The 72,089-nt window shown below is 34.2% G+C and overlaps 2 protein-coding genes and 1 pseudogene across 4 annotated transcripts; 2 read left to right on the top strand and 1 right to left on the bottom strand.

The window, feature by feature from the left end:
* Nucleotides 1-14,911: 14,911 nt before the first annotated feature.
* LOC143390273 (olfactory receptor 4P4-like) lies at nt 14,912-15,856 on the bottom strand (annotated as a pseudogene).
* Nucleotides 15,857-24,487: 8,631 nt separating this feature from the next.
* On the top strand, nt 24,488-46,431 carry LOC143391661 (olfactory receptor 4S2-like). Of its 3 annotated transcripts, none has more exons than XM_076844422.2 (2): nt 24,509-25,155; nt 46,146-46,431. In XM_076844422.2, the coding sequence occupies exons 1-2, from the start codon at nt 24,509-24,511 to the stop codon at nt 46,429-46,431; spliced, it is 933 nt and encodes a 310-aa protein (XP_076700537.2). The 3 variants fall into 3 exon arrangements, with proteins under 3 accessions (XP_076700535.2, XP_076700537.2, XP_076964825.1); XM_077108710.1 differs by having other exon boundaries at nt 24,509-25,185; nt 46,170-46,431; XM_076844420.2 differs by lacking the exon at nt 46,146-46,431 and having other exon boundaries at nt 24,488-25,441.
* Nucleotides 46,432-58,644: 12,213 nt separating this feature from the next.
* LOC143391660 (olfactory receptor 4S2-like) lies at nt 58,645-59,580 on the top strand. Its single transcript, XM_076844419.2, has one exon. The coding sequence runs from the start codon at nt 58,645-58,647 to the stop codon at nt 59,578-59,580; it is 936 nt and encodes a 311-aa protein (XP_076700534.2).
* Nucleotides 59,581-72,089: the final 12,509 nt, after the last annotated feature.

The following is a 72,089-nucleotide window of genomic DNA, read 5'->3' as shown; positions in this document are numbered from 1 at the left end:
AGCTGAATTAATTATATTTCTTTTGTTTTTATATTTATTTCCTTTTCTCACTTATTATTTATCTTATCATCATCTGTACACATCTAATTTGATTCACATTGATGTTCAGAATTCTCTGATATTTTGGTATTCTAAAACCTAATATTTTACACAGTATACAGTGTAAACATAATATTTTACACAGTATATTTGTCACAAATAATAAAACCAGCAGGAAAACAAAAATGAATTTTCACTCCAATACATTCTCTTAATTTTTTTTCACCTGAATTGATTTTTCTTTGTGTTTTCCGCATAACGTTGAAGTTACTTAGTTATCTGTCAATGCCTTTTTCTTCTCTTTAAGAAATCCTATATGGAACACTGGATACTATTGTCTTTTTTTTTCTTTCATGTTCCAATACTGCAAGAAATAATGGCCACAAAATTTGTACAGATGCTGAGGAAATATGACAACTATTATTCAATACATTTGACTTAAATATCAATGGTTTATAAATGTTTGTAAATGCTTAAAGAGAAATAGTATGTATAGTATACTTATAAATAAAAATGCATTTATACATCATATGTGTATGGACTTTTAATTTTCTCTCTCCATAGTAGCATTTATCTCCTATCATCTGATTTTGGTTTTACTTACCAGGTGATTAATCAGCCCACATGAGGCGTCCTGGTTATAGGACTTTCCAGTTTTCCTTCAAGAGAAAATATTCTCTGACATTTTAAACAAAAGGAAACAAAATTATCCTTAGCATTTATACTTACATTTCTAAGTATCATTTAAAGTGGATTTCCAGGACAAGAATACCCAAAACCTCTCATTTTTCTATGACATGAGACATCTCCCAGAAGAAAAGCTGGGCAATGTGCAACTAAAAATAATTTGATTTCTCTCAGTTTCTTAAAAACAGTTATTCCACGGTTAGCAATCCTTTATGCTAAGAGAAGTCTGACAACCCAAGGGTCCACTTTCATTCAATATTAAGCCCTAAAGCCTGAGTTCTCTGTGGAAACCAATTCTGAGTAAACAGTAGGAAACAAAGATCTGAGCAGAGGCAAATAAAAAAAGTACCAAATAAACCTACAGCCAAGGGAATGAGAACCAGATTTTGCAGCACTGTTTATCCCAGAAAAAAAAAAATTTTGTTGTTTAAAAAATCTGAATAAAACCCACCTCTTGCTTCATTCCTTCAGTGACAAAAAAAATCAGAAGTTTAATCCTCTGTCCTAGCACCCAGGTCTTAAAGGTGATCCTGGGGTTTATATGTGTGGGAACTAGCCCAGCCCTAGGGTCTCTGGGCTGGGCCCTGCATCAAGTTGATGTCTGGAGTCCCATGGGCTAGACTATAGGGAACAGTTTCATATATATTTAGACATGTGTATATGTGTGCAGAAAACAAAAACTAATTTTCACTCCAATACATTCTCTAAATGTTTACATTTTTCCTCATAAGAATGTATACATACACACACATACACACACACACACAGGACCTGAAAAAATGTATTATCTGATTTTGCCAACTTGGGAACTTGAATCTTTTGTGAATGATAATGCTGTCACCTTAAAATTGTATTTTTTTTGAAATTTAAAATAGGAATAATGAGTCTATCCATTCATTTTTATTTAATGTTGTATTGTATGAAAAATATAAAATTGATTTATATATTCCTCTATCCTTAAATGATTGATTTCTGTTCTTTTTCTGCTAACTCACACAAATCATCCAAACACTTATAGAAGTTGCTGTCAGTAGAAATATATAAGAATATCACTGATGAACATAAATAATATTTGAGTCACAGAAAATATATGTATGCTTCTGAACTATTAATTATAATTCATAGACTCTATATGCCAGTTAAGGAGGAAGTGTTTCCTATACAACAAGCATCTCTCCATTTTGCAAATTCTTCTATAATGTCTTCCAAACAAGTGTATAATTTTGTGGGAATTTTGAGATTTATACCTGAGTACCTAATATGTTTGTTTGCTATTTAAAATTATATTTATGTGAATTATGAATTCTGCTAGTTGCTAATATGTAGAAATGAATTTGACTTTTGTTATTAGTTATAATTCTGAAAACAAACCAAAGAAATATAAAATGATCTCTTAATGCTCCTTATATTTGCAGTTGTTAGTTTGTTTTTGGTACTGGGGATTTAACCTAGTGTGCTTAAATATTTATTACATTCACAATCCCCCATTTTTAAAATTTTGAGACAGGGTCTCCCTAAGTTGTTTAAGGCCTCATTGAATTGCTGAGGCTGTCCTGGAACTTGCAATCTTCCTGCCTCATCCTCCCAAGTTGCTAGGATTACAAGCACATCATTTTTTTTTTAAATGCAGATATTCATGCAAATTGTGAATGATAGTTTCATTTATGAAATACACACATATGTTAATTTTGAAGATTTTATCATTGTATACTGACTAGGAACTACAATACAATATTAAATGGAAAAGATATCAGAGGTCCTTGACTTGCTTTTATTAAGTGGAATATTTTCACTTCTCAACATTAAACATTATATAGTTTGCTCATTTTTATGTAACCTGTACCACTTGTAATGCTTTAATTTGCTAAGAATTTATACTGTGTTTTTAAAAAATTTTGTTGAGGGGCTAGGATTGTGGCTCAGTGGTGGAGCGCTCGCCTTAGCACGGGCGGAACCCAGGTTCGATCCTCAGCACCACATAAAAATAAAGGCATCGTGTTGTGTCCATCTACGCCTAAAAAATAAATATAAAAAAAATTCTGTTGAGATAATTACATGTTTTCTCCTTTTATATATGAACACATACTAATTTAAAATATATACATATATATTGCATTGTTAGTAAACAAATATTAGTTATGATGAGTTAGAGTATTTCCTACATTATAATGTGTATAGGGTTCCCCTCAATATTCGTGTATGCAATTGGATTTAAAACCCTTTATTTTTGCTTTTAATAAGATTACACAATTAATATTAAATGAATTTAGTTCCCACCCTTATTTTCTGAATAAGAGTTTATGTAATTAGAATTATCATTTTCCAGAATGTTTAGTAAAGTTTACTTTTAAAAGTTTCTGTACCCAGTGTTTTATATTAAATAACTAATTATTTTTATTCTAAATGGATAGAACCATTCTTGTTTCTTTTAAATTTTGGTTATATGTTTTAATTTATATTTATTTACAAGATCGTAGATTTATTTTCAATGTGATTTCTTATTCCATTTGCTTGTGCATCTTTAATGTCTACCTTAAATCCTTAATACCACTTTATGTGTCTTTTTAACTCTCCCTCATTTTATATGAATCTGAATATCTTCATTAGTTGTACTTGTAAGTTTACTTGTAAATCTGTTAATTTCTTTCATGATACACATTGTTCCTCAAGTAGTCATAAATACAGAATTTTTCATATTTTATAATGTTATGAGTTACATAGAGTATATTTTGCATTGTTCCCCAGTAAAATCTTAAGTAATCCTCTATAATCGCACATGCAAATTTTCTACAGCAAAATACATGAATATTCACATTCAGAGAGATGCATACATTTTGTAAGTAGCATTCTTTTATTTCAGTGAAGTGTTCCCACCAACATGGATATAATGATTTTCAGATAGTTTTTTTTCTTAATGATAGGTCAGAATGGCCAGTATGAAATTCTACACATAAGAATCTGCTACGTTTGTTCATATTTTACACTGAAAAGTAACATTAAATGTTTGTCTTCTATTTTGTCCATTTACTCATTTGTTTCTTGCTTTTGTACAATCTATTGGTCATCTTCTAACTTTATATGCAGATTTTAACGTAGCTACTAAGAACTTTAAATTTTTCTTTAGATGGTCAGTTACTTTATTAAACTTATTGAACAATCATAAATTATACTCTTGAGTTTTCAAGAATGAAACATTCCCATGCAACAGCCATCCAGAATATTACAAGGCATATCAGCAGTCACCCAGAGGTTACCTTCCTTTCGGTTCCAGAGGTAATCACCACGCTGAATTCTGTTACCATAGATCAGTTGTACCTATTTTCAATTTGATATAAATGTAGTTATATGATATTTACTCTTTCTGTCAGTCTTTCATTAATCGGTATATTAGTGTCATTTATCATGTGCAGCCATGTTCCTTCATGCAGTGTTCCAGAGTAGTTCGTTGTAGGTTGTACCAGTTTACATTCTGCCAATAGTGCTTCCTAGTTGATCCACATTAGCATCACCTTCTCTTACCTCTGCCACATGCTCCATATTTCTAAAGGCCATCTCTATCTATTAGAAACCAAGAGGAGAGGAGGAAAGACATAATTAAGCATTCAAAATAAAATGTCACATTAAGGAGGACTTAAAGCAGGTATGTGGAAATAGAATAAAAGTAACACAAAAATATATATAATATTGCCCAACAATGAAAGGTCTGAGGAAACTATGTAAAGATTGCATTTTGATTCATGTTTTGCATGTACTGCATGTGAATGATTTTTTTAAAAAATTGATATGTGTATATATAATTGTACATATTTTGGGGTACAGTGTAATGATTTAATATATGTATGCAATGTGTGATGATCAAATTCGAGTTCTTAATATATCCAATGCCTGGAATGTTTATTATCAAATCCTCTCTTTTAGTTATTTAAAAATATACAGTAAATAATTGTAAATTATGGTCACTCTACTGTGTCATTACATACTAGAATTTATTCCTCCTATTTACATGTAATTTTGCTTTTATTCCATAATAGTTCAGATTCAGAGTTAAGCTCTAAAGTAAAATTATAAAATGTCTTTCGTAGAAATTACTTCCCTTCCATGATCTCGTGATGGCAGCATAATACGGGCACTTACAGATGGCCATATAGCGGTCATAGGCCATTCTCGTCAGGATGAAAATCCCCATGCCTCCAAGGAAGTGAATGATGAAGAGCTGTATCATGCAGTTATTATAGGAAACGATCTTCCTTTCTGCCATAAGTCAGTCATTAGTTGGATGTCACTGTGGGCATATAACAACGATCAGAGAGTGAGAGGTAATAAAGGAAAAAACACATGGGCTGGTTGATGAGCTAAGTGCCTGAGATAGAAATCATGATGAGCACTTTTCCCATCCAAATAGCAAGGTAGCAAAATAAAAATAATACAAAGCAGAGAATCTCAATGTTCCTATTTTGAGAAAGTCCCAGGAGAATAACAGTGTCATTATTCCTATAAGTCATGGTCCAGATCAGGAAAAATACATAACAGCTACCTGAAAAGACATAGTACATAAGTCAGTGTCAGAAATTTCAAGGATAGTATGGATGATAACACTAACATCAGGAAAGAAATATTCTTTAGAAGATTCCAAAGTTTCAAAGTTTCAAAAAATGAAAATTTTATTTTTAATAAAAGTGTGTTCTTACGTTTTTCTTTTGGATCATTCTCAGGATGAGTTCAGAAGGTTGTCTTTCAGGAACATTATTTTAAATCTTGACACAGATAAAAAGAAATACATACAGTCAAAAAATTAAAATGATATTTAAAATTGTCAAAAGCATATGTTGGAGAAAAGATACCCTTTTTAACAAATGGGGCAGGAAAACTGTATAATATATTATAAAAATCAAAGTAGATCTCACTAACTCTGCAAAGAAATCAATCCAAAGTGGTTCAAAAACCTAGGAATTTAACCAGAACTACTGCAACTACTAGAACAAAACTAGGGTTAACACTCGAACATACTGATCTTCATTAATAAAAGGACTAAAGCTCAAGAATTAAAGAATCAATAAGTGGGCTGGGGATGTGGCTCAAGCGGTAGCGTGTTCACCTGGCATGTGTGCGGCCCGGGTTCGATCCTCAGCACCACATACAAACAAAGATGTTGTGTTCACCCAAAACTGAAAAATAAATATTAATAAAACTCTCTCTCTCTCTCTCTCTCTCTCTCTCTCTCTCTCTCTCTCTCTCTCTCTCTCCCTCCCTCTCTCTTTCTCTCTATTTAAAAAAAAGAATCAATAAGTGATATGGCATCAGATTTAAAAAGCTTCTGCATAGAAAAGGAAGCAGTTATGAGCATGAAAAAAGAGCTTACAGAATGGGAGAAAATCTTTGCAGATATTCTTCCAACAAAGGATCAATATACAGAATATATAAAGAACTAAACATAATTAGCCCCCCCCCAAAAAAAATAAATGAGCTAATGAACTACACAGACATTTCTCAAAAGAAGAAACACAAATGGCCATTTACCCATAGTTATTTTTTTAATTAATTTTTTTTGGATGGTGAATTCAGAGGTACTGTGTACTGAATAAGAACAAGATATATTCCATGCTTTTACAAACAGGTCAAATGGACTCTATAGGCATATATAACTAAAATGAACTAATAAAATAAAAATGCAAATGGCAACATATGAAATATGTTTAAGAAAATGTGCAACATTCTTAGTAAACAAGGGAATACAAATAAATTTAAAAAACACTGAGATTTCATCTCATCTCAGTCAGAATGGAAATCATCAAGAATACAAATAATAAAGAGTTGAGATTAATGGAGTAGAGCAGTAGGTCAGGAGAGAAGAAAAAAGCAAGTTACTGAGGAAGGAGATTGAGCAAATTATGTCACGTGCATGTACCAATATGGCAAAATCATTCCTACACTAGGTATAATTAGAATGCACCAATACAAATATTATTATTGAAAATTATTATTAGTTGGCCATATATCTCCCAGCATGCAAATGAGTCCTTACATAGGAAATAGTTTTGAACCTTACAAACTCAAATATTGTTAAAGATTAAAGTATAATTCAAGCATAAGTCAAAATAAAATAGTGCTCAGACACAATTCTTTTTTTCATAGGCAAAGTTCATTAGTGGTCCAAAATTTAAGGAGATATTCTATCTCAAAATCACTTTATAGTCATGTAGACAAGAAAATTTAAAATTAATATCATATATATACATATATATATATATATATATATATATATATATATATATATATATAAACACAAGCATAAGTGTTTATGGAAAGTAGAAGTTATATACTCTTCATTCTTTCAGTAAGAGGTCCATGCAATTTATTTTTTAACACTTTTTTCTTGTCTTTATAATAAATGTTTGATAATAATGCTAGAAATTTATAACATAAATATGTTTATCTCTACAGGCCCTTCAATGAAAATTGCATATTTAAATTAACCACACAACAATAATTTAAAATAAAGGAAAGGAACAGAAGACAGTTTCACACAGTACAAGATTTTTTGAAAATTCAATTTTTCTCCATTTGAAAGTAGAGTCAGAATTTCTGCTTTCTATGTGCACACATTATTGCTCCTGTCGAACCCCACGATGAATCCTGATATTTCAGTTAACAAGATTTTTGATATCTTATGGGAAAAGGTTTATGTGAGGAAAGCTAAGTGCCACCTGTGCTCTGTTATCTAATATTAAGAAAGTGCTTTTGGTCTTTGGAGATTGACTAACTTCACTTAGCATTATCTTCTCCGTTGATATAAGGAGGCTGATTTATAGTGGTATAGGGAGAGAGAGAGCATGGGAGGAATAGACGAACTCTGGATACGGGAGAGGGGTTGGAGTGGAAGGGAGGGGGCAGGGGGTAATTAATGATGGTTGAATGTGATGATCATTATTATCCAAAGTACATGTACGAAGACATGAATTGGTGTGAGTATACTATGCATACAACCTGAGATATGAAAAATTGTGCTCTCTATATATAATAAGAATTTTAATGCATTCTGCTATTGTACATAAATTAAAAAAGAATGTGCTTTTGTGTAGAAACACTTTATTTTTTGCATAAAAGTTTCTCATTGATAAAATGGGACGCTAACCTGGACTGGGTCACAAAATTGTTAGGGAAACTCAAGTAAATCAATAAATGCCCAAGGTTTCCTTAACCAGAGGTTTTTAATGCCTGAATTGATTTAAATGCTAGTGTTAACAAATCAGTACTCTTAAAAGTTGTCAAAATCACAGTCCAGTAAATTTAACTCCAAGAAAAAATGAAATTTTGGAATTGTAATTTTTTTAAGCAGAAAGGAAGTTAAGCTATTTAACTACACTAGCCGTGTGTGGGTCTAATAATTCTCATACTGTTTTATGATTTGAGCATTCAATGTTCTAACATTCTTCTAAACTCCTTGTAGGTATTAATTTTTAAATTTTCACAACAACTCTTAGAATACTTGTGAACCCATTTTATAAAAGCAGATTCTATATAATAAAAATATTAAATAATTTGCCCAAGGCCATATCCCTAAAAAGTATGTTGAAAACTACCAACACCTGACCTGGCAATACAATTAAAATTTTGTCCACTTAACATAGTACTTGACAAATACCATGTAAAAACAAAAACAACAACAACAAAATAAAAACACTTGGTACTATTATTATTTAAAAAATCTTTGCAGTGACTCAAATATTTTATTTTTTATAATGTAAGCCAAAGTAATTTTGTTAGATCCTTAATTCATAAGATCGTAGGTCCCTCAAGGATATAGAGACTGTCATACATATTGCATAGAAATACTGAGAATTTTTGCACAGATTAATTTTGAATTCTAGCCACTTCTCCTGGATATCTGTGATTTTTGTCATGTAATTCTTTTTCTTAGATCGCTGCACTGCTGATGAGTACAGTGGAGATGAGATGAGTACATCTAGGTCCAACTATGTGGAAAGAATTAACTTATACTTGTTAAATACATGATATAGTCATCCTGTCCATCACAGGAGTACAACAAATTATTTTACTCAAACTTTTTGTTTCTATGTCTTGACAAATAGAGGCTAACATTTATTTAAAGAGCATCCATTAAATGATTGTTGAATGAGTAAAGATATAACTTCAAAGATTTAAGACAGTACATACACAAATCATTCAATAATATTGATCAATATCATAACAATCATTGCATGCAACAAGGGCTGGCAACAAAGTAACAGAGATAAGGTATTCACAGACCCAAGTTCTGAGATACCTGCATTTGATATTGAAGTGATCTGCATAGGGTCTCTGGTTAATTCTCTTTTGTAGTAAATTACAGAGTAATGACCATGATAGTGTCTGTTACAAAAATCTCATTTGTCCTTTTAGTGTGTATAACCTGTCAATCACCTTTTCCTTAATCAGACTTTTTTGACTATCTACCAAAACTTCCAATGATCTTTTTTTAATTTTTGTATTTGAAATTTACTACTCTAGCAAGCGTCCCTCTTACGTGTACCTGTCCTTCCAAAATGTTACATCACACCCTCAACAAAACTCTTTGAATTTATCATCAACCTAGTCTCAAAAGAAGCTAGTTTATCAAATTCAGACAGGATGTCTCTACTTGATTTTTTTTTTTAGAAAAAATGTTTTTTTTAAAGAGAGAGTGAGAGAGAGGGAGAGAGAGAGAGAATTTTAATATCCATTTTTTAGTATTTGGTGGACACAACATCTTTGTTTGTATGTGGTGCTGAGGATCAAACCCTGGCCGCATGCATGCCAGGCGAGCGCGCTACTGCTTGAGCCACAACCCCAGCCCCTCTACTTGATTTTAACTGACAGTCAATCTGATTTCAATACATTGGAGGCAAAAATAGGTCTCCCACAGTCAGGAGATTCTATATAATAAAATATTGGAGAAATAACTCACCACACATGTTTCCATGCTTCAATAATTATGAATCCGTTCCACTTTTCTCCCTTTATACAGTTTTTTCTTTCCTCCTAGAAATTGACAATTCTCTTACTTCCTAGATAATTTTATTTCAGGTTCTAGGATTCACATTTCACTCTTCCAAGGCCACCATGTATTCACAGAAAAAAAAAAAAATGAGTGTATCACTTTAGAGATAACTAATACCTGTCATACATCCAGTATTCACCCAAACAGTGCAAGATCATGAGTAAGAACAAGAGTTTGAAGGCAAGTGGGATAATTTAAAAACCCAAAGGAGTCAAATCACAATCTATATCAGAATCTATAACTAAAATTATTATAGAATATGTTCAGATTCAAAGGATACTAAATGTTTAGTGAAGCAAACTTTTTTAAGCTGCATTTTGTTTGTGTATATTCTGAAGCATTGATTTATTCCTTCTATGTCCTTTGGATTTACTTCCCAAATTGTAGATTGATCAGGTTCACTTACTCTAGAAACAAGTTAGCAAACCTGTGAAATTAGACTAGGATCCAGACAATAAATACTATGAAAAGCCAGTTAACTTCACCAACGGTTTAAGAATCTCTGTTGTTAACCTCCTCCAGGGCCCCAGTGACTGAGTTCCCTTGCACTTTACATGACAAATTCACTGATAAAAACAAATATGATGGGATTTTTTTTAAAGAATGTATTCATTCAGTAATTTCTATAGGTTGACTGAGCAGAGAGGTATATCGCTGCCTGTTATGATAAGCAATATGCTTCATTTCCTCAAAAAGTGCATTTATTAAGGGCTGGGGATGTGGCTCAAGTGGTACCGTGCTTGCCTGGAATGCGCATGGCACTGGGTTCGATCCTCAGCAAAAACTAAAAAAATAAATATTAAAAAATTCTCTCTCTCTCTCTAAAAAAGTGCAATTTTTATATTTCTGAGGGAATTAGAAACTGTTTTAGTTTTCTGTAAGAAACAGAATGCAAAAAAAATAAAAATAACAAATATTAGTATTGTTTCATATTACAGCAATTTAGAAATATTTCTTCCAAAGAAGTTGAAAAAAGTTAGAAATATTTTAATTTTTCCCATATAATTTTTGTTTTGTTTCTCTTTTCCTCCTTGACCATCTGTGTCTAGAGTTGAAGTTGACTTCTCGTGGGCTTTGTGAGCAGAACAAACCACAGACAATGCATGCTGAACACTGACTCTGCCCAGGGTACCAAGCATTCTCAGACCATCTTCCCACTGACCTGACGAGGCAAACTCTTGTTTCTTATTTTACCAGCAGAAATCCCTGTAACATAAAACACATGCATTGCCTCAGGTGACAGGGAAGGGTTTAGCACCAACAGTGCTAGTAAAACTGCTAATTCTGGGGAAGACAAGGGATGAGGCCACAAGAGGACATGTTGTGATTTTGGAGACCATGGCAGGCATCTCTGTATTAATTTTTAAGGAGAGTATAGGGATACTGCCTTTGTAATTATTTTTCCTCCTCTTCCACTCCTTTTTCTTTTTTCCTTCTTCAACTTCTTTTACAATTTTCTGTACATAATAAATTTAACCATTTGATAATGTGAAATAAAAGGCAAGAGGCCCTAAAATACTCAAGGTACAAAGCTCCCGAGGAAGTAATGGTCAATTGGCCTCCAAAGACATAATTTGAAAGCAACTCTAGAGGTTTTTCCTTTGGACTTCCTACACTCTGAAGGAAGCCTGTTTTGACTTTATCATACATTAAATGCCTGCTCTGGCCTAGGTAGTGTTTCCACAACTATTTCTCTTCTTAACACAGAAGACAGACTTTTCTGGCATCTCCTCTGCACTCTTTGCTCCCCTAACTGCATAGTCTTTCCTGAGTCTCTGCTCTGGGACTCCTGTACCCATAGCTGTCCAGACTCACTTTCTGACCCAAGAAAAACATTCACATCAGTGGATTCTTTCCTCCAAAGAGAAAGCATCAACATATGCATATATTCTGCCTTCTACAAAAAAGTTAAAATATTAGTGTACATAACATATTTTGTAAGTAAATACACCATTAAGGTGTATCTCCACACCTTGAACAAACAAGATCATTTCCAACTATACAAACTTTTTTTTTTTTTTTTTTGGCCAGTGGTGGTGGTGGTAGGGCGGTGGTACAGGGATAAAACTCAGGGGCATTTAACCACAAAGCCATATCCCCAGCCCTATTTTGCATTTTATTTAGAGACAGGGTGTGTACTACAGGTGTGTACTACCATGCCCTGCTGTACATACATTTTCCAAGCAATTAAAAAAAAATTAATATACCACTAACTCTTGAAAGAATGAGAAAAAAATTTTTAAAAAAATTGTTCTTTTATTTGCAATGTTAATTACATGCAGCAATTAAGAATATGTTAGCATGACTTTTAATCATCATAATTTGTATATTTGAGTATTGCATGTAATTTGTAACTTCATATAATAAATTTCTTATTTCTAAATTTTAATTAATTTCAGTATTTTGCATTGTTTATTAAGTTAGTAGTGGAAAACATTCAACAAAACCATGATTTTTAGGGTGCTGTACAAAAATTTAACAAAATTCAATGAAATTTATGAATAGTATATCTCTACAAGTAAGAGATATGATTATAAAATGAGCAATTCATTTTTTACAATTTGTTTGTAAAATCAATGTGAAGATTAAAGGCTCTTTTGTGACTTGTTTCACCAGAAAAGTTTCATAAGTTATAGTAGAATTTTTGTGATCAATAAATACTTAAGTCAGTTTTGACTCAAAATATTAACTCATCAAACTTTGCATGAAAATCTTTTCTGAGAAGAGAAGACCCTTCCCTTCACAAAGGATGCTGTATTAAAAAAAGCCCAGTTGGGTGTGTTCATTAAATATATTTTGAATCAGTTAAGTATAAACAGATCTGGACAGCACTAAAGGTAATATGAAGGTTTAATGATTGGGTCATTGCTCTTTTATATTTTTATTAGTGCTTTAAGATGTGGCCTTTAGGCCGGGTGTGGTGGTAAATGCCTAGAATCCCAGCAGCTCAGGAGGCTGAGGTAGGAGGATCCCAAGTTAAAAACCAGCTTCAGCAAAAGTGAGGCACTAAGAAACTCAGTGAGGCCTTGTTTCTAAATAAATAAAATAAAAAATAGGGCTGGGGATGTGGCCCCAATGGTTGAGTGCCCCTGAGTTCAATTCCCAGTATTCCTCTCCCCACAAAACATTGGCCTTTAATTATGAATAAGAAATGTTTCATTCATCTGCGTTTTGACTGACCCCTAAGATACAGTGATTCATCATATATGATATTTTGAAACTGCTTTTAGGAGAAACATATGGAGAATTTTTGATGGAAAAGAACATGGAGGTAGGTAAATTATGAAGTCAAATGAGTATGAAGGTGTCATTTTCTGAATTCATAAAAGATAAGACAATGACTAAGAATAATACATTTTGCTGTCAGCCTTTTTATCCTGTAACCTGTAGGCATTGTTATATTGTCTTCTACTGTTTGGTATTAGAGAATGATTCAATCTGGAAAATATAAATTTTTATTTATACTTTATGAAAAAAAAATTATGTAATTATTTTCCAATATAAATTGGTACAGTGTGCCTTCCATATCATGTTTCTTCCATTTCCTCTCCTTCTGAACTGTATTACTGTTGATCATATTTTGAAATTTTACTGCATTTAAATGATAAAATAATCATCATATTTTTTAAATAAATTGTTAATATTTTGATTATTTACCTTCTCCTATTTCACTTAGAGATCTTTTCTCTATGATAATTTAAAAAATATTTTTACTTTTTCTCTGATTCTTTTGTAAATCTCTCTCCAAAGTCTACCTTTCACAATATTTACAATTGTTATGTTTCCTCCTTATCCATATTGGTAGGTTTTTACTGTTTCCTATACCAGTGCTTTTGTTATTGGTTTTCTAAGATATAAAGGAAAGAAAAAATACATACAAAAAAGAATTATGCTCCAAAAATTATTTGATATCATTTCTCTTTATTTCTCTACAATGGCAATTGAATCCATTTCTCTTATCTCTTCTCTCTGCATAAGGACAAGCTGACATGCAGTCTTCCCCCAAATAAAGAGTCTTGGAGACACTCAATAATGCAGCTCTACTGGAAAGGGATAATATCTATTAATTACTCATCCTGTCCTTCTATATTCAACTACATTTAATTTAATAAACAACATAAAGTAAAAATTACTGTTCATCGGTCTGATTTTTTTTCACATTGGTGCATCTCAATTATACAGAATGATGGTTTTCATGTGGCATGTTAACAGATATATAAAACAAAATTAAATCAAATTTCAAGCCCATTTATTGCCCCCATAATCTGGACCTTCCTCTTCCAATCCCCTCACTCCACCATATTAGTCACACATCTATTCTTACAGTACTCTCCTTCCAGTTTTTTTCCCTCCAGCCTACACATATGAAGGAACACAAAATAATTTTCTCCTGAGTCTGGCACATTTTGCTCAAAATTATGGTCTTCAATTCCATCTGTTTTCCTGAATATCACACATTTTTTTCTTCTTTATGGTTCAGTAAGACTCCATTGTACGTATATACCATATGTTCTTTAGGCATTCATCAATTTATAGACACCTAGGCTGGTTCCATAGTTTGGCTACTGATAATTGTTATGGGATAAACATGAATAGGCATGTATCTCTAAAGTGTGTTAAATTTAACTCTTTAAAATTTTTCCCTGCCTATGATATTTGGTTGTAGTAGGAGCACTGTAACTTAAAAAAATAAAAAAAAAGACAAAACCACTGCTTTTTATTTACATTTCATATGAAATTCTCTGGGATCTTTCATTACATAATTCATTTCAGAATGCCATCATGGAATATTGCATTGGCATTGCATCAGATAATAAACCAATAATAAGAATTATTTTAATTTCTGAAAACACTTTTAACCTCAAAATATAAAGAATGATAACAGAATTGATTATATGACAAAGTCTCCCTTCCTTTAAACTAGAATATCATGCAGGTGTACCTATATGTATGTATATATATATTTCCTTACTTGATTTCAATCTTACACGTGGAATTGTCCTTTTATTGGTATTGCTTCAGTTTCTAATCTCTTGACATTTATCAACAAATGATTTTTCTTCAATAATTTGAAAACCAATGGTGCCCCTTGAATACAAGTAAAAGTTTATGGTTGCATACATTTGGTTGCACATTAAATAGTACAAATCAATTGTATTTTTCTTCTAAAAATGCCTTTTGATACCAAACTTTTCTCATGACCTTTTTCATCTCTGTGTTCCACAAGGGGTAGATGAGGGGATTGAACATAGGAGCAATAATGGTATAAAACAGAGCAAAGAATTTGTCCTCAGGGAAAGTGGTAGGAGGTCTAAGGTAGGCAAATATAGAAGATCCAAAAAATAAGATAAACACAGTGATATGAGACCCACAAGTAGAGAGGGCTTTGCTTCTCCCCTCTACTGAGTGATTTCTTAGTGTGAATAGAATAATGATATAAGACCCAAACAAGAGAACAAACACTACCAAGGCAATCAGTCCTGAATTGGCAACCATAAGAACACCAGTGATGTAGGTGTCAGTACAGGCAACTTGCAGCAAAGGAAAAATGTCACAATAGTAGTGATCAATTTTATTGGGGCCACAGAAGGGTAACTTAATTATCATAGAGAACTGGGGAAAGGAGTGGGCAGCTCCACCAGCCCAAGCAGCCAAGATCAAGAAATTGCACTTAGTTCTTCTCATGATGGTCATGTGGTGCAGAGGTTTGCAGATGGCAACATAATGATCAAAGGCCATGGCTGTCAGGATGAATATTTCAATCAGTCCAAAGAAGTGTATGGCAAAGACCTGCAACATGCAGTTGCCATAGGAGATGGTATTTCTTCCAACTAACTGGTCACCAATCAGTTTGTGTGTCACACAGGATGTATATCAGATGTCCATAGAAGATAGGTGACTGAGGAAATAGTACATGGGTTGGTGAGAAAGAGAACTGCAGCCAATAGAGATGAGGTTCAGAAGGTTTCCCACCACGACAGCAAGATAACAAAATAAGAAGAACACGAGACAAAATATTTGTATGTTATGGTCAGAAGAAAGGCCCATGAGAATGAATTCTGATGCATTTCTCTGACTTTTTATATATTTCATGCTTTGTGCAAACATCTGAATACCTGTAGCAAAATGAATTTGGAAAAAAGCCTTTGAAATAGGATCACAATCATGTAAACACTATCATCAAGTCCTGGGATCCAGTCTAACAAATCACACAAGTTAGTTAATTAATAAACCAATGTATTAATTATATTTTTTCCTTGGGATTTATAACTTATTTCTCTAATAGTTTTTTAAAAAAAATATTTCCAGTATTCTGTCATATTGGTAACACTAAGATCATATTTTATTGGTTTTTGAAATGTGATAATTTAAAATTGCCATTTATCTAAACTAAAATGTTTACTTGTAATCATTTACAACATTTATAATCAGAAAGAAGAATTTAGTATAATACAAAAAAAATGTTTTATAATTTTAACTATGTTCTTTAGTCATGATTGTGTTTTCATTTTAAGTAGTATTCCCTTTCCCTAGAAGCTCTCTGAATTGTCTACAGACACATGATCAAGGAATATATTTTCATTTATTGTAAAAAATCACCTTAATTGTGAGCTGTGTGATTGTGAGCTGTGTGATTGTGAGCTGTGTGATTGATGAATAATATTCCTTGAATCCCCATGAAGACTTAGGGATTGGGGACACTGCATATTAAACATAAGATAGCAATTTTTCCTGAATATAATGCAACAACAACAAATAGATAAAAATAGAGCAAACCATGTATGGGTTTTTTCAATAACTCACATGTTTAAAATCATAAGAAAATTTATACCTTATTTAAAATTTTGTATAAAACAGGATATCTTAAGTTAAATTGTAGCATTATTAATATTAATGTTACAAATACACAAGAAAGGCTACTTTATATTCACAGGTAATTTGACTTCAATACATTTCATTTGTTTTATTAGAATGAATTTTTGACATAAAGAGTTAATAAAATATTTTACACAATATTCTTGCAAGTTGTGTTCAGGGAGTTCTCAGCTATTATGGGTTTCCTGGCTTACTCATTGGATTCACATATTTTATTCCCTGTAAGATCAGGGTTGGAATCACAAAGTCAAGGGAAGAGTGAACTACAGATAGCATGTGCTTCTTCTGCCTTCTCACCTCAGTGGGGAGGAATAAAATGGCATCCAAGTGGACTTTCTACTTTACTCCTAAATTAAATATGGCATCTGTATCTGATCCTACAAACACCAAGTTTTTAAAAAAATATTATTTCAGATTTTAATGGACCTTTATTTTATTCATTTATTTATATGTGGTGCTGAGAATTGAACCCAATGCCTCACACATGCTAGGCAAGTGCTCTACCACTGAGCCACAATCCCAGCCCCTTTAACACCAATTTTTTAATAACAGAGATAGTTAATGAAACATATGAAGTTATAAGATCAGCATTTTTAAGATAAATACTGTATTAGTTGTGATATTTCATCATATCACAAATATATCACTCTTTCAGGTGCTAAAGATGAATAGCTCTAAACCACCTTGGATAACACATTAAATTAAACTTTAAGTTCTAGCTAAATTTATTTAATTATATTAAAATGGGAAAGTCTAAATCTGGCCCTATTCTTTCAATATCTTAGTAATACTTCATACTTTCCCTCTTTTTTTGTGGAGACATCAAGTATTATCCTTGAAATTATGTATAAGTTACAGCACTTCAACAAAATTTAATAACTGTTATCTCTTTAAATATTTTGTCACAATCACTGCAAGTTGTATATCATTTCAGAAAATAATATATAACATTCCTTTATATAAACGTGCATAAAACAGAAGTGATAATTAAAATACCCATCAAAGTTAACCATATTAGTTTCTGTATAGAAGGAACCAATTAAGAAAAACAGTGAATTCTCCAGTTCATATAGTAAAATATTTTAAAAATAGATCTCCTAGAACTTATTTAGTTATGTTTCATAAGGATGGCACCATGTATCAGACATAACAGCAGTGGGAGAAACTACCACCATAACACTCAGACCATGAGGTCACTGTCAACTACACCATTGTAGTTACAAGTATAATCTGCCATATTCCAATCTGCATGTTTATAGAAATAAGATACCATCACTCCTGGAGGCACAGGGAGAACAAAAACAACAAGGTGCCAGAAAATATAGTCAGGAAAAGATATGACATTTTAAAAAACAAATTTTCAGTATTAGACAAGTAAATGAAGAGGAAGTCATTATAAACTAAAGTGTGCATGTTACAAAATCAGTGAAGAACTAATTAGAAATCATAGAACTCAATAATAAATAAACAAGTAAATAAATAAGTAAAGGACAACCATTTTTATTCAAGTGTCTGTAAATTGGTTAACTTGTGATATAATACGTAGAACATTCGGTACCTAGCTATCTCTGATAGCTCCAAAGTACATGATTCATAATATGGCTTTTTAAATGTTTTTGTTTCAGTCTAGCTATTTGTTTGTTTTTTTTTTTTTTTGTTTGTTTTGTTTTGTTTTTGTTTTTTTTTATAAATAATGTGGCCTCAAGGCAAAGCAGGCATTTTTCCAGATAAGGAGATGGCAGTCAATCACCCACTTTGGATTTATACAATATAAAAATCCTTTCTCCAGAAATTGTATTATGTATTTTATTTTCTGTTACCATTTACAAGGGATTTTAGAAAGCCTAAGTACGATTATTGTGAATTTCTCCATTTTTCACAAAAGCTGTTCTTATTTACGCAAGATAATTAACTTCTCCAAGTTTTAGTTTCAACATTGATTAAGCAATCAAAATACAGACATCATTTAGTAAAATTATGAGGCAAATCTGAGATTCTGATGCCTAATCTCCTGGTAGAATAAAAGGTACTTAACTAAGAATTACTTACCTTGCCCTTATCCTGTTCTTTCTTTAAATAAAATGTATAAAGATTGTCAAACAATTCAAACAAAAATGGAAGTAGACACTGTTTGGCTGACAAAAAAAATAAATAAATAAATAGGAGGACTTTATTGTTTACATGGAGAATTTCAAATCACCTAATTTTAAATAGGTAAATTTCTATACTATTAAAGTTAAGTTAAAATGTTAATTTTAATATTTTGCAGTGCTGCTGAACAGTCTTGCTTACCCCTTACAAGTTATCCTCAGCAATGTTACGAATGCTTCTTCTGGGGCTGGGGCTGTATGTAGCTCAGTGACAGAGCTGCTTGCCTAGCATGTGTGAGGCACTGGGTTTGATAATTGGCGTCACAAAAAAATAAATAAAATAAAGGCATTCTGTTCATTTACAACTACAAAAAATAATCTTAAAAGAAGGCATCTCCTCTAGTTTCTCTAGTGCTTACAAATATTAAATATATACTCTCTTATTGGTGACATCAGAATTTGCCTTTATTATAAACTTACTTTACGTGACTCCAGTAAACCTAGAGAAAGTTTGAGAAACGGTCTTTTGAAAGGTGATAATTTTTCCAAAATCAGAATTTGGAAGATCTCTCACAGCTTGAGAATTTTATTCTATTTAAATATAATATACAAAACACCAACTCTGCTTACAAGCCAAACATTGCAAAAAATGTGTTCTACTCTCAATTAAATTTGATAGACCACATGTGAATGCATACCATTAAAATAACAAGAGAAGATGGCAAATAGATCTAGTGATCTTAAACAAGGATTCTAAAAGGTATTATCTGCACATCAATTGTGGATGTTCTTCAAGTTAGTTTTATATTACTCCAGAAAATGTCTTGTTCATGCATTTACCTTCCTCAGTAATACAGTTAGCTTACTTTCCTTTGATATATACACCTGAAATAAAAGGCAAAACTATGAATCAGTGATTCAAACAAATTTGGGCCATTTCTTAGAAAATATTCTCAAGATTGCTTTCCTTTCATGTGTAAGAGAAAATTTCACTATTTTGCAAGGAGAATGAGTTTAAATCCTGCTCAAAACTTTAAAACTGTCCTGAGGGCTAAGGATGTCTCTCAGTTGATAGACTGCTTTCCTCACATGCACAAAGCCCTGGGTTCAATTCTCAGCACCAAAAAAACAAACAAACAAAAAAACTGTCCTGAATTCACAGTGAAATATCTGTTCATTCCACAAGAAAATGATGTAGGATTTAAATTGCCATACAACTTCCTTACACCTGCTGATGCTCTAAGGTAAACAAAACCATCATGCCTATATGTAAGCTCTAAGAGTCATCTGTTTTATACCCACTTCTGCAAGACCTAACTACAAATTGAGAAGAGATCATAGGTGTTTTTTTAAATTATGAAAGCAACGAGAAATTGTTTTCCCAGAAGTATTTCTCAAAAGATTTTTATTTAAGAAAAAAAAATCTATTTACTGGTCCAAAGTTATATTTCTCAATTCTTCTGGGAATTTTGGGACTGTCAATTTACTTTGCATTTTGGCAATAGCCACTTTCTATGCACTCTCTCTCTGGAGGCTAGTACTGTTACTTAGACCCAGAGCAGCTCAGGAATTCTATTAGTTCTGATTAACTTCTCCTCTTAGAATAAGAAGTAATATGGGTAGCCCTACAGGACTTTAAGGTTTTCATAGGAGAGGTCTGTATTTCTGGAGAGGAGAGAAAAGAAAATCAGATAGAGAGACAGACAAATAGATAGATAGAAGACAAACTGATGGTTAGACAGAGAGATGACATAGATAGAGAGTAAGAGAGCAACAGAGAGAAACAGAAAGATACTCAAAATCACAAAAGAGACATTAAGGAAAGAAGCACAAATGTATCAGAGTAATTAATAAATCAATAATCTGCTTCCCCACCATTCTCCTGGACCAGTGGCTATAGAACAATAATTAACTCTTTTTTTCTGCAGTGGATGGGTTAGGGTTTGAGTCATAAAGAAAAAACACATAATAAAAAAACAAATAAAAACAAATGTTCTGTTTATATTGGCAGATAGATTCAGAATCCAAATATGTTGTTGAAAATTTATTAGAAAGTTAAAGAAGTAAAAAACCAAAAATACACAATATATGTACATGTGAGGATACATACACATATATTTATATGTATGTACAGATACATATTTATACATGTATATACACACATACACATATATGCAATCACTTACATTCTGATTAATATAAATTTCCTTAAAGTACCTGCAAAGCTACAATGTATATAGACTTAAAAACAATTTCACTGAAATTCAGTTAACCTCCTTTCTGTGAAACAAAATATCTATACAACAAATATTGCTATGTTTTAGATATGTTTTAATTTTATACCTCAAAGTTTCATTTGTTGGAGGTTTGTTCCCCAGGGTGGTGCTATTAGTAGATGGTAGGACTTTTTCTTAAAAATGTGCTTTATTGATGCATGATAGTTATACATAATAGTAGGTTTCATTTTGATACAATCATATATGCATGGCACATAATTCACTCCATTTCAGTTCCTAGTGCCTCCCTTTTCCTCTTCTCCTCCCTCATTACCATTACTTACTGGTGCACAGCAAGTGTCCCCAGGCTATCCAGAGTCCAAGTTCTTCTTCTTCTTCTTTTTCTATGGTACTGGGGAGTGATACCAGAGGGCTTTACCACTGAACCACATCCTCAGTACTTTCATGTTTTTTTTTTTTTCTTTTGAGTTAGAGTCTCACTACATTACTTAGAGCTTTGCTTATCCTCCTGCCTCAGCATCCTGAGCTTCTGCGATTACAGGTGAGCTCCACCAGGCCTGGCCATGGTCCACATTCTTAATAACCAGAAAAGAAGAACTGAGAGAGATGTGAGAGATTGGCAAGCAGAAAAATAGGTTTATTAACACTTTGGATTTCAGAGTGGGCTGAGCTGCAAAGTAGCTCTAAGCATGGTAAACATAATGCTGCTCACCTTTATTAGGCCATGGTAGTTCTTCCCTTGTCACTTGGAAGGAGGTGATTTAGGGTTGACTGTTACCTTATTTGACTAAAGAATTTGAAAAAATTTCTTCTCCACTGCCCATGCATGTTTTTCCCCCCTCTGGAAAATGCAGAGAGGAGGAGCCATCCTCCAAGCTAATGATATGTTACCTAGCAACAACTTAACTTCAACCCAATACCTAGGGCTATAAGCCCAATATGGGGTCTTTCCTGTCAGGATCTTGAATTCCCCTTGTGGTCATCTTGCTTCCTTCATTGAACCAGAAGATGGCCCAGGTTCTCCCCATAGGAAGATGTTAAGTGGGCTGAGGGACCATACCCCTCCCTATCTCCTAGCACCTCCCCTGTTCTCCTTTCTCTCCTCTGCAATCTCCCTGTCAACCTGGAAATTAAAGTTCATCATTAGGTCTGTAATATGGTTTTGACTATGGAGGAAGACTTTGGGGAAAATGTTTCCCAAAGGTCATTATCATTTTACTGCATTCTCTTTAAGGAGGACTTATAAGAAGCAGAAAAGAAGAAAATTTAATGTCAAAGGTACTGTGAAACTGCAGAGTTAAGTAGGTAAGAAAACCAGGAACAACAAATGTTGACTTCTACCAGCTTTTGAATTTAAGGTGTCTGGGATTCTCTGGTCCTAACCATTCACAAAGCAATTTCTCGAGTGTCACTCTTACTTCAATTTGATCGGCTGCACCACAATATCTAAGGAGGAGATTAAAAAATAAAGCAAATTCAATCACTGGAAAACACAGGTGAGATTTTCTTTTTCTTTTAAAATACATACAGAATATATGTTGGAAAGAGGAATTCATTTAAACTGCTAGAATTTGTAAAAAAAAATGCAATACACTGCTTTCTGAAGTAAACAGAGAATGAAATTATTAAGATGATGATAAGATAAAGTGTTTTCTATACATGACTGTGAGACAGTGTGTCATGAGTGCCACAAATAGAAAAATGACAATCATATCAAAGAATACTGTGGTGTCAGATTTCAAATGCTCAAATAAGGGAGGAAAGTATCTTTGGGATGTGGTTTGGTTTAAGGAGCGATAAGGTTTCCTCTAGACCTTGTGTTTTAGATAGTAGAGGAATGGTTCTCCAGCTTGTGTGTATGTGCCTGTTTTGTTCTAGGGAACTGAGCAAAGTATATTTGCCAACACTAATATGCTGTGCATTAAATTGAGGTGCTCTCTTACTGGAGAACAGGCTGTTTTTAAAATCAATAGGAAAACTAAAGGAGTATGAACATGTAAAAGTAGAGAATGTGCCTGATCCCAAATCTGAATTACATTGTTGCTATGACCATTGCTGTTATTACTATCATCATTTTGTAATGCCCCAGAGAAGGCAGCACGGTAATGACTACTGAATCCAGTCCACAGACTTAATAGAACACTGATCTGCAATTTCCCCAAAGCTGGAAGTACCAAGCACAACAGAGGCAATGGGTGGGCTCCCAACATACGGCTCAGTAGTCATGAACACTAAACTTAGCGTATCTGAAGGCTGTGTTCTCAGTAGCACAGTCTAGAATGAGAGGAACAGTTTATGCCCTTGGCTTGATTTGAGGAAGAACCTAGAAAAACCCTTTACAGTTATTCCACATACATGTCTCCACTAAAATATACAAGTAATCTCTACTAAAGTACCTGGAATTCCATTACTGAGTGTTCATCTATTTAAATTATACTTCCTCCTCTTCTTAAATTATTTTTAATTATCATCCAAAGGCAATATCTTCCTTAAATATTGAATTCTCCCAAACTGGGAAATCTAATGCAATTACCATAAAATATCATGAAATATCAGAAGGATACATGAAAAAGTGGACATTAAAGGAATGAATATGGCCCTTTTCTTTCTTTTACTTTAATCCAGTTAAGAGACAATGGTGTTTTGACTAATCCATGCTTATAGAAGTGATTTAATTTCATGGTAGAAATAAATACTATTGTGATAAGTGATAGTGAGATTGAAACTCTGACATTTCACAAATGAGATAATGAAAGCTAGGAGAAGTTAAACAATGTAGCAATGTTACAACAGCATCACATCAGAATCTAATTTGTATAATTATGCTTCTCTTTCTATGACCCCAAACCATATCTGGAGCTTTGGGTCAAACAAGGCACTATGAAGTCATTTAGTCAGATCCAGGTTCATAGGAAGGAGAAGATGTGAAAGTCTCTAGTCTCAAGTATTTGAGGACTCATGAGTGGATAATGTGAACAGGCATGGAAATATTCAGCAAGGAAAGGGAGGACATATGTTTTTACTTATGCATCAAAAATAAAGAAAAACATTTTCTTGTACAAACATTACTGTTTTTTCAAATAGACGTTGTTTCAAAATTAGATTGCCTTATACAATATAAAAGCTATATTGAATCAAATTACATTTTCATGTAAAAGCAAATATGCCACAATGAATCACACAATTCTGTATAAATAATATGCATCAATAATAAATAAAAGAAAAAAGTAAATTTGTAAATAAACCTTAATAAAAAGTGAAGGAGGGAAGATACCTGGTAACAAGTGAGACTCAGGTGATTTATATGTTATCTCTCTGGACATTGTTTCTTTATCTGAAGTGGAAACAAAATGGATATAATATAGAAGTAAGAAAATTGGAAAATATGCAATTCATTTTCAATCAGGAGTATCTACCCATTTTTCTGTGGTCAACTATGAGAATTTTCATTTGTTCTGAATTAAAAATAAATGATTATGTTTCTTTTCATGTGTCCTTCAGGTAATTTGTCTCTGGGGAACATGACCTCATGGACTCATCCCATGGAAAAAATAAACAATGTAACTGAATTCATCTTCTTGGGCCTTTCCCAGAACCCAGAAGTTGAGGAAGTCTGCTTAGTGCTGTTCTCATTCTTCTATGCAGTCATTCTTCTGGGAAACCTCACCATCATGCTGACAGTTTGCATGGGCAACCTGCTCAAGTCTCCTATGTATTTCTTTCTCAACTTCTTGTCTTTTGTAGACATTTGTTATTCTTCAATCATAGTACCCAAGATGATTGTTGACCTGTTAGCAAAGAATAAAACTATCTCTTATGCAGGGTGCATGCTGCAACTCTTTGGAGTGCATTTCCTTGGTTGCACTGAGATCTTCATCCTTACTGTAATGGCCTATGATCGTTATGTGGCCATCTGCAAACCCCTGCACTATATGACCATTATGGACCAGAAGACGTGCAGTAAAATGTTGCTGGGGACATGGATAGGTGGGTTCATACACTCCATTATCCAAGTGGCTCTGGTAGTCCAATTACCCTTTTGTGGACCCAATGAGATTGATCACTACTTCTGTGATGTCCACCCTGTGCTCAAACTTGCCTGCACAGACACCTATATTGTTGGTATTTTTGTGACAGCCAATAGTGGTACCATTAGTCTAGGGAGCTTTGCAATCTTGCTCTTCTCTTACAGTGTCATTCTGGTGACTCTGAGGAAGCAGTCGGCAGAAGGAAGACGCAAAGCTCTGTCCACCTGTGGCTCCCACATCGCAGTGGTCATCATCTTTTTCGGTCCCTGTACTTTTATGTACATGAGGCCTGACACTACCTTCTCAGAGGATAAGATGGTGGCTGTATTTTACACCATTATCACTCCCATGTTGAATCCTCTGATTTATACACTGAGAAATACAGAAGTGAAAAATGCTATGAAGAAACTGTGGGGCAAGAAGGTGTTTTGGACCAGTGGGAAATAGTTGCAAGTAATAATTTAAACTGAATGATTTTTTGAATTATCTTACATTTTCTCCACTTTGTTTAACCTCTCTGTATAATAAAGACAACCAGGACAAATTCACAGGATTTGAGGAAAGAACAAATGAAAGAATAACATATTTTACAAAGAAAAGGTATGATAATTATTATACTAATTATTTCAAAATCTGCTAATTTCCTGAAATCTATGCTGGGTATTCCTGTAACTAACAATCTTAAAATTATCATATTCACCATCATTATTTTCTTCTCTGTTTTATGTTTTGTTAATTTTCAAAATGAGAATGTTCTATGAAGTATTATCTAAAGCCTTCTCTCTCTCTCTCTCTCTCTCTCTCTCTCTCTCTCTCTCTCTCTAAATATATATATATATATATATATATATATATATATATATATATATATATATATATATCTCATGGATTGTAGAATACATAAAAATCAATACATCAAAGCTAATGTTCTCCTATATAAATTCTTCAAAAGACAGGGAAAACTAAACCAATAAGCCTGGACTGAGAGTAGAAGTGTTTGCAGAAGTTCAAAGAGATAACACCCAAGCTGAAAGACAAAAGATTAGTTTTCATCATTTGGTCTTGGGTAATATCTTTCCATACTGTGGTGCTCATTGTACCCAAACAGTAAGAAGATTGAACTGATTAAGCTGTGAGAGTCCTCCTTTCAATGACAACATCTCAGTAGTATTATTTTTTTTTCTTGTTTGAATTGATATTTTCTCTGGTGACCCAGTTCTCCTTCCTTCTCCATGAGCCACAGCCTGAAATTAATTAATTAATTTATTTATTTATTTTTAGTAAATATACATAGCTCCAATGGCCTCTGCTACTGATTCATTGTCTTTTCCTGACATCAATTATCCATGCTACTATCTGTTCTTGGTTTTATATCTGTGGCTGGGTGAGGAGTATAAGCATTATTCAAGGAAAGGACCATAGTGCATAATATGTGACCTGTGATAGGGATGTATCCACAGAATTAAAAGCAAAAAAAAAAAAAAAAAAAGATTTAAAAAAAATCAAAAGATGTTTGAATTTGAAATTAAAACCATGTTTAGGCATTGAGCTTGAACAATACAAACTTGTATTGTTCACCATTTTATCCACTTTAGGCATTCATTTGCTGGGTCTCTATGTGCCTCCATATTTTTAAATTTTGAAAGGAGGTGGTCAATGCTTTACAAACTCATCATGATAATTATCTTTTATTTTTCATGCACAAATGGACATTTTAAAAGAGAAGTTTTTCAATTAGGCCAGGTTAAGGGACTATAAGAATATATATTTTAAACAAGTTTCTCTGTGAATTTCTGTGCAGGCAGTGACATGTCAGGAAACAAATTGGGGACCTGGGACGTGATGACTCTTCATGTTGTTAGAATATAAGAGTTCTATGAGTTGAAAGAATACAAACAGGTCTTTTGAATGTTTCCCCCTGTGTTATGCGGTCCAGTGAACAGAGAGCTAAAATTGAGCTGAGCTTGCAAAACAGCATAATAAATAAATATCACACATTTGATAACTTCTGTCTATAATACTCTTTTTTTATGCCTTTATACTAAATAATTGTTTGTCTGATGTCCCTGGGAAGGTAGTAGATGGCATTGTTTTGATTCACAGAGACCCGTAACTAAAGCATATAAAAGAGTATTCAAGTTTTCACCAGCCACTTTATAAAGCTATACCTGTTCCTGAAATTATCTTTCTGAGTCAGTCCCTGTGGGAGGAGGTAGGTGGAATTGTGATTCTTGGGAAAGAGATGAAAAAGAATCCTGAAAACTCAGACTCACCTCAGATCTGTTGTGTGTGTATGTGTGTGTGTGTACCTGGGGCTGAACTCAGGGGCACTCAACCACTGAGCCACATCCCTAGTCCTATCTAGTATTCTACATAGAGACAGGATCTCCTTGAGTTGTTTAGCACCTGCTTTTTCTGAGGCTGGCTTTGAACTCATGATCCTCCTGCCTCAGCCTTCTGAGCCATGGGGATTACAGGTGGCACCACTGTGACTGACTTGTCCCAGTTTTTAAACCAGGATCAGAACATGAATTTGAATAGTTTAAAAGGACATAAATTTGAATAGTTTGAAAGCTATAATAAAAATTCTACTGTTATTTGCATGTTTTATGTAAACATTAACAATTTGCACCCCAGTAAGATCCATTTATTCATTACATTTCTTTTTCTAATTTCAAAGGATTACACAGGTTGGGAAATTTTCCATGCTGTACATTTACAAAACCAGAGTTCTTTTAAATACTTATAAAGACTTGAAATGAGTGTATAACTCCTTGGTGTTTACCCTAAAGAATTAATCATCTTATTACCATCCTACATGCATGCACATGTTTATAGCAGCACAATTCACAATAGCCAAACTATGAAAGCAGCCTAGTTATCCATCAATGGATGAATGCACAAAGGAAATGTGGGGTATATATATATATATATATATATATATATATATATATATATACACACACACACACACACACACACACACACACAATTCAGCTATAAGGAAAAATGAAATCATGGCATTTTCAGAAAAAATGGATGGAACTAGAGACCATCATGTTTGATAAATCAGTTAAACTCAGAAAGGAGGTGAAGGGTCTTATGTTGCCTGTCAAATGTGGAAGCCAAAGTGGACAAAGGAAAAACAAGGTGTGTGTCGGGAGATCTTCTAAAAATCAAAGGGGGATGAGTGGAGGAAAGGGATCAAGGGATGAGAGCTAGAGCCAAGGTAAATGATGAAACTAATATTGGCTAAATTGGATTGTTATATAGTGTAAATGTATGAATATGTAACAATAAATCCCATTATTAACTACAATTGCAATGCACCAATAAAAAGGTGAAAAAATGAGCATATAAGTATTGTCATTATGATAAATTTGAAAGTTTGAAATAAATAGATGTTAATATTGAAATTGCAAGTTCTAATTAATGCAATATACCACCTAAAGGGTACTAAGAATTAAGTAAGGCAACGCCCAATAGTAATATGCAAGAGGCAAAATTACATTGCATTTTTTATTTTAGAAATACATGTTGTTAACTGAAAGGTCTGAAATAAACAGCATACTCATGTTTTGAAATCGTTTTCATTTTTCTTTATTGCAATGAAAATCAACGAATGGAAGAAGTTAGTACCTCTTCCAACATAGCTGGGTTTTCCATGAAGATATTTGTTTCTAAAGCAGGACATAAATACAGTTCTTATACTTTTCTCTGATAACAGTGTTATAGTGCCCATCTGTGTGGATTCAGGAAGAACAGAATAAGTGGAAGAATGTCAGAGCTAGGAGGGACCAGGAGGTCATCTGATCTACTTCCCTTTTGTAAAATCTCAGAGAATCAAAGCAACAGAAAGAGAGTGGCCAGGGGTCTTCTCTCTTCAAGGTTTGTTACTGTGGGTGACAGCACAACCCATCTTTTCACCTGTTGTGTTGATGACATTGATTCTGGATAGGGAACAAGATCAGGCAAAGGGTGCCAACACCAGAGGCTTCAGTAACCTTCAGCTGTCTTGGCCCCACAATCTCTCAGGGCCTTCTTCATGCCTATAGTTCTCAGTGTGTAAATGAGGGGGCTGAGCAAGGGGGAAATAGTGGTGTGAACAGAGCAAACACTGTGTCATCGCTGGCAGGATCAACCCTGACATAGTCAAGAAAACCACAGTGATGTCTGAGCCACAGATGGTGGCACTTGAGAAGCAGGTCCTCAAGGTGAACAGAGGGATGGTATAAAAAATTACGAAGGCAACACATACTAAAAGAGACATCGTCCTTGTGGTGGTAATGATTGTCATGTGCAGGAGCCTCATGTCAGCTCAGGCTAGTTTCAGCAAGGGGAACATGTCACAGAAGTAGTAGTGGTGGCCAGTCTCCATGAGCATCTGTTAGGAACTTGGAGAGAACTATGGGTTACCACAGTTGGTAGGAAGCCACAGGGATTCCCTTGGGGGAAAAATGGTTAGGAGTGTTATTCACCAAAATGATGGTATTTGGGGGCAAGGGAATACCCAGACATTTGAGGACTTTTGGATATCATAAGCAACTTATTACAAATAAAAAGAGACCTAACATACTATCATAATCCTTCAGATGAGGTAAAACTGGTGGATACCATATTAGGAATTGATATTTGGCATAAAACTTCCTCAGAGCGTTCTTGTGTGTGCAAGTGATTACTGTGATTATTTCTCCAATTTTTAAACATATAAATGGAAGAAATCTTTAAAAATGCTTTTTTTTTTTTTAAATTACAGGGGCTCCTGCATCACCAACAAGAGAAAATCAGAAGATAAGCCAATTTTAGAAATAAAATCTCACAAAAGACTTGAAGGATTCAAACTTCCCATACCAATATTATTCAGTGCATTAACAAAACAAAAAAAAAAAGGAAGAAAATAAATCTCCATTTCTTCACTTCTCTGAACCTGTATACAAAGACCTTGTCCAAATGATCTCTAAATCTCTCCCAGATCTTAAATTCTGGAACTCATTCTTTCTTTCTAGACCCCAGACATAATTGACATCATAATATTTTACAATGGCAATTATAAAGGATCATAGTTTGGTCGTTGTGTCCTTTTTTTAAGAAATTGTTAGCTTGACTAAGCAGGTCTCAGCATCTTAGCAAGAACCTGTCTCTAAATTAAAAGAGCTAAAGATGCAGATTAGTGGTTTAGTTCCCAAGTATTTGACACTACTCTCCTTAGATCTGCAGACTCAGAAACACTGTGGAAATGTCCACCCTAACACTCATAATTTCAACAAAAAAACATTTAATTCTCTTTCATGGGTCTCTAGGTAAGCTGGAGTTCAGCTGACTTAGATTTTAAATGACTGGGTTTAATTTAAGACTTCATAGTGGGCCCAGAAATACTTCATGTACCTCATTTCCCTCATGCATACAATAGCAGAGTTATCTTCCTCTGTTGGTCAAATCAAATCAAGCTGATCACCAAATACGAACTAAATATGTCAAAACACTGAAATATTTAAGGAATTATCATTCAGAAACCACAAAGTACTTTAATTCTGGAGACACCTAAAAAATGTGATAAATATATTAGTTTCGTGGATATGTTTATATGAAAAAAGAGATGAAATATGAATGAACATGAAATCTGTTTATACAATCCATTGAGTACTGCTTAGAAATGTATTTACATTTGTTTATGCTATTCTTGGAAAAGAAGCATAAACATTAGCAAATAGAAATGAAGAGAAAAATTTTCATATTTTTCACTACTAAGAAAACTATTTTTCTGGAAAAGAGAATGTTTGGCTATTTTTTCATTAAAAGTTTAAACTTTTTTCATTTAAAGTTTACAAGAAGTCATAATTTCCCATTTCTTTACGGCAATGGTATAACAACATCAGTCTGGCAGTCAGTGCTATGATTGTGTATTAATAGAATAAAAAGCTCTTATTGATCATACTTCTTCAAACTGGGGACAGTCCAAATTTCCTGATTCTAGGAATATCAAAATCATCAAATCCAAGTATTCAGATATTCCTTCAACTGTATGAAAACTACTAGAAATAATTACTCAGAACACAAATATTTGTAAGACCCCTAATCCTAGCTTAATTGGGCCAGAATAATTACAAAGTGATTTTATTCACCAGCCTGGTTTGGTAACTTGATCTAGGGGACAAAGAGATCTATTGCCTACAATGTCTAATCTTGGACCATAACAATGGATCGTATGTTTCTAGAGCATGGTTTAAAAATTTATTATAAATTCTAATCCAGATATCTTTGTTTTTAATTCTATGAATACATCAACATCAGGTATCACTCTTGTTTCTTAATATTTTCTTTTTTTGAGAGACCTTAATATTAATTTATTTATATGTGGTGCTGAGAATCGAATCATGCTAGGCAAGCACTCTACAGCTGAGCTACAACCCTCAGGTATCCATGAGTGATAGTTCCACCCCTCTCTCAACCACTAATACAAATGTAGGAAGAGCCAGTGTGTATACTGTTACACTGCTGGATATTACAGTGAAACAGAGAGACAATTGGAGATACACTTATACACACAAACACACACACACACACACACACACACACACACAAAATCTCAGGTCATGCATGGTTCATGTGAAAGAGAAATCTATCATCAGGGCACAAGAATTTAGCATAAGAAAAAACATATTTGTCTGGTATAAGTCTTTTGAGAACACACAGGTGGAATAAGATAAGAAAGTCCAGTCCAAATAAATAACCAATCTTTTGTCTTTAAGCTTAATTTTATTATTTTGGCATACTGTTCACACCTCTGCAGCCACTCCAAGATTACTGGAATGAAATGTGATTGTGTTTTATAGGACTGCTATTAAAATGCATTAGCTAATTTTTCATGTTTTCCTGATATCTATTCAAAAATTAAGTACCTATTAATTGCTTAATACATACCAGAAAACTTCTTAACCCTGTAAACAACTTCAAGTATCTCAGGGTAGGTTTTAAAATCATATAAAGAAAATAGCAAAGATAAAAATGAGGATAAGATAATGATGCTGAGATTCTGTGCTTAGTAAGATTCCTTTAGTCTTGATATTTTAGAAAAGCATTTGATTAAGAAATAACAAAATTAATATTAAGTAATGATGAGTGGTATTCTAGTTTTTAACAATATGTTTTTCTGTCATGTGTTCTTCTGAAAATCTAGTCGTGTCATTATTTTGTTCATTTTGAACTATATATAAGCAAGAGTGACAAAATTTAAGATCATTCAGCTTAAATTATTACTCCCAACCATTTGCCACTGGTCCAAAAAACCTTTTGCCCCTCAGTTTCTTCATAGTATTATTTACTTCTGTATTTCTTGTTGTATAAATCATAGGATTTAGCATGGGAGCGATAATGGTGTAACATATAGCCACTATCTTATTCTCCTAGAAGTTAACATTGGGGCGCTTGTATGCGAACACACAAGGACCAAAAAAAAAAATGATGACCACAGCAATGTGGGCTCCATAGATGGACAGAGCTGTGTGCCTTCCTTCTGCTGACTACTTTATCAGAGACACCAGAAAGACACTATAGGAAATGAGTAAAAATACAAAACTCCCCAGAGTGATGGTACCACTGTTGGCTGTCCCAATGACACTGATAATATAGATTTGTATAAAAGCAAGTTTGAGCACAGTGCTGACAGCACAAAAGTAGTGATATATCTCATTGAGTCCACAAAAGGCTAGGTGGACTACCAGAGCCACTTGGATAACAGAATGGAAGAATCCACTTACCCAGGTCCCCAAACAATATTTACTGCACCTCCCCCTGTCCATGATGGTCATATAGTGCTTCAGATGGCCACATAATGGTCACAAACCATTATTATAAGGATGAAGATTCCAGTGCCACCAAAGAAATACACCCCAAGGACTTGCAGCATGCACCCCACAAAGGAGATAGTTTTGTTCTTTGCTAACATGTCAACAATCATCTTGGTGCTGTGACAGAAGGGGAAACAAATGCCCATCAATGACAAGAAGTTGAGGAAGAAGTACATGGGTGTTTTCAATAGATTCCACATGAAAATGGTGAGCATGATGGGGAGGATTCCCAGAGCAATGACTGTGTAGAAGAATGGGAACACCCCAAAACAGACTTCTTCAACCTCTTGGTTCGGAAAAAGGCCCTGGAAAATGAGTCCAGTTACATTGTCTAATTTTTTCATGGAATTCATCCAGCAGGTCAACTTCTCAAAATAATTATATCATCTGGGAAAAAAAAAACAGAAAGACAATCAGCATTTATTTCTAACTCAGAATAAGTGAATGATCACAGTAGCTAAAAATGGAACAATCAGTACTGACTACTGACTGGCATGCATCCCTAGACTAGTTAAAGTGCCTCTATTCTGATCATTTTTCCTCTATAATATATCCAATTTATTCATGTTATATGAGGAAACAAAGTCTACAGAAATAAATCACATCTAAATGTTAGCAAAATCACATATCTTATCAAGAGTTTATCTTGGATATTCATGTTAATATTATTTGTGTATAAAAATTCACTAAGTTCTCTTTCTATAAAAGATTAAATCACCATTCAGGAGAACACTGAATATGGTGTTAACTATATATCTGATTAAGTTTCCCTTACTTGGATCCTAGAAGTGAACATGTCCACATGGTCCCTTCTGAATATTGCCTTGCCTGGTCACTATAGGTGAGCCCCCCATCCCCAGGCAGAAACACCACGCAAAGTTTGCTGACATAATGACTTCAGAGAACATCGACTTTGGTGAGAGAATTGGGGCCAGTAGTAGAATTCAGTTTCAAAACTTCTTGCCAAAAAGACATTGGCTGCTGGAATTATCACTGGGGAATTTATAAACAACAGTGCCTGTTAGTGTGGAAATGGTTTGGCAGCAACTTTCTGAATAATTAAAAAATTGCATCAGCCTGGAAGACCAAGAATCCATGTTAGAAGAAGCTATTGACCTCAGGTTGCCATACACCTTGGGAAATCCTCTTTTCCCTTTCTCACTTCACAAGCCAGAACAGGAGCTAGGGTTCTAAGTTACTGTAAATAGGGTTGATCTAAAGAATACATCATTATTATTTGGATAGCTCATGATCCCAAGAAATGACACCCTAAACAAATAGTGGCATGTAAAACCTTTATCAAACTTCTAACATATCACAGTAGGTTTTTAAATATAGGATGAATGTTTTGAAGCATATTTATTGCACTGGCTACCAACCCCAGGGGGGACACCTACTGAATGGCAGGTAGCAATATCATCACTATGCCAACCACCAGGAAGAGGAGTCCAAATGCAGCAGCCTACTGTTCCTCTGACTGCAATTTTTACCAATTACCTGGGTCTGGTGAGACAGAATACCCAAGAAAGAAGTTAATTAAAGAGACCTTGCTAATCCCAGATGCCAGCAAGAGGCAGTAAAATCCCAGGATTCACAGCAAGCTGGTTGTAAAGGCTCAGGAAAGCTGTGCAGGGCAGATGGGATCTTACCTGTGTCTCTTGTCGAACTACAGCTGAGGGACCCCCAAAGTAGTCTTCCCTCGGTACTATACCACAGCAGATATTTACCTAGCAGGATGGAAGTATTGTCAGACATTTAAAAAAAAAAAAAAAAAAAAAAAAAAAAAAAAACCTGAGGTAATCTAGATTTCAAGTACTTAGGTCAAAATGGTCCATTTCAGCACATTCAAGTTATTCTGAGAACTGCAAGCAAGAAGTATGTGTTCAAGATTGGGGGTTGCTGGGTAGTCCAATGCCACCCCATGTAAATGTAAATCTTTTTTATTAATAGCCTTTTTGAACTCTTCAATTTAAGGAATTTTTTCTTATAAGATAAATTAACTGAAAATACAGGTTACTATTAGATGCTGTTGAGCTCATTTAGGACTCAAGGTTCTGGAAGTTCATTTGTTTACTGAGCTGACAAATGATGTTATATCTCATTATCATTTTAAAAATAGTACATATGGGGGCTGGGGATATAGCTCACTTGGTAGAGTGCTTGCCTAGCACGCACAAGGCGGTGGGTGATTTTATTTTATTTGAGTAGGTTGTGAGTACAGGTTATATTCAAAATAAAAGGAACTATAAGTTTTCATAAAATATCCTGAGATTCTTCATTATTATGCCTCTGCTAACTTCTGCAAGTCGTCTATAATGTAGATATGGGAGCATAGATGAATTTTTTTTATAAATCTATTTATCATTTATAAACACCTACATATATCCTATTTAACTTTCTTGATCACACATTTTAATAACATTTAATAAAAAGTAGAAAGTCTTTCTGCCTTAAGGAAAATATTTTCCTCAGGGTATCAGTCTATTTTAGTGTTCAAGACACTGTATTCTAATATGGTAGAATAAAATGTCTAAGAACTGATATTTTGAAATTGACATTGAAAATATTAGCTTAGGTTATTTTGTGGATGACATTATTTGTCTGCTTTCCAATTAAAACAATGAGAAGAAAAAATAGAACACTTTTCTACTTAGTCCTTTCTTTAAGTGTATAAGTCAGTTCTCAAATATTCCAGCTCTCCTTTTTTTTTTTGCCACATAAGCTAAATTGTATTTCTGGATCCCTGGTGGATATAAATTATAGTATTTTATAAAACCAAATACTCAAGTAATCTACAACCTATGAATTGCCCTTGTAGAATATATGTTCAAAATTGTCCACCATATAGTGTTCATTGGAGTTCATTGGAGTTCATTGATAGGATAAGAAATACACACATCTTGAAATAATAATTTAGCACAATACATAATATCAACTAAAGCAGTGAAAATCAATCCACAACTATATTCAAAAACAAATACAAACTTTAGTGATTTGTTTTTGAATAAAAATAAAAGTAATTGTTAAAAATCTGCATATAGTATGCTAAATTATTTAAAATTCAAAAACATGTAACTTTTAAATACACATATGACAAATATATTTTATTTCTAAACATCAAGATAAATACACATTTTAAATTTCATAATATTAATCACTTTTGAGATAGTGGGCAGAATAAGGAAGATATAAAAATAGGTGTAAATATTGGTAATATATTAGTTACTGGGGTGGGTAGGTTAGATTTTTATTTCACTTTAGTAAATTTATAAAGTATGCCTGGGGATATAATTCAGTTGGTAGACTGCTTGCCTAGCATAAAAAAGACCCTGGGGCCAATCCCTAGCACAAAAAATAAAACATACATATATATATATATATATATATATATAGTATTTTTTTAAATAATCACATTATTTGGAAATAGGTTAACTCTACAATTGAAATTGTATTAATAGAGTTAGTTCCTTCTGCTCTCTTTCCAAGTTGACTTCCTTCTTTGTTGCCTTCTTACTCTGAGTAAGATTGACAGAAGTGCTGGCTTTGCATTCTCAGAAATTCTAGTAGGAAAAATGTTTGGTGTTTTTAGTGATTAAAGAAAAATGTTGCCTTTTTTTTTCCCAAAAGATACCTGAACCAGTCATTAAAATCTGAAGAACATGTTTTCTGATCAAATACACAAAAGCCATATTTTCACACTTGGGAAATTGCTGAGAGCCATTGCCAAGTAGGAATGACACATGTCAATTTCTTTGTCAGCCTACCCCATGTTGCTTAGAGGAAGGACTCTCCATAGTGGACCCAGGTCATTTGCAGTGACTTTGCATGAAAGGTGACCTTGCTCAAGGACCAGGGCGGATCCGGGTTTAGGGCGGATCCAGGTTTAGGCCAGTTCCAGGTTTAAGATGATTCCTGCTGGGAATAGGGTTTATCCTGCTGCCTCAGGCGCCTTGAGTTCCCGTTGAGTTCTCACGGGATAGAGAAAGTATTTGGGATTCAGAGCCTGGTGGAGAGTGTGGATTTCCCCAGAACGTGCGTGTAGAGGGCCGGTGGATTTTGCCCAGAACGTGTTTGTAGAGTGCCGGTGGATTTTGCCCAGAACGTGTTTGTAGAGTGCCGGTGTGAGTTCGGGAATAAAGAATTGCTGTTTGAATCTACAAGGCTGTGAGTGGCTCGTGATTTTGTTCCCAGCCAGACTGCGGCATTTGGTGGCCTGTACGTGGAATGTCTGAAACTTGGAGGTAAGTGAAATTGCTCGCTCCTGAGGGAAGACGAGAGAATGGGTGACCATTTCAAAAAACAATGTGTTCTGGTTTTGATTTATTTTGTTTTTATTTCAAGTTGCCTGTTCCTAGAACTTTCTCAGGCAAACTGGGGAAAATGGTTGACTCAAGGTTTGAATTTGTTCGCCTCCGAGGAATTAGGGCATATGTTGATACAATACAAAAATGTAGCCCATGGCTTTTTAAAGACGAGTTATTAAGTATATCAATGGGACCATCATGGTATCCTGTAGAAGGATTTTTCTTCAACAAGAAAGAGATGGCTAGTTCTGTTTACTACACTTGTCTAAGATCTTGGTTTTTACAGACATCTGATTAATTTACAAAGCTAAAGTGTTAAAATATCAACCACTAAATATAAAATCAAGTACTCTTTACTTATTAAGTTACATAAGGTAATATATTTAAACATTATGTGTGTTTTCATAAATTGGCAAATGGAAAAAAGGTTTAATATTGCTTTGGTCTGTGTCTTCTAGATGAGATAATCTCTGTGTGGTAAAGTAAAAAGTTGTAAAATGCCATTTAAAAAGATTTTGAGGAAACTAGACTTACTTTAAAAGCTTGAGAAAGGAAGAAAGAAGAAAAAGATATTTGTACATGGCAGATTGAGACAAAGCTTCTTAATGGAGTTAAAAAAAAAAGCCTTTGGTTGAAGGGCAGCCATGTAAACAAACATTAAAGCGATTTAAACAGAATCTAAGCCTCGTTTAAAAGAGTGAAGCTATAGGTGGCGAAAAAGTACATTTAAAAGTACAGCATAGATGATAATTAAAAGGCTTTAAAAGGTTAAATTGAAGGTGGTTGAGATACCTTCATGGCAGAAAAAAGAAAAAAGAGATATAAAAAGATTCAAGATGTGGAAATATATTTTAATATGGAAGGTTAAAAGAAAAAGAAATGTTTCTAGATGAGATAATCTTTGTGTGGTAAAGGAAAAAGTTGTAAAATGTCTAAGTTACAGAAGGCTTTAAAAGGTTAAATCGAAGGTGGTTAAGATGCCTTCACGATTGCATCATTCGAAGCCTAGTTAATCTTAAAAGCATTACTTAAAAAAAAAACAACATGAAAATGGGAAGATAATAGGATAAAAGATATTTAGATAAAGAAGATTAAAAATTTGAAGTGGAAAACTTTAAGACAGAAGTACAGAAAGGTAAAAAAAAAGATAGAGAAGATGTGTTGTTCACAATGTATACAAGTGATATAAAGTCCAGGCAAGTTCTGCAAGCAGTTCAAAGCGGAGGAGTCTATCAATATGTTCGTTTCCTCCCAAAGTAAATCGACTCCTTGATTGAGCATTACTTGTTGAGTTATATTCATTGATGCATCAGTTTATACAGTTTACTGTGATAGCTATCATAGAAGCTGTAGTTTGGTTTTATCTTTGTCTTTACCGGCATTGGGATGAAGATAGGAATTCTGGCAATGATGCTAAAGAGACATTATCCTGAAAAGAATTATTAAATATAATGAAAAGGAAAGGTGAAAGTAAACAAACAGATTTGTTAACCTCCTTTAAAAACAATCCTTAACAGCTGTTTACCTAATTTAAATTAAACCATTTAAATCACGTGAATAAAAAAAATTTGGATCCATTTTTTCATGAGCGCTCCTCATATATGAAACATGGACATACGCACACACAGACATACAACAAAAAACACAAGAGTGCACACAAACGTACAACACATAAGACAATAGTAAAGGCCTTGTAGCTTTACCTAGGTGAAATCTCCATTGCAATGTTTAAAAACTCCACAGTCAAAAAATAAAACTGATCAGAAAAACATTAACCTAGGTTTGTAAGAGCTCAGAAAATAAAATAGAACTTTATGATGTGGGAAAAGGCAATAATAAAATAGATATTGAAAAAAGCATCCTGGTTAATCACTGTTGCAGATGTAAGAATAGCCGATCTGGAGCTCTGGATATCAGCTATTATGGATTTGAGTCAAATCATCTTTTGATTTGTAGAGTGCTGTAGAGTGAGTTTGTAGAGTGCTGGTGTGAGTTCGGGAATAAAGAATTGCTATTTGAATCTACAAGGCTGTGAGTGGCTTGTGATTTTGTGCCCAGCCAGACTGTGGCAGGAAATGACCATGCCCAAATCTTATATTCAGAAAATGGAAAAGCTGTGGTTACTTGAAGAAAAATCAGGATTTTCTTACTCAAAGATGAAAATCAGACACATGTCAGATATTATCAAAGCTTACTATGACAGTTTTTCACAACCTCAATTTTGTATCCCCTGACATAGACTAGATACGTCGATAGCAGTGTCTAGATATTGGGAAAAAAATGGCAAATGTCCACCAAACATTGAATGATATCTTTATTGATACTGTTTCCCACATTTTATCAGGAAAAGGACCTTGGCCGGCTCTAGGCACAGCCTGACCTCTTTAGTGTTTCATTTGATGCCTCCTAGTGCTGTTCACTATAAGGTGTTAAATCACAATGGAAAGGAAGTTTGAAAAAGTACTTGATGTTTCCCAACACCTGACCTCACCTTTATCTACTGTACACCTAAATAAGTGATCTAGTGTAATTCAAACTTTTCTACTTATTTCATGTAGAATCAGGTAATTTATCAGAAAAATGATTATAGAATATTATTCAAGATCTTTCTATTGTTTTTAATTTATTTTATTTCTTTATTGACTTAACAATTGATTAAGTGCCTACCATGTGTTTGTAAGCATGTGTGTATGTACACACACACACACACACACACACACACACACACACACTTTATTTTCAGTGTCGGCAATAGAAACCAGGGCCTCACACATGAGTTAGAACACTCTAATCCTATTTCTTGTTACTTTTAACCATGATAGATATGGTGAAAAACAAAAACTATGATCCCTACTCAATAAGTGTTTAGATTATATACAACTTTCTAAGATTCTTAGGGGAAAAACTGAATTATTTGCTCATTTCTAGTCCTTATGCAAAAAAAAAAAAATGCTAGTCATTGATGGTCTCATCCAATATTTGTGTGACTAGGCTTTAGAGACTAGGGCTTAGGAGTGTAGGGAAAGAGGAAGTACTGAGGACATAAATTGAGCAAACTGCAATCTGAAAAGTGAATTGAAATTATTTTTTAAAAAGCTAAAACCAAAACAACAACAACAAAAATTTACAAGGACACCACAGAGCTAGTGTAGTTTGTTTCATAACACAGGGAAAGGCAACTTGGGGCAGTTATTTCTTGGTGACCCAATGACTCTTTAGCAATGGCACTCTTCTTTTTTCTGTGCTCTTCACTCCCTCCACCACCCATTTATACTTTCCTTCTTTTTCCCTGTGCCTCCCAGGTGCCTGAGGAAGCTGACACCTTCTCATCTTTGTTTCCACCTGGTTACTGTGTATGAGGAGGGTTGGCTTGATATTCTTGTAGGCTACATAGACAAACAAAAAAGTTAAAAGTATCACCTCTGGGATGTTTTGGATTAGCAGATAAAGAGAATCTTTAAAGAATTGTACTAAGGTGATGACAACGTATATCCTTATGTGTTAAAATATTCCCTTGGGAGGTTGGAAAGAATTTTTTTATAATCCTTAGGGAAAGCTGCTATGAAAAGGGGATGAACAGATAAGGCAAATGCAGAGTCCTCTAACTGGTAAGGGAGAGATTATTTCCATGTTTGTGAGCTCACAGATGAATCACTGCAGATTAATCCAAAGTATTTTAATAGATTTCTTGTGAATATGCTATTCTTATATCCTCTGAGAAAGGAACAGAAAAAAAGCCACAACATTTTAAAGGGTTATTGTTGGTAAAGAAAATAAATAGAGTGAAATATAATACTTGAAATAATGCAAACTTTTGAACTCCACAAATACTTTGTGAACCCAGGTATGTGAAAAGCTGTTATTGTTATTTGGGAAGAGAAGGAGAACATCTGTCTTTAAGTTTTTCACCCCTTCTTGAGATGACAGACTTTGGAAAAATTTTAACACCTTCCATATAAGTTGGATGGGAAGGTAAATCTCACCGACAGCCATGGGTTCCAGAAACTTAGATTGTGCTTAATTAAAAACAGAAAAAAGGCTAGTAGAAAATAGTGACCTTGTCAAAACTTCTGGAGAATACCAACTTTTCAATATCCTAGTGACACATGTGAGTAGAATAATACATATTACAGTATATAATTACTAATTTTTTGTACGTTTCTAAAATAATATAAAAATATAACTGGCAATTGACATACACCTGAGATTTAGTTTAAGAAGCTGAGTAATATTTCTCAGATAAAATTTGGATCAAACATGACAATGAAGAGTGTAAAAACTTCATTTTGACTTTATATAATAAAAATGAAAGATAACATGGGTAGGGGTATTACTGAAAATATTTTGGATAGAAATCTTCTCTTTCACTACATATCTGTCCATTTCTAATCTTCTCTTTCACTGTGTGTCCATTTGTGTCTCTAGTGTTCCACAATGCTCCTTCTTTTTGTCAAGGAAGGTTCAGAAAGAATAATAATTAAATATTAATTTTATAACAGTTGGGGAAACAGGATATAGAAAGTATAGGTAGTGAATGTTGAATTTTATGACAACCTTTGGTTTTCAGTGCAGGCTATTTCCCAGGGCATCTCTGATGGACAGCAGGAGTCATGAGGCTCTATTGCATACAGTGAGAAGCTCAAGGACGGTCAATTATGTCACACTTCAAGCTTTTCAAGGTAAAGGAATTGAGACTGCCAGTTAATATTCCCAGGATAAGGCAATTTCCACAAAGAAAGTGAGAGGGATTCTTCCAAAGACAAAAGTCTAGTGTAATTGACTTGGGAAGGTTGGTGGGTGGGGGGCCTTCCTTTAAGAGAGTCCCTACAGAAGCACTGTTTCCTGCTGAGGACTCTCTAAGGCAACCTAGGAGCACTGCAGGAGCCACCAGACACTCGATCCCACTCTCATCTAGTCTCCACTTTGTCTTGGTTGCTTTTCTTTCAGCTCTTCTCCATTGCTTTGTGTTTTCACTCTTGCTTTGACCAATGTAGCCTTCCTAAGTTGCCTAATCTTGTTTGAAATGTTGAGGTGTAAGTGTGGTAATTACAAGAAGATGTGCTACAACAATGGGTTCTCTTGCCTTTAGCCATTGTAACCTATTTTTGAGTTTGATTCCTTTGGGAATCTGAAGAAAGGTGTTAACACTTCTCTGGAAGAAAAGACACTCACACAGGCCCACTCACACAGAGGTCATACACACAGCCATGCACAAACCATGGATCAGCAGCTGCAGTATACAAAAATGCCAGGGTTCTTTTTGTGCCCCTTATGAACCAGAGATTCATGTTTTTCTTCAAGAAATGCTTAAGAGAACCATTTCCATGGGGCAGACTTTCAGTGTCTTTGATGCAGCATGGTGTTAATGCAGATTACACATAATTTATATATATATATATATATTAATGATGGAGCTAATTCCCCAAGTTATATAAAATCAATCTGACTATAAGTAAATAACAGAAAGATCAGTAAGAGTAGAGAAGGGAATAGGGGATGGGAGGGAGAGAGGGGAAGATAAAATCCTAGGGACTGAATTAGAACAAATTATAATTCATGCTTTTATAATTATGTCATAGTGTATTCTATTGTCAATTATAACTAAAAAGAACCAATAAAAATTAAATTTAAAAAATTATTATAATAGTAAAAAAAATATCAATTTTTGTTTTATTTTACAATCTTTTTCTAGCTTTATAAATAAAGAACATAATAGTCACTTTACTATATATGATACATAAAAGGCTCCATCTAACCAATCATGGTTTGTAATCTGAATGATACCAAATAACCAGATAAATAGTATTTCATTTTAAGAGATAATGGAAAATGATTGATTTTTTAAACACTACTACTTACTAAACTACTACATTGTTTAAAGCATTGGGGCTTGGCTCTATGAAGAATAAAATCCTGAGAACCCATAGTTTTCCAAGGTTCTAATCCATGAAGGAAAAGAAGTACACACATAATTGCATGTAAGCATAGTGAGTAAAATTATAAGGTGAACTGTGAAGAAAGGCTTTCAAGAGCCACAGATCAATTTTATTTAAATTTCTTTCCTTTTTTTGTCAAAAGATAGTTATGGTATCTATAGAAGTTTACTTGGCAGCTGGGTCCTAACATTTTGAGACAGTTGAAGTTACTGGAAATGGAAAAGCATTCTAGGAAGAAATGAGACCGTTGTTCAAATTACCATTAAATATTTTAATGAAGACCCACAATTCACAATATGTTAGGAATCAGCATTTCTAATTATTAATTTATCTTAAAAATATCTGGTGAAATGTATGAAGAAATAACCTTTTGTAAACTTAGACAATCTAATATGGTTGACAACAAACTAAAATTATACAGTTAAAGGAATGACGAAGATGATGAACTATTGGAGATGAAAGATCCTTTCATATTTTCTGGCCTCCAATGACTACCGTATATTTGATTACAATTACTTCATGATAGATAGTTCATTTAAATGAATAAAAGAGAAGGATCTTATTTCATTATGTAGTTGTCAAGACTTATGGGGACAAGTGCATGGAATACTGCATATGTGGCATATGTTTGTTAGAGTCTGTAAACAAGTCAGGATGGCGCCCAGCCAGCCAGGCTGCCGCATATGTTAAGGGCATCTGAGTGGCAGGCCACTCCCCTAGTGCTAGGTGTGTGAGCAGCCACTTATCCTGCAGGCACAGCCCTGGGTGTGAGGTCATGTGTTGCAGTCCCTGTGCTTGCTCCACAGGCCACTTCTCGATTGGTCGCTGCAAGGACAGTTAGCAGACATTGCATTGACAGCTGCTTGTAATCTTCTTAGCTACTGCCTGAGTATATATACATGGTACCTGCACAATAAAATCAGACCTGCTTCCTGCTCCTGTGGACCTCCTCACTGGAAGAGAGCCCACGCAGAGACTCTTCCTTGCAGTTTAAGATTCTTGACAAAGATCACACATTTGAAAAAGAATTTATTTCTGTTCTTGGCACCATAAAGTAAATAAGTTGATTAGACATTTTCTTAAATGTTTTTAATTTGGAGGAAGAATGATATGTTTCAAACTAATTGAGAAAAAAAAATATTTTCTACAGAAAAGGAAAATGCACAGATGGATGGAACTTCGTATCTATTACAATTACAAGGTTCTGTGCTTAGACCGGCTAATGGCTCTAAATGCAATGTATTGAAGGAATGGACAGGACTGGGAAGATAAAAAATGAACAGGAAAATATTCCATAATATATTTAAACATAGCACATTTCAGTGTATAGGTGTGATTCTATACAAAGTATTTTGTGATAATGTCATCCTGACAAGTAAGATCTAGAAAAAGTGTAGCCTATGATGACATGTTTCATCATTTAAAAAATTTAATATTTTTTGAGGAAAGAACCTTATTTGAATATGATTTTAAATTTTCACAGGACAGAACATAAATTGAACAAAATAGTCAGTTACTCGCTATCCCACTATCTCCCTTCTGTAAAGCTCTATCTACTTTCCTCTTCTAAGTCTTTGCTCTGTCCTGATAATATTTTCATGCTTCCAGATAATAAAAATCACAGGAAATTACAAGTATGATATGGTCCTACACCAGCTTCCTGATGACATCCCTCCAAATTACCTTGGATCATAAGCTAAGTACTTGAATCATGAAAACATGAACTACTGAACACTATACGGTAGCCTCTTCATTTTAATGTAATCTCAGAGACTCAGAGTACTCTATGGGATATTTTCTAGAAATTAGAAGATGGACAGAAATTGGGATATTGATGTGAGATATTGCTATGAAAAACCACTAATTTTGTCCATTAGTGTATGTCACATGAAAAATGTCAAAAAGAGATTTCAAGATAGCAGCAGATTATTTAGAAATTATCATTGTTTATTGTTCCTCTTTTTACAATGTCATAGTTGGAAAAGAAAATAGCCAGTTATATGTTTTTCAAAACATGTTTGTATCAATGTATAAAATGTATAAAATGCATATGTCATGTATAAATACAAGTAGAAGTAAGGCATTTTATGTAAGAGAGATTGAGTAACTTTATATCTACATCGTGAGGCTGCAAGGACATCAAAAATATCCTAAGTCTAGAGAAATACCCCATGGGTCAAGATTTATTAAACAGGAAGAAATGAAGGTCATATTAAAAGGAATAGCATGTCTTACGTCACCATTCATTGTTTGGGCAGAAATGGTCACAAAAAGCTAACAAAAGCTTATGTTTGGAGAATACTGTAGGAACGTATCACACTAATAAGCTTATTTCAGACCAATAATGACCTTATGAAGTAGTCACTGGAATTTGAAGAATAAAATGTTGAGGTAACTTTCTAATAAACCGTAACTAGAATGTCTCTGATGAGGAACATTTGTTTCAACTTAAGATATTCCATAACATTATGTGGCACATGGTAAGCTAATTCCTTTATTTTCATGGAAAAACCATCTCACACTCTCCCCTTTTCTTCACTCATGATATCCTGCATCTGGACCACAATGTAACTGAGTTCATTCTGCTTAGACATAGGACCTTGTTAGGAAGAAAATAGTGTTTGTAAATTTTTCTTTGTCTACTCAGGGACATTGCTGGGTAACTTGCTGATTATTACCACCATCAAATGAACATCAGCACAACAAAACTCACTGTACAGATGGCCCCACTGTTGGACACCAGGAGGAGGTTGGTCATGTATGTGTCTGTACAGGCGAGCTTCAAAAAGGGTTCCAAGTTACAAAAATAGTGATCAATTTCATTAGGACAACAATAAGGCAAATTCAAGGCAAGAAAAATCTGAGCTAAAGAGTGCACACAAGACCTCACCCAGGGCACAGCCACCAATACACTACAGACCCAGAGGCTCATGATGGTCATGTAGTGCAGAGGCTTACAGGTGGCCACATAGTGGTCAACAGCCATGAGGATGAGGTTGAAGATCTCCAGGCAGCTAAAGAAATGACATGAGGAAACTTGGACCATGCACTCACCTAATGTGTGTGTATTCATCTTGCATTGGCTGAGAAACCACAGTGCAGAAGGGAGGAGAAAGGCCCTCTCTTCCTGCATCTCCCACATCATTGTGGTCATCTTGTTCTTTGGACATTTCATATTTATATACACACGGCCTGCAACCACCTTCCCCATGGATAAGATGATAGCTGTGTTTTATACCATCGGAACACCTTTGCTCAACCCTCTGATTTACACACTGAGGAATGCAGAAGTGAAAAATGCCATGAGGAAGTTGTGGAGCAAGAAATTGGTCTCAGATGACAGGAGATGAATGGAGGTTTTGAATCCTTCTTCCCTTTTGTATTGACTTTAAAATCCTAAAAAAATATTACCTTCTTGTTATGCATATAGTAAAATACTTTATTGGGATGGGAGCATTAATTCCTTAGGAAAATAGGCAATACGAGCATATACACTGGTTGATAGGAGCTGTTTTTATGTAGTGGAAGAGACGCAGCAGGAGGTACTAATATTTGTGTAAATCCCCTGTGGCTGTTCCTGAAGAGGGTCTCCATCTCTCTGCCTTTGTGGTAACACTGGTGATTCAATCCAGTGTTTTTCTGTCCTTTCTTATGTTGACTTCTCATGTTTTCTACTAACAGTTACCCATCGGCATCCAGAGTCTGACATTTCCTCTTCCAAATGATTTTCCTTTCTTAGTCATTATTTTCTCATCATGTTACATTATGGACCTTTAATTTGTTGTTTCTTCTTAACTCAGAAGAAGGTACTAGATTCCACTATTTGTGTGTGTGTGTGTGTGTGTGTGTGTGTGTGATTCTACTATCTGTATGTGTGTGCATGGTCATGCATGTGGTAGTCTTAGTTCTTACAATTATACATTAAATAATTATTATGTATTTACTGCTGGAATAGTGACAGAACTTTAGTAAGAAATTCATTATCCTAAAACAATTTTTAAATCTTGGGATGATTCCTGCTGGGATTGTACTCATCATATATATATATATATATATATATATATATATATATATATATATATAACGTGTGTGTGTGTAAATTTGCTTTTTCCTGCTAATTTTATATCTTTGAATATTTGAATTTGGGGGGAACATTAACTTCTTTTTCATCATAATAATTACAGTCATTTTCTCCTAATAAAAGGCTATTATGATTATAGCATGAATGGCCCCAAATAAGTTCAAATATTAATATAGACTAGAGCTAAAGAGTGCAAGAGGTGAGGAAAACTGGAAAATATTAACAGATTAAATAAAAACACAATAACCCAATAGAATATTACTGTATTCCAACAGAAATAGTTTCACTGCACATCCTGTGTTAGGGAATTTTCATTACAACCAGAAAAGAGGAACCCAAGCACAGAAGGAGATATTGGGTTCACAGGCATATTTCTGCACTGGAGATGGACGTTACTCTCTGTCACTATCCACTAACATCACATTTCACAATTACATGGTCACTAATATTGTTTCAGCTTTCAATTTGTTTTCTCATTTGTATTTTTGTCCACACAAGAAATTTAACACATTCATTTTTGTTTATTTGAGACTTGCATTTTCACTTATAAGTTACTAAATTATATTAAGAGTATTAATGTGGTCAGTTTTACTGTACTGGGAACTTAAAAATGTTTTGACATAAGGAAGTTATCATTTGTTTCTCTGTGTGTGAATGGAAAGCTGTGGATTCCACTATGTGGAAAGCTGTGAATTCCAGCGTGACCTATAGTGACATGTGTACATCACTTTTTTTTCCCTCAGATTCTGTAAATTTCAAGGTAAAATCCATTTCAAGATGTTCATCATTAAGCACAGAATTTACACTTTAATTCTGCTGTTGTAAGGTTTGCACAGTAGTAGATTCCAGTTAACAGAGTTTTAGCTTATGTCTTATTTCAAGACAAAGAAAATATAAAAAGGAATGTGTAGTGGATGCAGTCTAGGTGCCTCTCCAGATAAACTCCAGTGTGACTTCTGGACATTCTTGCAATACAGAGCTCCATATCTATTGTTATCACTGTTCCTGAGACAAAGATTTAACTCTAAGTCAATTCCAGGTTTTTAATAAAAGTGCAAAGAAGACTGGATGTAAAATATTACCAGATTCTTTGTTTGGAGTCTGTGTTACAAAGGGAAAAGATTAGGAATCTGAGAACTGAAATAGGGACACTTGTGTGGAGAAAAATGAGAACCATGCTCTCATAAATTAACTTGCATCCTTAAAGTTATCACAAGTAGCTTCCTCTCCCTTGACAGAGAGCAGTCTTCCCTTGCCCAACCACCATGATAGTACCTAACTGGAAGACCTTTCCATGGAATGATAGCTATTTATTTTCCTTGGGAGCATTCTCACATGCCCCTTATTGACTCCAAAAAGGCAAAGTTCCAGGAAGGTCCAAGCAGGAGAGCACCATCTTGTGCTAGGAAAATGATATAAACGAGAAATTTGCAAGATTTTGCTAATATGTGTAAATTTAAACCATGGTAACACTTCACTATGTGAATAGATATTGAAGGTAAATACAACTTGTGATTATATATGGCCCATTTAACTAATTGAGGCTAAACTCCTATTATAAAGGTAGGTAATTAAAAACCTTAATTTCACTTTTGACATGAAAATTCAAGTATTCTCAACTGAGGGAAGATTCAGAAGACTGTCCACATTCAGTAACAGTAGCCCTCAACAAAATGAAGTGCAGGTGGAAGAAATTCTTTCCTATAGCATTCTGAAAGTATTAGCAGTCTCAAAGTGATGAGAAGGTTAGAATCTATGACCAGAGAATGCCCTATTGTTTGTGTTTTTGATGAGAGCACAGAAGAAAGTTCCTTCAATAATGCAACAAAAATTTACTGGTGAAGAGAGTGTAAACATTTCTGAGACCTTTTGTAGTAAATACAGATAAAAGTGCTTCCATAAAACTGTGCTTCTAGGTAATTGTAGTGATGGGATTCTAGACTAGAAGGAAGCAACAGGTAATATCGGTTGGAGGTAAACTTTATACAGTTATCATGACCAAGACAAAAGTATGATCAATCATGTGCTTTTTCCCAAGTGGCTTTGTCAGAATGAGAAATAGCTCCTGAGGTTTCTAAGGTCAACTTGGGAAAACATATGAATGGGCATGCAACTGGTATTTTGAAGACATTGTTTAATGATACTGATAGATGGTAAAAACAGAAATATCAATAACTGCAATATGAAATTATGGTCTCTGAATGAGTTTTGGAGTTAAATGGATTTTAAAACCTAAGATCCAATGATTGAATGTTGGATCCTCTTGAGATAGAACTGAGCATAAAAATATCCTTTTCTTATTTCCCACAAAGGACCTCTTCTGCCAGTGCAATTAATATAATAGGGAAGGGGATACTAAGACTTATCAAGGGTTATTATGTGGGTACAGACTAATAGTGATACAAAAAGATTTAAAATGCTATCAGGTTCTCCATGTTACAGTAGAAGAATGTGGAAGCCAAGTGATAGAGATTTATGCTAAGCATATTACCATCTGACTCAACTAAGTTTAACTTAATTTACTTTTCTGATCTCTAAATAAACCTATAAATTTGTGCATGTTTATGAATTTATATACTGTGGAATAATATCCCTATGTTAGGAAGGAACAAGTGGACGTTCCTGAAGCGTTCTATAAATCAGAAGCAATGTGTCACACTGACAGATATTACAGAGAGTATTGCCAGTACCAAAGATGTAAATAAGGTAGAGGAAACGGTCTCTGTCATACATCTCTTTTATTAATCTGTTTGGTTCCTGCAAAATTCAAATACATTACAGAGGAAGAAGAGGGAGCTCCAGCCATAACTTCTTCACCTTGGTCTTTTACATTTGCTATGAACACCTAGATTTTGATGCTAGGTGAATGCATAGTTCTTCGTCTTCTTAAATAAGAAGAATAAACTCAGTTGATTTTATACAGCAAGTAGCAACAATACTAATTGATTGACTTGGGATGCCAGGAGGCTTTATAAATTTAACTACCTGTTATGAAAAGGATATTACAAAATCAACAAGTCATAAATTTTGGAGGATGACTGTCATAACTGGACCTCAGGTAGTCACAAAACAGGGTTTTAATGAACAAATGGATGGTTATGACACTTATGTCATCTATCTCTGTAAAATCAATGTTAAATTCCTGAATAATTAACTTATTTTCCCTTTGTATTGAGAAATAAGTGCCTTGAATAATGGGTAACTGTTGACTCATGGACAATAGAAAATGTGTGGGTTTGCTGACAAAGTGTCTGAAAGATATAAAGATCCAAAAAGGTGGACTGGGAAAGAGTTATAACAGAGCTATTGAAGCAGACACCAACTAGAAAGCAATACAAGAAAGTAGGATTTCAATATCCAGGTGATCAGAATAAATTTTGCTTTGATATGATCCAGACTAAGGATATCAGATGAGAGAACATGAATAAGTTATGTGTAGTCTCATCATTGCAGACTCCATATCAGAAACACTGATCTGCCTTCTGCCACTACTGAGTGTCTAACCTCTCAGTAATGCATTCCACATCTGAGCATTCCAGATGAAATCAATCCCTAGATATTAGTCTTTCACTTGGTAATAGGTTGATTATATCAGACCCTTTGAACACAAGGTTGAAACAGTTTTTCCTGACTCTGATTGATAAATACCTTAGATATAGGTTTTCCTTCTTGACTTTACAGTGCCTTAATCTATTTGTTGGCTTTTAAACTAGCTTATACATTGATAAAATATCCCGTAAGCATTGACAAGGACATGTTATTTATTTGTGTGCAAAGAAGATGTGAAAATATTCTAATGATATCACAATTCAGTTATCTTACCAGGTAACATTAGCCACTAGAATCATCCTGACAGAACAGAGGGAAACTTCTTAAGAGATCATCCTGAGATCCAAGGGTGTCAACGCTCCCAGAAATCCACTTTCATGATCTTCATTTTCACCAATATAATCTTGGGTTCTGGAAAGAACATTCCTGCTCAGGACACAGTGGAAACCACTGTAGTTGTGCTCTCATCCAAGCAAAGCAGCAGGAATAGACGTTGTGCTATTCTGGCTGAGGTACTTGATTCTGATCATTGTGAGCAGCCAGAGTTGCTACCTTCAATTAGAATCAGAATCACTACATTCAAAACACAAGAGAATTCAGTGGATTGTTTTAGTGCCTGTACACACAATGGTAAATGTAAGTTTAGGTGAACAATTGTAGCAATAAGACAATTAAGGGGCTTAACTCTTATAGATAAACTTTAGAGTTATCCCTCAAGGTTAACAAGTCAAATAACTAAAGTTCTGGCCAAGAGTGAGAGAGGGATCTATAAAGTATTGTGCAAAAGGGAGATATTCCATACCAGTTATGGTTTGCAGAATTATTGCAAAAATAGGAAATGCATCTCACTTCATTTAGTATGTACAAAGTTTAATTTTTTTAAAAAAAGTATATGGTAGACCATTGGGCACTTTCTTCTCTGCTCCCATAATTTTGGCAACCAGAACACTCCATGACCTTATAGATTTTCCAGGAGTATGCCGATGTCCTAAGGAGCAGCATTGAAGGACATATTTATCAGTACAAAATATATGCTGAATCTACTGCCTTTTAACCCATGTATTTAGCCCCCAAAATGTATAAAACTTGTACACACATTTGAAAATTCTGAATATATTTTTAAAATTTTATTATCTATAAATAAAAATTGAGAGCTTCTACTTTCAGGTGGGATGGCAGTACTAGTGGATGAAAAGTATGGATAACAGAAACTTGTCTTTAAAGGAATTCAAAGAGGGATTGACAGGCTCTACCTTTGTGTTTCTCAAGCACTGTATTTTTCATAACATTTCATTTCTGATTTAGAACCTGAAAAATTATGACTTTATAGTTCTAAGAAATATGTCACTATGTATCATGGGCCAAAAATGTCATCTGTGATAAAATAATGGAATTTATTATATAGACATAGAAAATAAAATAATATCTTTAGGAATCAGGGAAATGTAAGTCTAAACTACATTGTGATTTCATGTTTCTCCAATCAGACTGGCAATCATCAAGAATACAAATAAAAAAAGTTTTGAGAATGTGGGGGAGAAGTATCACCCATGTACTTTGTGGGTAGAACTGAAGATTAGAACAACCACTGTGGAAAGCAATAAAGAGATAGCTCAAAAGACTAGGGATAGAACCACCATATGATTCAGCTATCCCACTCTTTAGTATTTCTCCAAAAGAACTAAAATCAGCATGCTATAGTGATACAGCCACACCAATGTTTACAGCAGCACAACTCATTAGAGTCAAGATATGGAACCAGACCAGGTGCCCATAAATTAATAAGTATATTAAGAAAATGTGGTATATTTACACAATGGAGATGTACTCAGCCATAAAAAAGAATGAAATTGTGGTGTTTTCTAGTAATACAATTGAACTGAAAAATATCATACTAAGTGCAAAAACTCAGAAAGTCTAGGATCAAATGTTTTCCTCTCAAACAAGGAAGCTAAACCAAAATAAGGTTATAAATGGGGGCAGGGCATAAAAGCAGAAGGGAGATAAGTGCACCAGAGGAAGGGGAAGAGAGATGGGACAGGAAAAGAAAGGAATGTTGGAATCAAATTGTCCAAACCAGGCCACATACACAGTGAATTTTACACACACACACACACACACACACACACCTCACTAAATTTAAAAAATCTATGAATAGACCAGTAGAGTAGAGGAAGGTGGAAAAGGGGATAAATTATTGGGGACTGAAGTGGAGCAAATTAAATTCCATGCTTGTATAATTATGCCAAAATGAATCCCAATATAACCATAATTTATGAAAAACAACATAAACAAAATAATTTATATTCTTTGTTACTTTGCCATCATCAAATAATTAAAACTATTAAAATTTCTTACTAAATTATTTTGTAGTTGCTAATGAAGTGTTGTTACTATTGAATTTATAATATGAATGAACAATATAATTTGAAGAAAAATCTATAACATATATCTTCAATTTAATACAATATTAAATGAGAGTCTTAATTGTTCCTGACTGTAACAATACAATTAGAAATATAAACATGATTTTGAAATATTCAGAATGTTATTTTTTTTTAATTGCAAATCCACAAATATGTATTACTGCATGAACTCTCTCTCATCCAGTGAGGAGGTCCACAGAACAGGGTAGAGAAGACTGTGGCTGCAGAGTCATTAATCAAGACCAAGCAGGAAGCAGGTCTGATTTTATTGCACAGTTACCATGTATATATACTCAGACAGTAGCTAAGCAATTATAGGCAGCCACCAATACAATTTCTTGCCAACTGTCCTTGCAGGGACCAATTGAGGAGTGGGCCATGGAGCAAGTTCAGGGACTACAACATGTGGCCTCATGTCCATGGCTGTGCAGATGGGGTAAGCAGTATGCCACTCACATGCCTAGCATTTGAGGAGTGTCCTGCCACTCAGACGCCCATAATATAATGTAATTGCTTAGAAAACCATGTATACAAGTTCACATTACTCCCATAATGTATGCCATGAATGCAGTATTCCATGCACTTGTGCCCACAAATTATGACCTTGCTATAGATAAAGTGTGCTGGTACTTTCCAAGTTCACTGTACTCTAAGTGAAGCATCTAATTCAGGGATCAGGTTTAAATCTACCAGCCACCTTGCCTTATAACATTATCTCCTTGGGTATCTTTCAAAATACTAATGGCTTTTTAAAGACTTATTTAATGTTTTAATTGGTGCTTTTACTTTTGTTGATACAAATAGAGGTGACACACACTGTGGTATATTCATATACATATATAACATGATTTGGTCAGTTTCATTGTGTGTCTATTTGCCTGCACCTCCTCTGGTTGCATAACTTGGCTGTTGTGATTGGTGCAGGTACATTGATGTGCTGTATCACTATAGGATGCTTATTTTACTTCTTTTGATAAATACCAAGGAGTGGGGTTGCTGGGTCATGTGATGGTTCCACAACTAGTTCTTTTGAGGAATCTCCATTGTGCTTTTCAGAGTGGTTGTACTAATTCTCATTCCTAAAAAGAATGAGTGTGGGGTCTGGGGTTGTAGCTCAGAGGGAGAGCACTTGTCTTGCTCAAGTGAGTCACTGACTTTGATCCGTAGAACCACATATAAATAAATAAATGTAGAAATATTGAAGAGTTTTCCATATATTTGTTCACCATTTATATTAGTCCTTTTAAATTAATAATAAAATAGCCAACAATTAGCTAATTTTGTATTTTATTACATATACATATCTGTGACTGCTTTATACAAGAATCCTTTGTGGTAGGTACTATAGTCACTGTTTGACAAATGAGGAAACTAAGAACCAGAGAGATGTGAAACTTAATTAAGATTATGCAAAAATGACGTGATAGGCCATTTATTGGAAACCACATAATCTAACTCAAGCACACTCACTCACAATAATAACTTGCCTTCTTGCAAAAACAATAATCCCTTTTACTTTACAAAGGAACATAAATCTTATTTTCTGAAAAAATATTATCTTTGAAACTAAGGAACTTAAAATGATGCTGAAAATCAGAATGTTTTTTGTTTTGTTTTGTTTTTAAGAGGCTGTAATGAGGCAGGGTGAATACTGGTTTTCTGACTCTCTCTGTCAAGATTCTGTCCAATGTAGATTTTATTAACAAACTTGTTGCAGCAGAGATGAAAAAAATCCAGTAATAAGAGACTTTAAGTAAGGTGGCATTTTTATGTAGTGCACATACATCAGAGGCCCCAGTTTCCACACTCTACAGTTTGATCAATACTCTTCTTGGATCAGCTAGTTCAATGATGCAGTGCAAATGTCTATTCTGAAGCTTATAAATGATATAAAGAAACATGTCATTGTCTTTCATGGATCTTTGGACAAATTAGCATTCAGCTGACCTAGGGGTGCTTGGCTGAGTTTATATCCAGACTTCATAGTAAGGCTGGTGTATTCAAGGTAGCTTTTCCACTTTTGCATAAATAAAAAATATTATCTTTTTCTGTGTGTCAGATCACCTTCACAACTGATCACCATACAAGAAGTAGAAGCATCAGAACAACGAGCCAACAAGGCATTCCCTCTTATAAACTGCAAAGACTTTAATTCTGGAGACCCTGACATGTCATAAATATTTTCATTTCTCGTATTTTTTTTAATGAGAACACCATTGGCCTTTGGAGAAAGATGAAAGCTACGTTTATATATTACAATTGCTTAGAAATTCATTTACACAAGTTTACACTACTCCAATGGATAGTGCTACAGCCTCCAGTTAGAAGATAAAGGAAGAAATGTTTTCAGTTTGTTACACTAATAACTAAATTAATTGTTCCACCCACAAAATGAAAAGGATTGTTTTTTTTTTATTTGCTTGTTTGTTTGTTTGTTTTCAATATTGAGAGAGACAACCAAAATTATAATTTACTATCTTGTCTCAGGAAGGATGGAACTCTACAGGAATTGCAATCAGTCTTATAATCTTATATCTTGGAAATATAATGCTTTTGTGGGTTAGGCTTCTTTAGAATTGGAGAGCCTCAGTTCTCATGAATCTTGGTCATGTCCTTCACAGTAATCAACAGGAGTCACCATGAGCTCTTCCAATTGGTACTGGCTCAGGAACTTTTGTAATCAAAAGTTGTGTAAGTTTATGAAGCCACTGTTGCAAATCTGAATGGTCTCATATGTTCCACTTCCTGGCAGAGACTCCCGGATCTAACAACTGCTGCCTTGGTAGGGACATTAAAAATTTAATATCATGAATAGCCCCCAAACTCAAGATAGGGTCTGCTGGGGGAAGAAAAATAGACAAAAATGATGGGAAATAAAATAAAAGGAATAAGGCAAGAGTTAACCTTAATGATTTAAACTTAAAAACTAAAGAAATTATAGCCCATACTACAGTTCATCCCAGGTGTGTATCATAAATGCATTTTTCTCTCAGCTTTTTCTCTGAAAACTAGTATATATCCCTTTAAGAAGAAAAAAAAGTGAACCCCCAAAGTACCATCAAATCTCACCTTTCCTTTCTAAGAGAATTTATTAAAGAGTAGACTAATTCAACTTCAATCCACAAAAATGCATTTTAATACATTTTAAATGAAATATATACTATTGTATGTATATATCAAGAGTCATTACTTCAAAGAACAATATGCAATCCTAGAATTACTTATGCTTGATGAATTGCTTTGTAATTAAGGTTAACAGTCTAAATGTAAGAGTCAACTGAATTTAAAACGAAGCAAAGCCACTTTTAGTTTTAAAAATAATTGAAAAGAATTCAGTACATTACATCTCTCTTTAGATATGTGATTTGGTTTTAATTATGGTGAAAGGTTTTGGGGAAAACTTTCCCTAAGGTCATTACCATATTGCATCATTCCCTCTAGAATAACTATATAAGCAGAGGAAAAACATTTCTTATCAAAGATATTGCAGATCAGATGATTTCATTAGGTTAAAAAACCTTTAAGAAGGAACACTGACTTTCTTACAGGCTTTAAGTTTAGGTGATCAGATGTTCTCTGGAACTGATTATTCACAAAGCAATTCCTCTGGTGTCACCCTTATTTCAATTCGAATCTGCCCTCAAGGTATATCAGGAAGACACAGAAAAATAAAGACAAATACAAGCTCTGGAAAATACGGTGAGATTCTTTTCTTCTATAACTAATATACTATTTGGTAACATGGGGAATTTGGTGCATTGGCTATATTTTAACATCTCTAATATAGTTGGAAGAAACTATTCTAAGGAGTTATAGAGAAATTGAATTTAGATGATAAATAATAAAGTACATCTGTGCACAAACAATAGCTAGAGTATCATGGATGTGAATAAAAAATTTCAATCATTTCAAAGGACAGTGAGACTTTATCACATTAGAAATGATCAGAAAGGGGAGAATGGATTACATTGAGATAGGTCTTAATTTCAGAAGATGGAACAATTTTTCTAGGACTTTGTAGAATGAACAGAAGGGAACAGATCCCAGGATAATGTGTGAATGCTCATTTTCTTCTACAACAGAAGCAAGCAACATTATTCACAGCTGTTGAAAACTGCTATTATTTGAGTTATTGTAAACTTAATTGCCCTCTGTGGAGAGTACTACTCTTTTCTAAGGTCAGCAAGAAAAACAACAGGGAAAGGACCTGTGAAGCACAGGATGTGGCTGATTCTAAATCTGATTTGCAATATTGTCATTACTATTATTACCATAAGTGTTACTATTTGGTAATGCACAAAAGTAAGCAGACCTGTGATGACTATACTCTAGGATCTCTAGTACACAGATCTGATGAAACCTATAGTGGTCAAAAAGCTGACAATGCCTGACACATTATTCCTGCAAAAGGCTACCTGAGAGCACAGAGTTATTAGCAGTAGGAAGCAACAAGCCAGATAGATGTTAAGGGGATCAGATTGCAGGGGGAGATCTATAACTAGAAGAAACATTCATATCTGTGCCTTGAGTTAATAAAGAACCTTGAAGACTCCCAAATGAAAACTCCTCTGTATGCCTTTTCCACCAAAACATAAAAGTGATCTCACTAGTGTGTCTGAAATTCCAACATGGAAGGTTTATACACTTACATTAAACATAACGCATTTCCTAAACCCATAACAATAATCACTAAAGGACAACCTCTTCCTGGAATGTTATATTCACCCAAAATGGGAGAATTAAAATATTCTAGCATGAGATTTGAAAACTTGGAAGGACACATGAGGAATATTGTCACAAAAGAGCCACTCCTGCATTTTTGTTTTTTCCATATTTTTCAGTTTCAGGGAATTTGTTTTCAGTTACTACACAAAAGTTTACTAATAAATAAAGCCATAGTAAATCCTGGTAAGCCCTCAGACACTCCACATTGCAAGAGCTTGAGCCCAAACAGAGTCCATAAATTCACACACAGATATCTGAAATGAAGCCTGCAGAAGTCACCCAATCTGGACACTTGGGTGTATGTAGTGACCAGATGTGGCTGTATTCAGAAGAAATTATGTGGGCATGTTTGTATTTCCATCACCATAGCACAGGAAACCTTGCCTCCAGACAAAGGGTTGCTTTAAATCTCATTGTGTATCTTTTACAGAAAGAAAACTAACTAAATGTTTACCCAAAATGATATGTTAACCTTAGGAAAAGGTTAGGTATGTGAGAACCTTGGTTAGATGTGTTACTTCAGGAATTTGCTTTGTCTCTCTGTTCTCTGCTCCATCATGTGAAATGAATAACTCTGATATATATTATTGAAGTAAATTATGAGAAAAGAAAAACTAAAATTTATGTATTCATATCAATCTGCAGTCAGCACTCATTTTTCCATTTTTAACTGTGTGATCATTAATTTATCTTGAGTTTTAAATAAATGCTAATAGTCTTTCTGATGTCTTTCTTTCAGATAATTTAACTGTTTTGGTCACTTGGCCTACTTGATTCATTACATGGAAAAAATAAATAATGTAACTGAATTTATTTTCTGGGGCCTCTCTCAGAATCCAGAGGTTGAAGAAGTCTGCTTTGTGGTGTTCTTATTCTTTTACACAGTTATTCTTCTGGGAAACCTCCTCATCATGCTGACCATTTTCATGGGGAACCTTCTGAAGTCTCCCATGTATTTCTTCCTCAACTCCTTATCTTTTGTGGACATTTGTTTCTCTTCAGCTACAGCACCCAAGACGATTGTTGACCTGTTATCAAAGAACAAAACTATCTCATATGAGGGGTGCATATTGCAACTCTTTGGGGTGCATTTCTTTGGAAGCACTGAGATCTTCATTCTTATAGTAATGGCCTATGATCGTTATGTGGCCATCTGCAAACCCCTGCACTATATGACCATCATGGACAGGGAGAAGTGCAATAAAATGCTCCTGGGGACCTGGGTAAGTGGGTTCATCCACACTGTTATCCCCATATCTCTAGTAGTTCAGCTACCCTTCTGTGGACCCAATGAGATTGATCACTACTTCTGTGATGTCCGCCCTGTGCTCAAACTTGCCTGCACAGACACACATATTATCGGTGGAGTTGTGACAGCCAACAGTGGTACTGTCACTTTGGGGAGTTTTGTGGTCTTGCTCATCTCCTATACTACTATTCTGGTGTCTCTGAGGAAGCAGTCAGCAGAAGGAAGACGCAAAGCTCTGTCCACCTGTGGAGCCCACATTGCAGTGGTCATCATCTTTTTTGGTCCTTGTACTTTCACGTATATGCGCCCTGATGTTACATTTGCAGAAGATAAGATGGTGGCTGTATTTTACACCATTATCACTCCCATGCTAAATCCCATGATTTATACACTGAGAAATGCAGAAGTAAAGAATGCCATGAAAAAAATATGGATCAAGAAGATTTTCTGGGATGCCAACAGCAAATAGATGGAAATAATAATTTCAACTGGTTGATCTTAAATATGGTCAGTCTTAATTAATGCATCTATACAATGAATCAAATAATAACATCAAAGGATTTTCAGAAATAACAAATGAGAGAAAAACATATTGCACAGAATTAAGGTATTCTTTACCATGATCATTATATTTACTATTTAATAATCAGATAATGTTCTAAATATCCAAAGACACAGGAGTCGGAATATGCACAGAATCTCAATATCATCAGAGTAAGTGTCATTGTTTTCTCCAACTGCTCTTTTTGTTTGATCATTTTCTCTAAGTGATTACAAAATTACTATGAAATATATAAAATTATTTATGGCATTTAAAACTATTTTTGGTACAGATTAAAGAATCAACAATGCACAGATTGGGCGAATGAAAGAAGTCATAAAAATATCAAATCTTAGCTAATGAATTTCGATGTAAGTCTCACAAAACAGTGAAATCTCCACCTAGTAAAATTGGAATGGTAGCAAAGTTGTCTTCAGAAATTTAGAGATAAAATACAATCTTGAAAGATAAAAAAAATGCTTTCATCTGTTAGTCTTGGGTAAAAGTCTTCGCCATTCATAGGTTCGATTTTCTTTACACACATGCTACTGTCTCTGCCCTCCATCAACTGTACCATCTCACTAACTTGCTGCTTCTGATTCTAAACTTTGCTTGTCATCTGTACAAACTGTAAAGTAACTACCAGCCAAACTCAAGAAAATGAATTTTTAAAAAAAGCCACTAATGAGAACCAGGCTATTGTGACTCAATCACAAGTGAAAATACAACTTAATTAAATGCTGGAAACCATGATTCCTATAACATTTGAAACAAACATCTTTACTGAATACAGTGGGCCATTTGTCATTGACTGGACTAACACTATTTCCACTTCTGGGTCCCATAGAGATCCATACTGGACAGATATTCTTTTCTTAACATTAACTTTTATGTGCCCTGGTGGTATATTTCTCCTTCACCATGAGCCATGACCTGAGCATTATCCTTTATGATAAATAAACATATCAGTGCTTGTCTCTCTGCCATTGTTTCCTTGTCACATCCATAAATCTAATAGTGTAGATGCTGTCTCAATTTAGGTTTGTGTTTTGCTTGTGGTGGAGTATAAGCTTTACATATGGCAAAGATGTAAAGATGTGGTGCTCAAAAGTCATATGTGATGTGGTTGAATGCACAAAAATAAAGATGGAAATATTACAAATTTGCAAGACATCTGTATAAGTAGCTATAATGAAATATAAGAATTGCTTTAAAACTATGCATATCCATGGGAATTGCCCCTGAGAAACATTGAGAAACATGCACTGGGCTTCTATGTGCCTCTGTTAGATCAATTGTGAAATGAAAACTAGATTTGTGCTCTTGATGATTGTTGTTCATTAATGTCACCTTGTGGGGTTTTCTGGAAATATAACAAAATGTTCTACAAGCATTTGACTTATTTAAGCAGAAACATGAGCTATGCAGATCTCTGTATTTTTAACTATACTCTCTAGTTATTTTCATGCAGTCAATGGAACATCTGTATACTTAGATTAAAAAATCTGGGAATAGATGATTCTTGATGTGCTTTGAAAATAAGAGATGTATGCATGAATGGAATTCAAACAGCAACATCTGTTCTGCAAAAACTGAATTGAATTTAGAAAACTGGCCTATAAATATATGTTTTCCATTTGATAATTTTTTCTATACTAGTCTTTCCATTATGCCATAGAACTAGTGGAATAATACTGTGGGTGTATTTGTGATATCAGAATGCTGATGCCCCTGGAAAAAGATCAGTTTCCTAATTTGTGCTTTACCAAGATAAAGTAGAACACATGAAAGAGGACTCAAGTTTCCATTAGTGACTTATAAACATCCTTGTTCACAAAAGTTTCTGTGAGTCAATCCCCATCAGAGGAGCTCAGAGAGTCTTCTGTGATTCCTAAGAAGATGAATAAGAATCACAAGAACTCACTCTCCCCAGTCTAGTGAAAGCAACTGGTCAACAGAGCATTTGATTCTGTGGATTCAGGACCACTGTGTTGACCTCCACCTTGGAGTATGACAGCCTGGCTGTAACATAATTGCAGACGTGACTTTTGTTGTAAACTTCTTGGATGAAAAAAAAAATGGAAATCATTCTAATTTTTAAAATACTAAAGTTTTTCTTTCTATCTCTTCTATTCAGTGGCTATGCTCCTCTCCCCTGGAGCAGCACAAGCCAATGCAGACACTTTTCCAAGCAAGGCTCAGCGAAATATATAAGCATAGTTTTAATGTTCTTCCACATGCCATCCTTTTCTCAATTAAATACATCCAGAAATGAAAACAGTTATCACATGCAAGAGGATGTAGAATTAAAGTGCTTCATGTTTTCTGAGTGAGAATGCTTCCTTTTTCAGTGTTCTGTGGAGTCCAGTTCTTGTATGGTAAGCAGTTGTTCAGTGTGACTGGCAGAGTAAGAGAACATTGCTACTTTATGCATGAGAAAGTAAATCTACCTGGGGAAACCTGGGTCCACCTTGGAATCTGGAATTAAACACAGCCACATCAGACTAGAACATCTGAATCCCATCTTCCCAATGACACGTCAAAAGTATTAATTTTTTTTTCTTTTTTTGTTTGTTTGTTTGTTTAAATTAACCATGAGTTGTGGGATGGACTTTTGCATAACACCACCAACCTTGCTCTTTCAAGAATACTATTGTCCGAATATATAACCTCGAAAACACAGTGAGGTACCTTGAAAGAAATAATGTAAAAATTTAAGCTACAGATAATGGACATGACAGACAGAATGTTCTGGTTTCTATCCATTATATCCAGATATTAAACAGTTATGAATGGTGTGCACCTGTAATATCAACTACTTGTAAAGCCAAGGCAGGAGCATCACTAGTCTGAAGCCAACTTCTACAAGTTAATGAGACACTGTCTCAAAAAAAAATTTAAAAATTAAAGGGCTGGGAATGTAGCTCTGTGCTATTGCACCCCTGAGTTCTCTCATCAGTAATGAACATACACACACACACATACACAAACACACATATTTAAACCTAAGTACACAGCCTTCCTCTTTCTCACTATTTTTTTCCATGGATCATATAAATGAAGAATATAATACTAACAATGCCTGGGTCAATTCTCTTTTACCCTGATTTTTTTTAGATAAATTATGAGGATTAACAATAATAAATTAGAACCATATTGGAACTTACATTCCAATTTTCAGCAAGTTTTACTTGTTCTTATGCCTCAGTTTTATAGCAGTATAATTGACAAATTAAAATTATGTATATTCATAGTATATTATGTGATGATTCGATACATACATTCAATAGTGAAATAATTACCACAGTTGAACTGATTTATTTGTCCAACACCACATTCATTTTCCTTGTATGTCTGTGTGCATGTGTGTGTGTGTTGTGAGCTTGCTTCTTAATGTGATAGCCTTTCTTCTTTCCTAGGATGAGAATACCCACACGTGGTGAGGTCCTTTAGTTTGAAAGCTGAAACAAACCCCTGAATGTTATTTACATGCCTCACGCTTAGAGAGGAATAACTAATTGCACATCAGGAACATCCATTTTCTTATCTGTGCTCCTACCTAACTTAAGGCCATAAATCATGATGAGGAATCTTTTACCTTGCACATTTACAAAGAGCATCATTTGGAGAATTACAAAGACTTTTAACATGAGGGGGACAATGTAACCATGAAAATACTTTGCAAGTTTCAAGAAATGTGTTGACTTCATGGAGGCAGAGTGGAATGGTAATTGCCAGGGGTTGGGAGGTTGTGGGAACGGAGCTGGGGAGAAGATAGTGAAAGGATACAAAATTTCAGTGGATAGAATGAAAAAGTTCAAGAGATTCATTGTACAACATAGTGACTATAATTAATGACAGTAGACTGTGTTCTCAAAAGGCCAAGAGAGTAGTTCTCTAATGTGCTCCCCATGAAATGATGAGTATGTGAAGTTACAGCTAGTGTTGTCTTGCTGGATTTAATTATTCCACACTTTATGATATAAAATACGATGCATACATGATAAATATGTGCAGTTCTACTAGTTCATTAAAAAGAAAAATCGGAAAAATAGTTATTCAGCCACCTTGATACTTCTAACAACTTGAATACATCATCAATTGGGTATGAAATTAATTGAAATAATTCTGATAAATATATTGTGTGCAGTGTAATCACATTGTGATTTTTATTTTGGAAACATAATTTTTTAAAAGAATTAAACTGAACAACATACTTTTTGTATTGATTTATTGTATGTATAGCAATGTAAATCTCAAAAAGAAGTGCTTCGTAATTCTTTATCTTCGAGAGGGATCTCTATTAAAATATATTTGTTTCCTAAATAATGACACAGCTACCAAACCATGCTGTCTTTATAATGATCATTATAAAATATGATAATTCCTTTTATGTCTGAGATCAAGAAAGAAAAAAGAACTTTCATAATTTAAGAAAGGAGATGGCCTTAGAATATCATATGGATAGAATAGATGTTCTTTGGGGTTTTTTTGTTATTGTTATTTGTTCTTGTTTTGTTTTGTTTTATTTGTTGTTTTTCACTAGTCAGATCATTTAATGGACAATAATTTGGAAAACTTTTATATTTCAAATCTATTATGGTAGCTTTCATCTCTGAAATTCCTAGCAATATTGGTGTGTTTCTAACTTTTTCTCTTATCTTTGATGTAGGTGCTTCTATAATTAAAGTCACAGCATGAGATTTATTCAGGTGTTATTATTATTTATATGTAGGTAAATATATAACTTAAACAATAATAATAATACAGGTTTGCTGACTCATAAAACTTACTCTGAGAAAGTCTTATACAAAAGGACAATTTATGATATGCCTTCATATGCTTCCAACTTATTTGGAGAATTATAATAGCACTTTAAGTCTTTTCCTATCTGAAATAAGTTAGGTATTATATACAATTGTCCTCAAAGTTGTGATGTTCCCTTTGCCCCAGTACAGCATCACTCTGGTACATGAAGTCTTCTCAACCTTTTCTTTCCCTGAGAAACTGCCTGTTCATATAATTTGTTATAACTTGTAATTTTGTCCAAGTTTCAAGAAGATTGATGCCCATGGAGATTTTTTGAAAAACACAGCCTATTCAACAGCCTCCCTTATTTAATTAGAGTTATTCAGACAATCAAGACCAAAAATCCCAAGATTCCTTCTTTAAAAGTGTTCTCAGAGCGTGCACAGTTCACATTAGTGAATTCAGCTATTCTTTTGTGGTGAAGCTATCTCTTTTCACACAAAGGGCTTTCCTTGTATTGTGGTGGTATTTGGCTCTATATTTTGGCTTGTAGGTATTGAAGGGCTATGGTACCATTTTGGAAGAAGAACAAACATTAATCTTTGGAGACGGTCTTCCAGGTGAAATCATCATGAATTCATCAGTCAAAGGAAACCTATTGTTTTGGGGAATGGCAGAGGACTGATTCCAATAGTCTAAAATTTCAGATCGTTTGGAGATTCAAGACTTCTGGGGGCTGAGGCTGTAGTTCAGTGGTAGAGTGCTTGCCTCACATGTGTGAGGCAATGGGTTCAATCCTCAGTGCCACATAAAAATACAAAAAGATACTGTGTGTTCATCTACAACTAAATAAATATTTAAAAAAAGACTTCTGGTCCTCTCACCCTTTCTCTAAATAAAATATAAAATAGGGTTGTGGATATAGCTCAGTGGTTGAGTACCCGCTGAGTTCAATCTCTGGCACCCACCCTCTGTCCCTTGCAAAAAAAAGATTTCCGGTCTTCTCACCTGTATTTGTCCTTTCCATCTCTGGAATATACTCCACATGATAATGCTAAGGCTACAATTTTTAGAATCCACGTGCATTGTTTGGATCAGTCACCACGTAGCTTTCATGGAAATTAAACATAAACACTACTACTCAGAAGTAGGAAAAAAAATTCCTGGCACTTTCAAGGGCAGAAATTTGGGGCTTTTCAGATGAAATTGGATCTGTAAGGACAGAGGCTTGAGCCCCAACTTCAAACTCCACAACTCCTTGGGTAATACATTCCTTGGGACAACAGAAAATTGGGTTTCTCCAGCAGCAAATATGAAAATTTCCCCTCCTGAGCAGCACTGTGACCTCTGCTTGACAGCTGAAGCAGAAGTCTTTGCTGTGGACCATGTGGCACCATGTGACAGATTAAAGGCAGGTGGCCTTGACTCATGGTATATATGGTTCATCTCCCAAAAGTAAAACTTACTAAGAGTTAGTCAGTATGAATTATGTGTATTAAATTATAAAATAAAAAGTTGATCTTTTGAATTATAATAATGATAATTAAGAATTCTTAATCCTTGTTATCTATCAAATTTAACAGAATATTTCTCTCCTGATGAGAGACTTTTTTAAATTTAATTGGTTTTTTTTTTTTTTTTAGTTGTAGATGGACACAATACCTTTACTTTGTTCATTTATTTTTATGTGGTACTGAGGATCGAATCCAGTGCCTCAAACATGCTAGGCAAGCACTCTACCACTGAGCCATAACCCCAGCCCATAAGAGACTTTTAATGATAGTTGTTTTACTGTCTTTTGTTCTATAGAAGTGTTCACTAGGTTTTTTATATATCTTTGAAGCTTCATTAAGATTGAATTCACATAGCATAGAATTTACTCAAAGTATGCAATTTAAGAACACTTAAAACACAGAGTTGTGCAGCTATCAACATCATCTAAGTTTAGGACATTATTCATTCTGCAAAGAGAAACTCATGGCATTAGCAAAGATTATTCATTCCTCACAACCAGAATTTTGCCCAGTCATTAGCAAACCCTAATTTCTCTGCCACTATATGTTTGCCTTCTAGATGTTTACCAAAAAAAAAGAATCATACAATATATGGCCTGTAGTAACACAATTCTTTAACCATCATTTACTTAAATTTTCATGCATGTTATCTGTATTTATATCCTTTTATTGTCTAATAATATTACATGTATCAGTTGGTTGGTATATGGTTTCTTTATTCATTATTTATTATTTTGATTAATGCTGCTGGGAGCGTGGTGTATAAGTTTTTATACAAAGGTATGATCATTTCTCTTGGGTGTTTCCTTAAGAATGGAATTGCAAGGTCATACCATGACTACATATGTGGAAATATCAAACTTTTTTTTTCAATGTATGTCACAGTGGTCATAACCAGGGACATCAGAGTGGAAATCTTGGTGGCACCAAAGAAGAGGACATAAATCTCTGGGCTATGCAGCCATTGTAGGAGATGATGTTCTGCTGTTCATACCATGACTACATGTGTGGAAATATGAAACTGTTGAGTAAATATCAAACTGATTTTCATAGTGGAAGTCAGCTCTATGTTTCCACTGGCAATGTTTGAGGGCCTCAGTTGCTCCACACCATGGCTGCTGCTTGATATTTTCTGTCTGCTATGATTCTGGGGTGTGCTGTGACATCTCACTGTGGCTTTGGTTGGACTTTCTTAAAAGCTAAAATGTGTTAAAAACATTTTCATGTGCTTTTGAACATTTGTATAACTTTTTTGAATAAATGCTTATTTGTATATTTTTCTTATTTTTAATTGGCTTATTTTACTTCTCAATATTAAGGTTTTTTCTTTCTTTCTTTCTTTTTCTACGTATTCTGGAAACAAATCCCTTCTTAGACACCAAATTTACTAGTATTTCTTCTACTCTGTGAGTAACGACACTTACTTTACCAAAAAGATTCTTTTCATATGGAAAAGCTTATAATTTTTATAATGTCTAACATGTATTTAAAGATATTATTATGTACAAATATTTCACAAAATATTTCTATGTCTTACATTCATGGAAATTGAGTTCTCAGTAGAAGTGTCTTCCAACTTTTTCTATAGAAACTATAAAAACTATATCTTAAGACTAGAGTAATAAATTAATTTGAAAAATAATTTTTAATTAAGATCAAACTTATATTCAATAAAAGGCAGAGATTTAAAACACAAGGTTTAATTTAAAACTGAGAAAAAGTGACAGAGCTTTCTCATAGCACCTGCCCAGATCCACACAACATTTCCTCATAATTTCCATTCCCCACCAGGGTGGTGATGCAGTTGTTAAAACTGATGAAACTACATGGACATATCATTTTCAAGGAAATCAGTTTACAATAGGCTTCACTCTTCTTGTACATTCTGTGGTTTTTGTCTAATGTAATGGCATGGATACATATTTATAGTAATATAGAGATTATATACATTTTCTAGAATGGGCATACACTTCAAGTAATGCAATATTAATCTCTCCATACTGGTTCCTTTTACTAATAGTGTGCTTAACAATATCCTGTTTTTTTATGGCTTGATTAGTTATTTCTTTTTAATAGTGAATAATAGTCCATGCACTTTATATGAAATCAGGATATACTACAGATTATCTATTTGTTGTGATATCTGCCTATCTTCTGAAAGACCTCTTGATTTCTTTAAATATTGGCAACTATGAAAAAATAATACAAGTACCTATGCACAGGATTGTGTAGACATAAGTTTGCAGCTTGTTTTGAGATTACAAAGGGGTTTGATTACTGAATCTTATAGTAAGGGTATCTGTAATTAACTGTAACTGCCAATCACTCAATGCAGCAATGCCATTTTTCATTCCTAGTGAGAGTTTCTGTTTCTATAAACCTTCACTGTTTTTAGTATTAACTTTCTGGATTTGGATATTTTGTTAGGTGTCCAGCAGTATCTCAGTTTTGTTTTAATTTGCATTTTCCAATGACATACATTGAGAAGCTTCATAAGGTTACTTTTAGGCTTAGTTTTAAGTATTCTTTGTGTATTTTGGATAAGAGTGATTTATTTAGATTTGTTTTGCTAATGTTTTCTCCAAATATGTGGTTTGTTTTTTAATTGTCTTATATTGTGCTTTACAGAAAGGAAAAAAAAATTAATGTTATGAAAATCAGAACATCAACTCTTTCCTCCTTCATGAATGTTTGCTTTATCTCCATGCTGCCCCTCCCAATGGATTATGGATTCTCTGACCCAGCAGAACATCATCTCCTACAATGGCTGCATAATCCATAGATTTATGTCCTCTTCTTTGGTGCCACCAAGATTCCCACCCTGGTGTCCTTGGCTATGACCACTATGCAGCCATCTGCAGGATCCTTCACTCTCTGGTCATCTTGAGAAGACAGATTGTTATGAGGGGTAATGTGCTGTCATCCACATGTGCAATGCTTGAAGACTAAAGACACCAGCCCCCTCTCTTTTTGTTGTTTCATGTCTCTGCAACTGTGCACGTTGGAAGTGGATCAGATTTTCCTAAGGGTGCTCTCAAAATTGACAGTGTGTAGCATTCTGCCCTTTATGATCCCCCACAAAATGGGCATTATAGTACTGTTATCAGAGCAGAGTATAAAAACTATAGTTATCTACTGATTTAGGAAAGAGATATTGTGACTAACATACCAACCTCAGGTAGAAATATGCCCTAACCACTCTCATTTGGTAGTTTTCATTGCAATAAAAAAATAAGGCAATATAAAAAAATGTACATGTTGTATATTTTAACTCTTCACTTAACAACCATTGCTTCTAAAAAATGCAATGTGATGTAATTATACTACTCCCATTAATTCTTAATATTTAAAAATAAATTTTTATTAATTCTATAAGTTAACGATAATTAGTACAATAATAACAGATCAAGTATATCTCAGCTTAGATGCTTAGATATTGATCTGGAAAAGATTATCTCCTGGAGGGTTTATCCAATTCAAATAAGTGAAGGTGAACAGAGAAGTCTATAGCTGCAGCATGTAGAGAAGATATATACATATATTAGACTTAACCCAGGAGTGCTTTGCCACTACTGAGATACATCACAAATCCTTTTTAAAATTTTGAGGCAGTGTCTTTCTAAATTTTTAAGACCTTACTAAATCACCGAGGCTGGTCTCAAAATTGAAATCCTCTTGCCTCAGCCTCCAAAGTTGCTGGGATTACAAGTGTGAACCACAATGCCCAGTTCTGATACTTATTTTTAATAATCAAGCTCTTATTTGCATGTAGGGAAAATTATTTAATCCAAAATTTAATTTATTGTGAGATATTTATTGTCTTGTTTCTCCCCAAAGAATAAACACCTTCATCTGTTTGATGATGTGTCATATTTATCTTTTCTTAACCTTCACCTAACAATTAATCAACAAAGGAGGAATGAAAGGGAATCTCCTCATGCATGGTCAATATTAAGTCCATCTCTTTTTATGTGTATAAGGAAGAAATAGTTGAAGGGAAGACAATTCTTCAACTTTTAAATGAAAAGGGATGTCACAATTTTCATCAGTTTCGGCTGCATATTAAGTGACATCTGCCACGGCCATAACACTGCAAGGTTGGCAGTTTGTATTGTCATCATGTCCCTATAAAACAAAATGCTGTTGTTGACCAGACTTGCTATCTGCAGAACTGGGGAGAATGAATTCTCATGCATGTTGGCCATATCCCTCATAGTAATCAAGAGGAGACTCGCTGAGGTCTTCCAGTGGGGATTAGCTCAATAATTTTTGTGAATGACATGTTTATGAAGTCCGATGGAAACTTGAGGATTATTATATATTCCATTCTGTGAGACTCATGAATCTGACAGCTGCCATTTTGCGGGGACACCACAACTATCTTACCATGCATAGCCCCTAAATTCAATAACTAAGTGCAAAGGAACACAGGAAAGAGTACTGTTAATAAAATGTATCAAATTGACAATATGCATATTTATTTAACAGTTTTCCAGATTTGATCAGTTGGGCCCCTGTGCAATGGACAGAAGAACCTTGGGGAGTTTATATCCAAATGGACTGTTGAGATTCCATTGACTCATAGAGCTCTTGGACCCTATGAATTACATCATTTTGAAAGTTTGTACAAACCTAAGAAACCACCCCTTCTTTTCTTCTTCTTCTCTTTTTTTAAAAGTCATTTCTTCAGGTAACCCCAGATAATGAAAATATTAACAATATATCCCTGATTTTACTTTTTAAGGAAGAATGTGAGATGGACATTATGGGGAAAGAAAAAAAGTAAGTAAGCATGAAGTGAAATAAAATAATAGGAATAGGAAATTAAAAGGCAATACTATGGTGGTCAAAAGTCAATATTAATTATGGCTTTTAATTAAAAATTAAAATAATCATAGGCCACACTACAGTTCAGTTCAGGCAAATGTCATAAATGAAACTGACCTCATTCTACAGAGATTGTTATATACCCATTTAAGTAGAAAAACAGTGAACCCCAATAACACAATGCAACCCACACAATTGCATTCAAATAGAAATTTCAAAAGAATACAACTCAATGTTTATTAATGAAATAAAAACAGATTTAAATAGTATTTTATGAAATTACTATTAAGTGTGTATATTTGAGGTTGTTAATTAAAGGAGCAAAGCATGTAATAATAAAATAATTTGTGTTTGATGAGTTGTTTTGAATTAGGTATAATCCTAAATGTGAGAATCAATTAGTTTTAAAATAAAGCAAAGATATTTTTTAATTTAAAATAATTCAAAATAAACTTCTACATTAAATCTCATTGTCAGATTGGTGATTTGAGTTTTATTATGGTGAAAGTCTTTGAGATAAAACTCTCCCTAAGGTCATGATGATATTGCATCATTGCTTTTAAATATACCGTGTAAGTAAAGAGCATTCCTTGCCAAATCTTCCATAGGAAGGCAGAGTTCATTAGGTGAGGGAACCAGGAAGGCTGATGTCTAGAACCTTTATGTTTAGAGAATCAGATATACTTAGGTACTGTTTATTCACAAATCAATATCTCAAGCATAACTTATTTCACTTTGGACATTAGCAACAAAATTATACTAGGAAGAAACAAGAAAATGAAGAAAAACTCATGCCCTGCAAAATACTGGTGAATTTTTTTTTCTCTAACAAATATGGATTGTTTGATGGCATAGAAATTAGTGCAATGACTATGTTTTAATTACTTGTAATATAACTGCAACACACTATTCCAAGAAATTATAGAAGAGAACATTAGGATGATAACATGATAAAGTGCATCCAGACAGAACTCAGAGGAAGGGCAGTACAAGTATGATAAAAAGATGTCAATCAGAAAAAATCATTTGGCATTCGTTTTTTGGGGGATTGGCTGACTTCACTTAGCATTATCTTTAACTCCACCATTTTACCTGCAAATGCCATGATTTTGTTCTCTTTTATGGGTAATATTCCATTGTGTTTATATGCCACATTTATTTATCCATTCATTCTATTGAAGGACATCTAGGTTGGTTCCACAGTTTAGCTATTGTGAATTGTGCTGCTATCAACATTGATGTGGCTGTGTCCCTCTAGTATGCTGTTTTTAAGTCCTTTGGGTATAGACTGAAGAGAGGGATAACTGGGTCAAATGGTGGTTCCATTCAAGATTTTCTAAGAAATCT

Source organism: Callospermophilus lateralis, chromosome 2, assembly GCF_048772815.1.
Source record: "Callospermophilus lateralis isolate mCalLat2 chromosome 2, mCalLat2.hap1, whole genome shotgun sequence".
Lineage (NCBI taxonomy): Eukaryota > Metazoa > Chordata > Mammalia > Rodentia > Sciuridae > Callospermophilus > Callospermophilus lateralis.
This window is presented reverse-complemented; position numbering and strand designations above follow the sequence as displayed.

What these genes read in the sequence shown, in the direction of transcription:
- LOC143391661 (XM_076844420.2), top strand. Translation starts at nt 24,488, where the DNA reads ATGACCTCATGGACTCATCCCATGGAAAAAATAAACAATGTAACTGAA.
- LOC143391660 (XM_076844419.2), top strand. Translation starts at nt 58,645, where the DNA reads ATGGAAAAAATAAATAATGTAACTGAATTTATTTTCTGGGGCCTCTCT.